At 39.0% G+C, this 72,089-nt stretch overlaps 1 protein-coding gene across 1 annotated transcript; it reads left to right on the forward strand.

The window, feature by feature from the left end:
• The first annotated feature begins 27,864 nt into the window (after nt 1–27,864).
• Nucleotides 27,865–56,111, forward strand: FAM199X (family with sequence similarity 199, X-linked). Its single transcript, XM_045880959.3, has 6 exons — nt 27,865–28,482; nt 36,357–36,576; nt 45,511–45,660; nt 45,910–46,071; nt 48,305–48,571; nt 49,863–56,111. Exons 1-6 carry the CDS (start codon nt 28,286–28,288, stop codon nt 50,031–50,033), a joined length of 1,167 nt encoding a protein of 388 aa, XP_045736915.1. The 5' UTR covers nt 27,865–28,285; the 3' UTR covers nt 50,034–56,111.
• Nucleotides 56,112–72,089: the final 15,978 nt, after the last annotated feature.

The raw sequence follows: 72,089 nt of genomic DNA on the forward strand, positions 1-72,089 counted from the left end.
GACATGTGGCTTGATGGGAGCTCGACAGGGCAGGGGGGTGCCTCGACAGGGTTGGCTCAGTGGGGTGGGGCTTGATCCCATGACCCATGAGACCATGACCCAAGCAGAAACTAAGTTGGACACCTAACCAACTGAGCCACCCAGGTGCCACTGGAATTAGCAGGACTTTTTAAGCAGTTATTATAACCTTGCCCAAGGACATAGTGAAAAATATGTTCATAATGAATAGTGACCAGTTGCACTTCATCCAGGTAAAGATAACCAGCTTGCAGATATGGGCAACTAGTTCTAGGTCTAGAAGAAACATGACAAGCCTGGCCAGGAGCTATAGTGCCCACTGACATCACCTTAGTTCAGATACTTATTGTTTCTCATGTTGACTATTAAAACAGTCTCATAGATCACCTCCTTGCTTCTGGTTGCTATTTAGTATGACCCCCACCCCAACACACACACAGACCCTAAACACATCTACACTGATTCCAGAAATAACTTTTAAAACACAGCTTTAATCAGGGCTTTAATTGCAAGGGACAGAAACACAACTTTAATTCAAGCAAAAGAGGAAATTTATCAGAATTTTCATATAATCATAGGAAGGACATGGATGTAGGTGGGCCTCAAGGACGATTAAGATCAGAGACTTGAACACCGATAGGAATCTACTGCTCATCCTGCATGTTGATGGCATTCTCTCAGATAAGCTTCCTCCCTGTGGCTGTTAAAGGGTCTATGAGCAGTTCCTGGCCACACATCTCCCAGCTATACCACAAATGTGGGACACAATATTTTCCCCCATTTAAGTCAGAAAAAAATTGAAGAGAAGAATTCTGATTGTTCTGATCTAGATCACATGCCCATGTATCAACCAATCAAATCAACTACTATGACTGGAAGCCCTCATTAGAACTGCATGGCTGGGGCACCTGGGTGGCTTGGTGGGTTAAGCACCTGCCTTTGGCTCAGGTCATGTTCAGGCTCCCTGCTTAGCAGGGAGTCTGCTTCTCCCTCTCCCTCTGCCCCTCCCCCTGATCATGCTCTCTCTCTCTCACTTGCTCTAAGTAAATAAATACAATATTAAAAAAAAAAAAAAAGAACTGCATGGCTGGGGTACCTGGGTAGCTCAGTTAAGCGTCTGCCTTTGGCTCAGATCATGATCCCAGGGTCCTGGGATTGAGTCCTGCATTGGGCTCCCTGCTCAGCAGGGAGCCTGCTTATCCTTCTGCCCCTCCCCTGCTCATGCTCGTCTCTCTCTCTCTCACTCTCTCTCTCAAATCAATAAAATCTTAAAAAAAAAAAAAAAAAGAACTGCATGGCTGGACAGGAAAGAAGCAGCACCCACCCCTGCCAAAACAAAGGGTTTTATTTCCGGGGGAAGGGAAAGACATTGGGAAAACAGTGAAGATCTACCAGATCTCCTGTGTTCTCTATCTCAACTGGTGTTAACACCACCTTCCATGCAATCATTCATGGCAGAGTCCTGGAATTTCTCTTATAGCAGAGACTGTTAGTTGTCCTCAGTATCTCTTCTCCCCTTTCCGCCACCAGGCATTCTGCTGCTTGGAACATGAAATGTGATGGCTGGAGCTCTATCTTGTATCATGAAGGAAAGTGTCACACTGTGGAGATGATAGGACATTAAGCCCTTCAGGGTTTAACATGAAAGAGAAATGAATTTCTATCCTGTTTAATCCAGTTATTTTGGATGTCTGATAACTCACAGCTGAAACTGATCCTGACAACCCCCTCACTCGCCAATGTGATCTGGCAAAATAATCTAGAAATTAAGAGTGAACCAGGTTAGAGTACATTAGAGCCAACCACCTAGGCTTGAATCTATGCTCTGTAGCTTCCCAGCTCTGTGATCCTCAGCAAATTGCTTTATTTCTCTGTACCTCAGCTTCCTCGTATATAAAATGAAGTTAATAACATTATATCATAGGTTGGTTGTGAGAATTATGGAAGATAATTCACATAAGCACTGAGAATAATGCCTGGCACATAGTAAGTGCTCAATGAGTGTTAACTACCATTTTTAATGCCTGCCAATTTTACCTACTAAAGATCTTAAAAGACAGTCCCTACCTTCACTGCCCAAGAGCCACTTTATTCTGCTCGAATGAGCCCTGTTTCCAGTCCCATTCCTCCACAGCATCCTCTACAATGTCTCAGCCTTGATTATCTAGAACACCCAGATCTGTTCAGGTCACTCTTGTTTTTTGTTTTGTTTGGGTTTTTTTTTTTTTTGAAATTTTATTTATTTATTTTAGAGAGAGAGAGAGCACAAGCAAAGGGAGGGGCAGAGGGGGAGGGAGAGGGAGAGAATCTCAAGCAGACTCCCCGCTGAGCATGGAGCCCCATGTGGGGCTCCACCTTAGGACCCTGAGGAACCTTAGGAACCTGAGCCAAAACCAAGAGTCGGATGCTTAAGGGACTGAGCCACCCAGATAGTGCCCTAGGCCATTCTTGTTTTAAACTCGGTGATGATTCCCCATTATCTACAGAATGAAGCCTTAACTCCTTAGCCTGGTGACTAAGGCCTGTGTGTGTGTGTGTGTGTGTGTGTTTTTGCCCTTTTGGACAAGGCCTTTCTGAGCTTATTTCCTGTCACTCCTCCACCACCAACCACACCCTGGCTGCACTGAACTATTCTCAACCACCATCTCTTTACCTGCCTCAAAAGTGTCAACCATCCCCACTCCCTCTCTCCTGAATCTTTCCTCTCTTGGCCTCTGTGGCAACACATTCTCCTGGTTTTCTTCCAATATTCCTGGCTATTTCTTTTCCATCTTTTTCACGCGCTTCTCATTCTACAGCCCCTTGGTGAGTGTCAGGGTTCCCTCCTTAGTCCACTTCCGATTTCACTGCCAGTCTTCTCCCTGAGTGATGGCATCCTCTGTCAGGCTCTCAAGATCCATCTATAGGCAATGACTCCCAGATCTTCACTCCTGACCTCTTGCCTGAGCTCTGAGCTTACACATCATATGGATATTATCTCCTGAAGATCAGACAGACAAACCCTTAGAATGTCCAAAACAGAACTCATCTCCCCCATCCCAAACTTGCTTCTCTTTTTTACTCTGAATCTATTGATAGTACCACCACCAGCACCCAAGCCAGAAACCTGGAACTCCTCATTCTCTCCATCTAATAAATTACCAAATGCTGCCAATTCTACATTCTCTGTAACTCTCCAATCTGTCTTCTCTTCTCTATACTCACTGCCCTTGCCCTAGTCTGGCTCTCATCCTCTCTAGCATGGACTCAGCAAGAGTCCCCTCTCTACCTCCAGTCTCTCATGCCTCCAATCCAACTGACAACCTGAGTTATCTACCTAGAATGAAAATCTTATCATGCTACTGCCCTGCTTGAAACTCTTCATTGGTTCCCACTGCCCAGACAAAATTACTACTTCCCACCCCCCAGTTGTTAAATACCTACTATGTACTAGGGACTATGCTAGGTATTAGTAATATAATGTTGACCATAAAATGGCCCTTGCCTTTTAAGGAATTTGCCATTCTTCTGTGGGAAGACAGATACATAACCACATATTAATAGCATAATGTGATAAGTCCTATGATACATTCACAGAGCATTACAGAAGCACAAGATGGAGTTCCCTGAGAGCAGACTTGTGCCTTTCTAATCTTTGTATCCCCAACATATGATACCAGATCTGATTCAGTAGAGAAGTGTTTTTGAACTGAACAGATGATCTTCTCTGATCCTCAGTTTCTCTCCATGTAAAATGGTTTATAGCTCACATATCAAATGAATGCAATCTATGGGTCTTGTTTGGACCCTACTTTGAATAAAGTAAATGCAATTTTTAACAGTGAGACAACCAGGTAAATTTAAACACTGGCTAGATATTTTATGATGTTAAGGTATTATTACTTGTTTTTTTTTAGTGTTATAATGGTATTGTCGTGTGTTAAAAAGTCTGTATCTTTTAGAGGTATGTAAGAAAGTACTTAAAAATGAAAGAATGCAATGAAATATGAAATTTGCCTGAAAATAATCCAGTGGTGTTGAGTGGGGGGTATAGCTGAAGTACAATTGGCCACAGCTATGTTAATAATTGCTGAAGCAATAATAATAATAATAATTGCTGAAGCAGAGGGATAAAGTAAATGACAAAACTAATCTCTCAGGGTTTTGTGGCAGTTTAATGAAGTGATTATATAAAATTGCTGATATAGTGCTTGCTGTCTTAAAAAATGTTAGTTTTGCTTCTCCCCTCAGCCATTTACCTCCATCTATGGGGACATAGCAGAAGCAACAGCAAGTCAGTGGGTATGGGAATTAGAAACCCAACATCCAAAGAACTGACATACTCAGTCTCATTTCTCTCCTCTGCTCAGTAAAGATAGAGTGGCTAAGAGCGCCAAAGGGCTCCCAAGCAGCCTTGGGCAGGAATGGCAGTGCTCCAAGACCAGCAGAACACTGGGAAAGAAATCATGGTTTGAAATTTTGTGGAGGACAGAAAAACTGTTTCAGATATAAAGGAACTCTTGGATGGAAAGGGCTGATCATTTCCTCTGCTGCTCGAATCCTTGGCAATACTGCTACCTGGTGGCTCTTTAGCATATTGCTTCACCTTTCCTGGATGCAGTCAGCTCTCCTGGTTCCACACTGAAAATTCTGGAAGGGAACAGTCCCTCTCAATGAAATGTTCCTTGAACTGCTCAAAGTTGAGCATATATCATATCATATCCCTCATATCAACAATGAACAAAACTAGTTGAGCATATAAACAGAATTAAACATGTAAACAGAGTTAAAATAGCTACCTTCCCACCCACTATAAAAATAATATTTAACATTTGTTGCACACTTAATATATGCCAAGAACTTATCTAAGTCCTTTATATATATATGCATTAATTCATTTAACTCTTTTTCTAAAGATTTTATTTATTCATTTGAGAGAGAGAGAGAGCACGAGCAGAGGGGAGAGGCAGAGGGAGAGGGAGAGGGGGAAGCAGAAGCCCTGCTGAGCAGGGAGGCCAATGGGTGACTTGATCCCAGGACCCCGGGACCATGACCGAAGCAGAAGGCTCAGCTTAACCAACTGAGCCACCCAGGCATCCCTAACTCATTTAACTCTTAACAACAAATCCATGAAGGTTGTATTAGGTAATGTTATTATCCTCATGTTACAAATGAAGCAACAGAGGCACAGACAAGTTAGGTAAGTTGGCCAAGGTCACAGAGCTAGGAAATACTAGATAGAACTCAAATTCAAGCCTGACCTGGGTCCAGAGCCCATGCTCTAGTTAAAAAAAATACTACTAAACCCACACCACTTCCCAATGTCTGTTTGATGATTGAATAAGTAAAAACCTTGGACCTCTGAAACCCAAGGAGAGAAAAGCTTAGGTAGTAGAATCTCCTAGTAGGAGGTTAAACTGATCAACACCTCATCCCTCTGAAGCTTACCTAGTCCCTGGAGTTGTCTCTGCTGGATCACTACCTCTTTCACACCCTTTGCCCCTTTAATGTGTTGTCTTAGATATAAACAAAAAACACTCCATGATTCTTCCTAACATGAACAAAACATGCTGGCATTTTCAAAAGATGCTACCAAATTCTAAAGGTAAACAGAACAGAAATAGGGGCACCTGGGTGGCTCAGTTCAGCTGAGCATCTGACTTTTGATTTCAGCTCAGGTCATGATCTCAGGGTCCTGAGATAAAGCCCAGCATCAGATTCCATGTGGACTGTGGAGCCTGCTTAAGATTCTCTCTCTCTCCCTCTCTCTCTCTTCCCCTCCTCCGGCTTACACTCTCGTTCATGCTCTCTCTGTCTCAAAAAAAGAAAAAAGAACAGAAATAAGGCAACGGTAGAGAGCATTCAAAAACAGTTTAGATTCTGACCACACCTATGTGGTTTCCAGGCTTTGTGCATTTCAGTATCTGGATTTGTGGCTGGACTCAGATAAAAATATAGCTGCCTTTTGGTGAGCACTCACTCTATGCAAGGCAGGGCAATGAAGAGAGAAAAAGAAATAACAAGCATCCATATTGGAAAAGAAGTAAAACTACCTCTATTTATAGGTGGCATGATCTTGTATATAGAAAATCTTAGGAAATCCACAAAAATACTATTATAACTAATAAATTCAGCAAGGTTGCAAGATACAAGGTCAACATACAAAAATCAACTGCATTTCTATACACTAACAGTAACACTCCAAACAGGAAATAAAGTTAATAAAACAAGTCCATTTACAATAGCATAAAAATACTTAGGAATTAGTTTAACAAAAGAAGTGCAAAAGTTGTATACTGAAGCAAAATAAAGTTGAAATAAATATACAGATATTCCATGCCCATGGATCAGAAGAATTAATATTATTAATATAATACTCCACAAATGGATCTACATATTCAATGCAATCTGTATCAAAATCCCAGTAGTCTTTTATTTCAGAACTTGATGAGATGATCCTACGCTTCACATAGAAACGCAAAGAAGCCAGAATGGTTAAAACAATCTTGAAAAAAAATAATAAAGTGGGAGGACTCACAGCTCATGATTTCCAAAATTACTCCAAAGCTATGGTAATTAAGATTGGTACTGGCATAGGATAAATATATTGATCAGTGGAATAGAACTAAGAATCCAGAAATAAACTCAGACCTTTATGGCCGTTGATTTTCAACAAGGGTGCCAAGACCATTCAATAGGAAAAAAAAAGGTTTTTCAACAAATGGTGCTGGGTCACCTAGATATCCACATGCAAAAGAATGAAGTTGGACTCCTACTTCACACCATATGCAAAAGTTAACTCAAAATGGATCAAAGACCTAAATGTAAGAGATAAAAACATAAAACTAGAAGAGAACACAGGTGTAAATCTTTGTAATCCTAGATTAGGCAATGGTGTCTTAGATATGACTCCAAAAGCACAAGCAACAACGTGTAACTGAGATTTGTTTTTAGTAAAGGATTAAAGCAACCAAAATAAATCTCCCGAAAACACTCTTAGATGTAATTCCTTAATTGCTCATGTTTTGCTTCTCTAACACCTATTTGTTAGGTATGTGGGGTACCACTCACATCTCCCTTCCAGCCTTCTTTTTTTTAAAGATTTTATTTATTTATTTGATGGAGAGAGACAGCGAGAGAGGGAACACAAGCAGGAGGAGTGGGAGAGGGAGAAGCAGGCTTCCTGCAGAGCAGGGAGCCCGATGCGGGGCTCGATCCCAGGACCCTGGGATCGTGACCTGAGCTGAAGGCAGACACTTAACGACTGAGCCACCCAGGCGCCCCTCCCATCCAGCATTCTGATGGTGCATACACACAAGGATCTGATTTAATAATTTTAATGATAATAATTACAGATATAATAATAACTAACATTTATTTTTTTTTAATATTTTATTTATTTGACAGAGAAAGTATGCACAAGCAAAGGGAGCAGCAGAGGGAGAGGGAGAAGCAGGCTTACCCCTGAGCAGGGAGCCCAACATGGGGCTCGATCTCAGGACCCTGGGATCATGACCTGAGCCAAAGGCAGATGCTTAACCAACTAAGCCACCCAGGCGCCCCAATACCTAACATTTAAACAGCACTTACTCTTTACCAGGCACCATCCTCAGTGCTTTACATATATTAACTCTGCAAATCCTAACAACCCTCTCCTCTATTTTACAGATGAGGAAACTGCAGCATAGATAGATTAAACAACTTGCTCTGGGTCATCAAAGCCTATAGAGCGTGGAGCTCAGATTCCAACACAGGAAGTCTTGCTCCAGAGTCTGTGCTCTTAATCTGGGCAAGCCCCCTTAACTCCTCAGATGGAGTGGTTCTTATAAACCATGTGGCTTAGGACTGGACTGGGGCCAAAGCGGGATTCTTACTCCCACTTCCTCTGCCACATGTTTTATTTTTTAAACAGTGTTTTATTATTTTTTTAAGTAATCTCTCTGCCCAACGTGGGGCTCAAATTCATGACCCTGAGATCAAGTAAGCAATACCCACATCCTTAAAGACTGTTGTTATCATCCGGGTACATGAATGCCTGCTTACATCCATCACTTATTATGTCAGTAAATATGTATCGAGCACCTATTATGTGCCAGGCACTGTTCTAGGCACTGGGGATGCAGCAGTGAACAAAACAGACACAAAGTTTTGTCCTCATGAAGCATACTACTTCCTCCTGCTTTTCTTCTTCCCCTTTTTGCTCCTTTTTCTCCTCCATCTAGTGGAGAACATCAAGCTGTGAATTCAGAGATCCGAGTTCTGGTACCTAGTTCTGCCACTAATGTGAAGATACGTGATCTTCACTAGCATCTCCGGGCTTAGGTGCATCACTCTACAGATCCTGAAGATGAAAACACCCATCATGGACCTACGGTGAACCCACAAATCAATCAAATACAGACTGTTTTCCAGGAGTTCACAGACCAGCAGGAAGGCCAGACATGCACCCAGATAACTATCATGCAAAACTGAAGATTGAAGGTGACAGAAAAGAGAAACAGGGCAAGAGGATGAAGATGAGAACAGGAGATTTAGGTTTCCAAAGAAGTGTTGCTGACTTTGGGTCTTGAGTGTTAGATAAGATTCAGGTATGTGTGAATGGACAGAAGTCCTTTTCAAGGTAGAATGCACCTAGAGGGCATAAGCAGATCCAGTAGCAGGAACCGGACAATCAAGGCTCCCATGGGGGAGCAGAGAGTAGTCCAGTGCGGCTGGAACACACTGAATGAGCCAAACACCAAATTCACATGCATTTTTACAATGAAACAAGAGGCTGCGACATTTTGTATTTGGCCCATAACCATGAGGTCAGTTGACAACCGTATTCAACATTCCAGTACTCACTGATTACATAATTCCAGTATGGTACTAGGACTTCTAACTTACCGATAGACTGACTTACCCAGCAAGGGCTATTTGTGTGTATAACATATAGACACATATGGAGGCTTTAAAAGTGAACCAGATTCTGCCAAATTAAAAGAATAAAACTCCTATACATGTCACTGGAAACAATATTGTTTGTGTTTTCATCTGACCTCATACAATGAGATAGAGAAGAGCAAATGTCCCTTACCCCTTGGTTACTAAGTACTGTTACCAAGAAAGATTAAAGAGCTAAGTCGTCACAGACAGTTTCAACATTAATGCCATCAAATTGTCTTACCTAAATACCTCAAATAAAGTATACTGAGGCAAACCTTCATATAACTACAGTAAAATTGAAATTATTATTATTATTAGATTTATTTATTTATTTGAGAGAGAGAGCATGAGCGAGTGAGCATGAGCGGGGTGAGCGGCAGGGGGAGGAGCAGGCTCTCTGCTGAGCAGGGATCCTGATGTGGGGCTCAATCCCGGGACTCCGGGATCATGACCTAAGCCAAAGGCAGATGCTTAACCGATTGAGCCACCCAGGCATCCCCGAAATGGTTTGTATAAATAACACATGACTGACTGAAAATGATTAGTGGGATTTTTTTCAAAGGATTGTTACCATAGGCAATTATAATATTAAATTTTGTTATTCATCAAGTAGTTTGCTAGTGTTAATATTACTCCTTTTTTCCTTAGGGAAAAAACCCACACACACTTCATTAATTTTACTCAAAAATTTCAGTTAAATAAATAGTTCAAGATCTTATCTTAAGGGATGCCTGGGTGGCTCAGTCAGTTAAGCATCTGCCTTGGGCTCAGGTCATGATCTTAGGGTTCTGGGATGGAGCCCAGCATTGCACTCCTTGCTCAGCGGGGAGCCTGCTTCTCCCTCTGCCTGCCGCTCCCCCAGCTTGTTGTGCTCTCCCTCTCTCCCTGACAAATAAATAAATAAATAAAATCTTAAAATATATATATTATTTTAAAAGGAGGTGCAAATTATCTGCAGAAGTTTCTTTTAGCCTACTGGGTAACCTCTTGTTCCACGCTTCCTTCTGTCCACTTCTGTCCACTCTGGGTCTCTGGGACCAAAGAGCCCAGCAGCAGTAGCGAAGCTAAATGCTTTGTCACTATCCTGTGTTTCCTCTACCAATTACCTTCTTTGCTCCTTTCACTCCATCCTTTTTGTTTTAACCAAAATTTCTACCTCTGATTGGATCACTACTGCTTTGCGATAAACCAATCTAAAACAGTGGCATTAAAAAACAATCGTTTTATTCTGCTCTCTGATTCTGTGGTTCAGGAACTCAGAGTACGCCAGGGATAGCTTGATTCTGCTCCATGCTGTCTGGGGCCTCAGCGGGAGACTCAATGGCTGGGAGCTTTAATCATCTAGGGGTATCTTTATTCACAGGTCTGGTGAATGTTGGCTATTAGGTGGAACCTCAGCTGGGACTGCTGACTGGAGGACTTATAGGTGGCCTCAACATGGGCCTGGACTTTCTCAAAGTATGGCAGCCTCAGGGTAGTCAGACTTCTTACAAGGCAGCTCAGGACTCTACAGGTCAACGTCCTTGTAAATAAGACAGAAGCTGCACTGCCTCTTATGGCTTCGCCTCAGAAGTCACAGGTCTCATTTCTCCCTATTCTATTGGTCAGTACAATCAAAGTCTGCCCAGATTCAAAGAGAGGGTACATCAACCCTAATTCTCAATGGAAGGGTGGCAAGATCACATTGTAGAAGAATGTGGAATGGGAGATACTGTTGTGGCCATCTTTGAAAAATTCTGCTACATTCTCCCATCTACTTCCCTTGCTTAAGTATACTCTGATCTGATGTTTTTGTTTGTTTAAGGAAAAACAACCTCAGGAGACTACTATTTTCACTGAGGCTTTTAAGTTCTACTAGAGGTTAACCAGAGTCTTTCATCCATATCGACATCCACTGCTCAATCTTTCCTCTTCAGCACATTTAACCATCTTCCTGCTATATATGGCTCCTGGCAGAAATGGAATTTGGTTCCCTACAGGCTGTTGGGCCCAGCACTGATCACTCTTAGGAGAAAAGCAGCCACTGACAAAAAGCGGCTGGCCTAGTCCTTACAGCTAGGCCTTGGTGTTCTTTTTTTTTTTTTTTTTTTTTTTTTTTTAATTCATGAGAGAAAGGCAGAGGGAGAAGCAGGCTCCCAAGGAGCAGGGAGCCCGATGCAGGACTCGATCCCAGGACCCTGAGATCATGACCTGAGCCGAAGGCAGACGCTTAACCATCTGAGCCACCCAGGCGCCCCTCTGAGCCACCCAGGCGCCCTGTAGGCCTTGGTGTTCTTGACATAAAACAATTTCAAGGGCCATTGACATCAGACAAGGCCACTATGTCATCACTGTGACAGAGACAAAAGCAAGACCACTGCATAATCAGGTCTGAAAAGAGGCAGAACATGAACTTTGACCAAACCACAAAATGACCAAACATCCTTCTATCCTGGCTAATGGCCACCACTGCTACTTTACCAACTAGCCTCCTTCTAGTTATCCTCCCTCTAGATAAGATCAACGAAGATACCCAATTATAGCATTACCCCTATATTCTGCAACTTCCTAACAGAATCCAATCCAGAGCAAAGCCTCACTTCTTTAAATCCTCCTCCAAATCACCTAACACAAGTCCAAAACCTATAATAAATCCTTTCTAACACCCTTTGAGACACCCTGCAAGTTCCCAATGATGGGCACTCTCCCTCGATGTAGTGAATAATCAACCCAACTTGTTCAACCACAGGTATATTCCTGGTGGTCTTTAGCTAGAGGGCACTGACAACTCCTCTGAGGACCTTGAAATTAGAGAACATATTTCTCACGAGGTCACTTCTGATCTGCGGAACTCCAGCTTTCAGTCAGACTTCGGATTTGGCTCTTTTACAATGCAGTTTTGGAAGACAATTATATGCATTACTCAGACTTCCAAAAGCTATTAAAATGACCATATAGTTAAAAATTATATTTATATGAGATTGAGTCCTCCAGGCTTCCTCATCGCCTTACCAAGTGCAGGAAAGTTATCATGATAATAGAGGCAATAGCTGCTCTGTCCCCATGATGGTCACAGGACCTAAGGACAACCTGGCTGCAGGCTACAGGTGCTTAAGCCTCTGCTTCTGCTGTGGGAAAAGCTAAGCAGGTATGCACCTGCCAACTGGCTTTTCAGTTTCAGATGCCAGACTCTAGAATATATTTCTGCCTCCTTCTCCTCCTTCTAGTGAGTTCTTTATTTTTCTCTAATTTATTTTACAGTTCTCACTCACTTTATGTAGGGACTCTCATCCTTAGAAAGGCAACTCCAAATAACCTCCATAGCCTTGTGGTTAAGTGCCTGATCAGAAACCCTACTCTAACTCAGGTTAGAGACACTTACTGATTTAAAGTTGTTTAGAGAATCAGCTGCAGCAACCAGGAAATTTGAATTGGAAACAGTCCTATCTGAATTTGAATTGTGGAGTAATCATTTGTGTATTACATGGCCCAAAAGTCCCTTCTATCTGTCCACTCTCAGAGATTGTGAAATATTGAGTGCTCAAGCAACAAAATTAAATCATTTCTACCTAGGAATCACTTAGGACACAGTGACGCACAGTTCAAACTAACACAGGTTTGTTTTCTTTCTTTTTTTTTTTTTCTTTTTTTTGAGAGAGAGAGCACGTGTGCGAGTGAGGGGGAGAGACAGAGGGAGAGGAAGAAAGAGAATCTTAAGCAGGCTCCATGCCCAATGCTGAGATCATGACCTGAGCCGAAATCAAGAGTCAGACGCTTAACTGACTGAGCCACCCAGGCGCCCCTTCATTTCATAGAAAATTATACTCTCTGTAAGTTTAGGTGATTAGGTAGAGATGAGAACTGGTGTGGAGAGGAGGAATCATTGCACAAATATAATAAGTGAGAGTCTCACTGACCACCTGCAAAATTTGATTAATATTCAAGAGTCATGTATATGAGTGTTGAGGGGGCTCAGGACATGCTATCCCAAAATATGGCACCTTGGCATATTGAATGATTTAAGCTGAAGGATTTGGAAAAAATGGCAGAAGCAGAAAGCTCATTTTGACCTCCTGTCCTCTGAAACAGGACATAAAACACTCATGTGAGAGGTGGCCTCCCAGTAGCATGAAGGAAAGCGTATCTTTATCTTCGAAGACAAGGGATGCTGAGAGAATCCTAACAGGCCTTTGCTAAGTTTCCTCCCGTTTACTATGCTTGCTTCATACTCATTATCATATTCCTCCATGACTGTCCACTCTTCATCAAACCTAGCATAAAATATTTAGGTCTGTTTCTTAGGGTCTTAATTTCCTTATAAAGGTTCCTGTGTCATATAAAACTTAAATACATTTGTATGCTTCTCTCCTGTTAGTCTATCTTTGTCAATTTAAAGACTCAATCAGGAACCCTAAGAGGGTTGAGGAAAATTTTTTCCTTCCATACAGTGTCCTGCTGACTCCCTTGGGTTGTGGATATGACAGATCCTTAGATTTCTGAAACATCCAGAGTACTGACAATCCTAGCATTTTGCTGGTCCCTACAAAGACTCATAATAGACTCAGGCCAGTGTGTTTGGACTTTTTTGGTGTTTTATGTGTGCATGTTTGGTTTTGCAGTTTTGTTTCATAACTGGCCTGGGGAGAGATTTGGGATCCAACATTGATAGGGGTCTAGAATGATTACTGTCACTCCTAAAAATGTGTCTTGGCCTTTTTTTAGGCTCATGGGAGGGGTTTGGAGATTAGGTAGAAATGTGGACTGTCTCCCTCCAAGAGCCTGTCCAGGCCATTCCCTAAAGGGAGGTTTCAAATTAAGCTTTGGCACAGTAAGATTCCTGGTTCTATCTGCACTCTACAGTGAATAAACTGATTGTTTGTTCTGAGAAGGTGGGGTTTCATTGAGGATAAAAAAAAACTATTCATCACACCTCAATTCTAGCTCCTTATACTAATCTCTGTTGATTAGATTGTCACTTTTTTTTTTTTACTTTTAAACTCAAACATAATTTATTACGAGAAATTAGGAACACTTGAGGGATTTTGGTGATGACATAAGCTGGGGTGTGAGTTCCACTGTAAATACCTAATACCTGAATATAACTGAGCAACGCATCTGAAAAGAAAATAGCTACGTTGTTTTTTAAACAATTTATGGTACAAAGAAATCTGATACTTATTTGGGAAGAAAAAAACTGGTGCCAGCCTTGCTTTGTTTAGTTCAGGAAGATTCACCTTTGCTCCTCCATTCAAAGCATACAAATGAACAACAAAAACAAATCCATTTCATATCTACTGAGAGTTAACTCAGACATGTCTAACCTTTAGGAGTGTGTCTGGTTTTCCCTAGAGATGTCCTTTACAGTTTAATGTTAGTTCTGTTTAGACCAGTTCTCCTACTGTGGTCTCAAGAACCAGTAGCATCAGCATCTCCAGGGAATTTGTTAGAAATGTAAATTGGGGGGCTCAACCCAAGACCCACTGAATCAGCAACTCTGTGGGCAGGACCCAGCAATCTGTGTTTTAACAAGCCCCTCCAGCTGATTCGGATGCACAAGAAAGTTTGAGAACCACTGACTTCGATTGTCCGCTACACTTTTGTTTCTCTGGTAAACAAAGCAGTAGGATGATTTGGAATGATTTGGAAGTCTTAAAACATTGCTTAGGATTCCAGGTGGATGCACAATTCTGTGAACTGAATTTGCTGGAAAACCAAAGAACAGGCACAGAGACTTTTCAAATGCTTAGGGCAGAGAGGCCTTGTGTCCTGCACTGTAGTTTTACCCAGAGCTTGCAGGCTACATGTGCAAAGGGAGGCCTTGTTCTCAGGTAAGACTGATTCTCCAACAGGGGCCCTGGAAGTGCCATTGTGATGGACAACTGCTCTCACCAGGAATGAACTAGCTTGGGCCTTAAGCGTTCCTCAGTTCTCCAGGTAGCTACTGCTCCTGAACTAAATAGGCTTGGAAAATTTTACAGTTTTGCCCTACTTATATTATCTTCAAAGTATATGTCAAATCATCACATCAAAGACTGTCTCGGATTGCACCCTCAGGTAAGTTTGGTGGCCCCCAGCAGGTTTTCAAAAACACTTGATGTATCTATCTCTGTCTTCTTATATTGCCATTGACTATCTCCAAATGCATATCGTTAACTAGCAGGCTTCAAATGTCGAAAATAATGGCTAACTCCTTTCCTCATCCAGAGCCTTTAGTACAGTACCCAGCACAGACTGGGTACTTGGTAATTTAAGGGAATCAACCCATCAAAAGTAAAATCTGAAACCAGGGATCCATTAAAATCATTCCATAAAATCATCCCGTATAGGTACGATTCATAGATGCTGGTGTCCAGCTTTTCCTTCCGTTCATCTGTTCGCCGCTTCCCCCATCTCCAAGTAACCAGGATATTCACGCGTCTCAACAACAGCACTACGCAACACATTACACTTCCCTCTCCGACACCTACGCAATCAAGTCTCGCCGCTGGTCCGTCAACCTGTCAGTTCCCCCTACTCCTCATCCCCTCTCACTTCCGTTCCCCTTTCCCTGCGCGGCTGGAGGCAGGATGTACCTATGCCTTCAGCCCAAAAGAAGTGCTTACAAACCTCCACCTCATCCGCTCTCCAGGCAGCTGCCGACGGCCACTGCCTTGCGGCCCCGGACACCAACTGCGGCGGCATTAACCAGATCCCAGCTTGCCGTGACCTTCACTACGAGTCGGTCATAATAGAGAGACACACAGGATATTTCCCAGGAGCCCACGGGGCGACGTAAAACGGGGTTCCCACAATCCTCTTAGCCTTCGTTTCCCCCATCCGTTCTCCCCCCCGCAAAAAAAAAGGGGGGGGGGGGTCAACCATTAACCCTTTCGTGTCTGAGCTCATTGTCCCATCGACGCCTTCTTGTACGCGGATTACTTTGCTGGGAGATACAGGTAACTTATCTGGTAAAAGAAATAAAAGACCAGGCCTGTCCTCTTAGTCATAGTCATCTATTGAACATTTTCTCAATTTGCTTGTAAATTGACCTGTAAGTTTACCGTTTTTAAATAGGAGCTTAATTTACTTGTTCACAACCTGAATAGTTCATAATGATGCCTTTAAGCTTCCGGACCAGCCGAAACTCCAACTTTATAGTTGATGATTGTTCACCTTGAACCTGTGCCCTTTCTATCCTACGTTCCCCATCTCCTTTGGTTTGACGTTTAACTGCTTACCTCAATGGTTAAGAGCAGGTACTTTCTAAACCTGGCTTTCTGGGTTTGAATCTCACTATACAACCGCGGAATCTTGGGCAAGTGATTTAAGCACGCTATTCCTTGGCTTCCGCATCTGTAGGATTGATATAAGAGTAGTACCTACCTCTAGAGTTGTAGTGAGAATTTTATAAGTTCGCATGTGAGCAGCACCTAGAACATTGCCTGGCACAGAGTTAAGCAGTATATTGAAATAGAAATGTTAATTATTGACCTTGAGGGTGATGTCATCTCAGCTAAGGCCTTCTAGCTAATAAATACTAAATGATAATAACGATTAACGTGTGGGCATCTATGGACCAAGTACTATATTAATTGCTTTAAACCCATTTTGTTGGGTTTTTGTTGTTGTTGTTGTTGTTTAATCCTCGTAATTATTGGTGGTAGTTACAAATATTATCCTTCCCTTTCCTCCTCTTTGTTTTTCTAAAGCAGCTAAGAAAATTCAGGTCAGTGAGATAGCAGATAACACTGTAACTTTCCCATGGTCACAGAGTCAGTAACAAATAGAGCCAAGACTTAAACTCAGATAAACTCAAATATATATGTCCCTTTCAAATATCACTGAGAAAATGGCAATAAAGTATTTTTGAGTGCTCTTTTTTCCCCTAAGAATTGCCTCAATATCTGTGCAGGTGAGGAAGACTAGGTTCTCTTCAGAGGTAGAAGGGCAGCAGGCAATAAAGCAAGGGTCTCTCTCTTGAAGACTGGCAGCAAAGGAGATGAGCAAAATAGCAGTAGTCATAACCAGCTCACTTATTGTGCCCCACTGTGCTAGACAGGCCCCATTACTGCCTAAGGCCACCAGAGATAAAGATGCAGGATCCCCACCTCACCTGACCATCCTGTAAAGCTTGGATATTATCAAAGATCATGCTTGTTTTAGGACAGCACCAAGAGACTGTAATATACTATTCTGACTCCAGAGCCAAAGTGGTAGTTATTTCCACATTTGCAGTTCATAGAATCAGATATTTCTACCTCAGTCCAAGAGCACAGGGATATCTCCTTTCCCCTCATTAAAACAAAAAAGGAATTCCCTCCTTTCTTTCAAGAGCCTACAGTACCCAGGGTCTTGTTATTCTTGCTTCACACCCACCTACTACCGCTTCCCAACTTATCCTCAGGCTGTTTATAATGGTTTTTCCAGCAGAAGGACTGGTGATGGTAGAGACTGGGGAAGGAGAAGGTAAATCCCCAATTTTCCTGATGGTAAACCAAGTACTGCCTTGTCCCCACCCTCTACCACTTCTGCTGATCCCTGACCTTCTTCAGTCCCTCTTGGCACTTCAGAACCCATTATTCTGCACACCCAGGAAACCTCTGGGCTTGAATTGTAGAAGAATCAACTTCTTGTCTTTTTTCCCCCCAATGCCCATAATAGCATACATGACCGGGCTTGGTCTTCTACTTAAAGAGGTTAAATTTAAAAAGAAAAAGGAAGGGAGATAGCAGGGGAAGGCATTTTACTTAATCTTCTTCATTATTTCTAGCTGTGAAACTATTAGAAAATGTCAGCGTAGGGGTAAACCTGCAAGAAGTTCAGTTCCAGAGGCTAGGAAAGATAGAAATCTTGGTGCAAGGCAGGAGCGTTGTCAGAAGACAGACAAACAGTCAAGGGTATCTCTAGGGCCAGTAGAAATAAAGAAAAGGGGGATGTTGGGGTGCAGATCTCAGACACAGACTAGAGACCTTGCCTTTATAGCTCCTTTCACCCTAAACTACATAGCACCATTCCAGAGACTTCATCTGCATTAAATCCTAATCAACCTGGTCCTTTCACTGCTGGGCATCCTGTCCTGATCACTGAAGCCACCACCAGCTGCGACGGCTTAGCGAATAGAATAGGTGAGGGGGGAGGGTATTCCTAAACCCAATGCTAGAAAGGGAGATGTGTTCCCAGCATCCCTAACTGTTCTCATATTTTTAGAAACACCATCATTAGTTTAAGTGTTCAAGTTTTGCAATGCTTTCTGTAGTATGTTTCAGTTACATGTTTCTTAATGGCCGATTTGGGGTCCTGACATGCAAATGACAGTGTTTCTGTATTGTAGTGTATGTACACTGCTGGTGACCAGTTCAGGCCCACTTTATAGGGCAGATGGACCCATCCCCTGCAGCTCTGGGTTTTAGCTGCTAACTCCAGCTGCTTCCTTCGCTGGAGAATTGCACTCTGCAAAATATGAGCTTCAGTACTCTGCAGCACCTCCTCTCCTTACACACCCCTGCAACCTGCAGTCAATGACTGAATGATGATGAGGGTACATAACGCCAGCCACTTTGCCTCAAGGTAAACCAATTCTGTGGGGCAAATCCTACTCCAGTGTTCCTTGTGGGGTCAGGCTAAAGCTAATCTCCAGTGGCTTAGTTGTTTTCCCCCTTGCCCTGTCCTGCTTCCTTCTGAAATTCCTTTTACCTGAGAGCACTTCCGCAGTAAATGATTTGCATAAGAACCACCTCCTCTCAGGCTGTGCTTCAAGCAACATTCTCTAAGATTCATTCTTATTTTAGGTTTATCAGAGGACTAAGTAAAGAAGGCCCTCTGTAGTCCTCCCTTCCCTCCCCCATTGTTGGCATCCATCTCTCAGGAAGCCAGTGGTGAGTTAAGATGCAAGGCCCCTCAAATCAAACTTGGACCTATGACCTAATTCAGATGAAAACCAGGCCCAGCCTATTCCTAATATCTTTTTCTAAGATTTTATTTATTTATTGGAGAGAGAAAATGAGAGTGGGGAGGGGCAGAGGGAGAGGGACAAGCAGACTCCCTGCTGAGCAGGGAGCACCATGCGTGGGGCTAGATCCAAGGACGTGGAGATCATGACCTGAGCCAAAATCGAGTTGGATGCTTAACTGACTGAGCCACCCAGGCGCCCCCGTAATATCTTTTGTCTTGCTGACACGAACAGACCACATTCTATCAATCAGAAATAAAGGTACATTCATTCATGCTTCATTGTAATTCTTTCTTACTACAAAATATGAAAAATTATTATAATTATTAGAGCTATGTAGCATTGCTTAAAAATTTGGTTAGATTATAATTCTCTTGTGATATTCTTGCTATAATAGTGTGAATCTTAAATTTATTTATCAGCTGTTGGCTGTTTTATTTCTGTTAACTGTAAACTGTTAAGATGACCAAAGAATGAGCCCAAGTTTGGATACCTGATAAAGATGTGCTGATTAATCTAGAAGTGTTAAAAAACAGACCAGATTACCAGTTTGCAAATAATAAAAATATATCCTAATTTAATAATTCTGCTATGATTCAGAAGACATATTGGGGTCATCATTATAAACCTCGATATTGTAGAAGTGTACAGGTATTAGTTAAGAATAATGTTCAGGTTGAAAAAATGTTCAGATTGAAAATGACCAGATTTTAAAAATTTACATTTTGCAAAGATGCAAATTCTATAACATCTGGCATCTTGTTCAGTTTTTTCCTCCAATATATATATCCTGTTATGTATCCCTTATATAGCCACCAATACCAATATCAGTTGACTAAATCCACTCTACTGTGTGGCTCAGTCGTTAAGTGTCTGCCTTCGGCTCAGGTCATGATCTCGGTGTCCTGCTTCTTCCTCTCCCACTCCCCCTGCTTGTGTTCCCTCTCTTGCTATGTCTCTCTCTGTCAAATAAATAAAATCTTTTATAAAATTTTATAAAATTTAAAAAAATAAATCCACTCTACTGGCTTACAACAGAAGTGTCAAGACAATAATTTTCACTGGGATTATCTTCTCAATTAATTTCCACCTAAATTAGGACCCAAATGTACCTGAAAACCTATATCTGTGTATATTTGAATACATTCCTTTTGGTGTGACTTCTCATAAGTCTCACTTTTTATTTATTGTTTTCATTTATTTACATATATCTATATATAATTTATTATTTTAATTCTTTTTCATTTGTTATTTAGCAAAATATATTGATCATCTCTTCCCTGTAAAAAATTTAAATTATGGAGGGTCTTTTAAATGGCTTCTTTTGATTTGGTAACTGAAATAAACATTCTTTATTTCATAAGAATAAAATATTAATTAAAAATTTCTACTGATCTGAGAAATGTTTGTTGTTTCTGAAAAGCACTTCCTGCATTAGTCAAATAAATCTCAATATTTATAGGTCTTGTACAGTATTTTAGTTGTGTGCAAGATTTGCAATATAACATAGAAAAGAGTGCTATACTTGCTTAGCACAGACATATACTGAAGAGGAGGTATGACTTTCAGAACTTCTCTGTAACAGTGTTTAAATGAAGGTTTGGTAAGAGCAATTGAAGAATGGACAATTATCCACTCATTAAAACTTTTAAAGTACTTGAACATTAGGATGGACAGAATTATACAGGAGAAGATTATATCTTACTTCCTTTTCAAAAGTAAGGAGAAAATTATATGAGGGCAACTATGTAAATTTTATTATAATAGTCCCCTTTGTTGGTATTTCTCAAAGTATTTCTGGCCATCAACCCTTAAGGGTTACCATGGTTGTATATGATTAATATTACATCATCCATTTCTTTTTTTTTAAAGATTTATTTATTTATTTGAGAGAGAGAGAGTGCTTGGGGGTAGAGGGTAGGAAGAGGGAGAGAATCTCAAGCAGACTCCTCGCTGAGCACAGAGCCCGATGTAGGGCTCAGTCTCACGACCCTGAGATCATGACCTGAGCCGAAACCAAGAGTTGGATGCTCAACCAACTGAGCCACCCAGGTGCCCCTCACATCATCCATTTTTTTAAAATTTTTTATTGTTATGTTAATCACCATACATTACATCATTAGTTTTAAATGTAGTGGTTTTTTAAGTCTATGATCTATCTTTCAAATTCACCAGTTTCACCACAGAAATGATACTGAATTTCATTGTCACACTTTTATCTAAAATGCCCACCTTAGGGTGCCTGGGTGGCTCAGTCAGTTAAGCATCCAACTCTTGATTTCAGCTCAAGTCATGATCTCAGGGTGGTGGGATTGAGCCCCATGTCGGGCTCTGCTCTCAGCACAGATTCTACCTGAGATTCTGTCTCTCTTCCTCTCCCTCTGCCCCTCCCTCTGCTCACAGACATTCTCTCTCTCTGAATAAATAAACAAATAAATAAAATCTTTTTTTTTTAAAGTAAATACCCATCTTTCGTAGCCTAGCAGACAGCTATTCATATTCTTTTTTTTATATGTTAAGTTAGCCACCATACAGTACATCATTAGTTTTTGACATAGTGTTCAATGATTCATTAGTTGCATATAACACCCAGTGCCCATCACAACACATGCCGTCCTTTTTTTCTTTTAAAGATTTTATTTATTTGACAGAGAGTGAGAGCACAAGCAGGGGGAGCAGCAGGCAGAGGGAGAGGGAGAAGCAGGCCCATCGAGAAGGGAGCCTGATACGGGGCTCGATCCCAGGACCCTGTGATCATGACCTGAGCCGAAGGCAGATGCTTAACAACTGAGCCACCCAGGCGCCCCAACACATGCCCTCTTTAATACCCATCACCCGGCTACCCCATTCCCCCATGCCCCTCCCCTCAGAAACCCTCAGTTTGTTTCCTGGAGTCCATAGTCTCTCATGGTTTGTTTCCCTCTCTGATTCCCCCCCCCTTCAGTTTTCCCTTCCTTCCCCTTTTGTCCTTCGTGCTATTCCTTATATTCACATATGAGTGAAACCATATGATAATTGTCTTTCTCTGCTTGACTTATTTAACTTAGCATAATCCTCCCCAGTTCCATCCAAACTACTCATATTCTAAAAGCCCAGGCCAAATGTTACTCCCTCTGTGAAGCCCTTCCCAATCTTTCTCCCAGACAGAATTCATCCTTTCCTTAAATGTGCACTCATAGGTCTTTATAGATACAGACCTTGCATCCCAAGGTATTATATGTTGCATCAGTTAGGAATTGTGTTTGGCTGTCATTAAGAAACCAATTATTTTTCTATCCCATAGAAGAAATCCAAAGGTAGGTAGTTCAATATTATTATGGTGGCTGCTTTCATCTTTTTGCTCTATTTTCCAAGCTCAGGCTTTGCCTTTGTAGCTTGAGGTTTCCTCAATGTAACAAAATAGTTGCTGTATCTCCAGCCATCACATCGATGTCCTAGAGAAGGATGAGTAAGAAAGTAATACAAAATGGCCTCCCACCTTAGCAGTCTCATAAGCACCGTCTCTCTTCTTCCCCTACCCCAGTACATGCATACAGACACACACATACACATGGACAAAATTATGAATCTTTCTAGAAAGGCCCAATCAACATCTTCAACCTCCATACCATTGACCCATATCATAGTCACATGGGCACCCCTGTCTGAAAGAAAGGCTGAGAAATTACATTTTTCCCCATTGAGTAAATAGCCAGCCTCAACAAAATCAGGTTTTGTCACTTAGAATGAAGAGATAGGTTATGTGATAGACAACTAGCAATCTCTGACACATTTTCCCACTTTTTCTTTCTTTCTTTTTTTTTTTTTTTTACCATATCTGTTTCTTTACCTAGATTGTAAAATCTTGGGAGGTTTAGAATATGTCACATTCATTTTGTATTTCTAGAGCCTAGCATAGTACAAGACTCTCAGTGGTTTACTGTTTATTTCCTTCACCTACAATATGAAGGGTCATTCTGTGTAGTCTGCGTAGATAGAAAAGATTCCATGTTTTACCAGAACAATTTTTTGTGCTTTATGTTGACTTTATTATGTCCTCAATTATTTAAGAAAACAAAGCTTCCTTATTTATGTAAGGACCAAGATTCTTAACAATCATGTTACCTTCTATATTTATCTTCAAACGTCTTATTGTTCCCTTCATATGAATAGCCAAATATTGTTTCTTAGCACCAACTATCCTATTTTAAGTGTTCAAATCTCTTGATTACTTTTGATTTTTTCCTTTCTAAAATTGAACCCTAAATGTAAAATGAAATAAAATAACTTTCAGGATATCTTTTGCACTGTAGTTATCTTTAACATTTTCAAGAGGGTCCCTGGACAATCAAAAACTTGTTCTTTCACCTTATAAAAAGAGAGGTGCTAGAAACTGTTATGTTTATTCAATGTTACTATTGATGAGTTGCATGGGAAGAGCTGTCCAATCAGAAGAGATGCTCAGACTTACCCAAATTAAATTTGTATGGAGAAAATGTTATTAATATAAAAATTTCAGAAATTATATGCTATATGGGAAGTACCTAGAGATTTCTCAATTCCCTCAGTCTCCATGATGTTTCTATTTATCAGAGTCCTAATAGTGCTTTTCCTGAGAATATTAGATAACAGCAATATAGTGTTACCAGTTATAATTTCAGTTATTATTATAAACTTTTACTTGGCCACATCTTACGAATTTGAATCTAACATCTGAAGGTGAGTATTTTTTTAAAGATTTTATTTATTTATTTGAGAGAGAGTGTGAGACAGAGCATGAGTAGAGGGGGAGGGGCACAGGAAGAGGGAGAAGCAGGCTTCCCGCTGAGCAGGGAACCCAACGATGTGGAGCCCCATCCCAGGATCCCGGAATCATGACCTGAGCTGAAGGCAGATGCTTCACCGACTGAGCCACCTAGGCGCCCCTCAAGGGCAGTGGTTTTTAACTGAGGATGCACGTCGGACTTAATTATGGAGTTCCATTAAAATACAGATTTTTGTACCTGCTCCAGACTTACTGAATCACTTTATTTTATTTTTTTTTAAAGATTTTATTTATTTATTTGAGAGAGAGAGAATGAGAGAGAGCACATGAGAGGGGGGAGGGTCAGAGGGAGAAGCAGCCCCATGCGTGACTCGATCCTGGGACTCCAGGACCATGACCTGAGCCGAAGGCAGTCGCTTAACCAACTGAGCCACCCAGGCGCCCTGAATCACTTTATTTGATATTGTTCATATTCTACCAATATGTATTCTCCTGTATGTTTGGTCTATTCATAGCATAGACTTTACATTATATCTCTGTATTATTATATGTTATATCTTAAGTTTTCTCTTTTTTTAAGATTTATTTATTTATTTTAATGAGAGAGAGCATGAGCGGGAGAGACAGAGGGAGAGGGAGAAAGAATCTTAAGCAGATTCCATGCTGAGTGTGAAGCCCAGTGCAGGGGCTCAATCCCACAACCCTGAGATTACAACGTGAGCTGAAACCAAGAGTCAGATGCTTAACCAACTGTGCCACCCAGGAGCCTCAAGTTTTTTCCTTTATAAAAGTTATTTTCATTAATTTTTTGTAAGGAGGTAATATTCGCTATCTTTGCTGAAAATAGGCTCAGTAATTATCCTTATAGATATTTTTTCTAAAACTTTGAGAATTGGCTTTATTATTGGGATTGTCTCTGATATCATACATTTGGGCCCATTGGTTTGTCCTCTAGCAAAAAGGATCAGCAGATAATTTAATTCAAGAAAGAAAAAGAAGTTAGGGGTCTCTGATTTGAGAACTGAAACCCTAACTACTTTAGAGGAATTCTGGATTTCTTTTTTCTCTCCTCAGCCCTCTTGGTTTCATGTTTTATAAGAGGTCCAGAAAGTAGAGCAAGTCCTACATGCTGTGGTTCAGAGCATAGCAAGCAGTTTAGACAATGCCACTGCAACAGGCTGAATGGTAGTCCCCTGATGATATTTCCACTTCCTCATCCCTGGAACATGTGACTATTACTTAATATGGCAAGAGAGCGAGTGTTACTATATATGGCAAACCAAAAAATGTGAATAAATTAAGGATTTTGAGAGAAGGACCTTATCCTGGATTATCTGGGTGGGCCCTAAGTCCAAAGACAAAGTCCTTATAAATCAGAGACTAGGTAATTTGGAGAACAACCTCATACCTGGTTTGACAGTCTTTGGATTGGGGCTGAGATCTATTCCCTTGCTTTAATATGGGTGCTTGGCTCCTGGCTGAAAAGTGAACCACAAACTGTAATAAGTAATACACTCAAGCTTTGTTTTATCAGTAGGTTGTGTTGGTGATCTTTGGGGAGCTAATTTTATATATATGTGTATATATACACACACACACACATATATACACATTATATATATACATTTTATATATAACATTTTGTATATCTAGATGTAGATATAGATAGATACAGATATAGACACATACACACACATACACATACATACACATCAATCACATTAAAAATTAAAAGGGGTTAGATCATTGGGTCAAGTCTAATATATTTCTATCCAATAGCATTGCAAATGATAAAGACTGGCTGACAATTCTCAATCTTGTTTAGTCTCCATGACCCTCTTGCAGCCCATCAGCTCTCTGGGAGGTAAATTATGCATCTGAAGGCAGGTCACCCCAGGGATTCTTTTTTTTTTTTTAAAGGTTTTATTTATTTATTTGAGAGAGAGAGAATGAGAGAGAGCACATGAGAGGGGGAAGGGTCAGAGGGAGAAGCAGACTCCCTGCCGAGCAGGGAGCCCGATGCGGGACTCAATCCCGGGACTCCAGGATCATGAGCCGAAGGCAGTCGCTTAACCAACTGAGCCACCCAGGCGCCCCACCCCAGGGATTCTTTCCAGGCCCAGACCCTCAGAGAAGGTAGGGAACTACTATATCCGTGTTTTCAGAGAAATAGGAATTAGGAAAGATCTTGTTGGAGAATGGAAGGGAAGGATGAATTGGGTAAATGCATTCAGACTAGGTACACCCAAGGGACAAACCAAACAAATTAAAGTGGGGCAAGGAAGAAGGATGCACAGCAGTCATCAGCTCCTAGTGGCGAAGGTACTTGGTGAAGATGTATTAGTACATTATTACCTTATATTTAAGTAAACGTTATACACACAGTGCACATACCCTGTTTACTGCTCTCATTATCTAATTAGTGTTTCTCAATTGAGAAATATATTGGAGGGACCTCTTCTAAAGGAAAAATGTTCTCTTAGACTCAAGCATTTATGTAAATTCTTTTTATAATATTTCTTAAATGTAAACAAACATAAAATGAAATAGAAACTACTGTTCATAACGCTCTTATACAAATTTAACATCAAAGTAAATTTACAAATTGTGCACAAATAAAAAAAATGTTAATTTAATGTGGTACATGATGTTTACTGAGACAAAACTGCTCTTAGAAGCCTGAACAAGCTACTGACTGCCCAGCGTGTGTTCTTGGCTTTCAACATGCTTGTATGTGAGTCTTGTGAGGACCCTGCTTTCCCATCACTTTCCTTTTCCAAACTACCAATCTTCATCTGTATAGTAAGCCGTGAAGTAGGAGGTACACCTAATTTATTTTCTTACTAGCTCATGACAGTTAAAGTAGTATTGTTGCCAACTTGTCAAATACATGTCCTAATTATGTCCTAATTAGTTACCATTGTCATCCAGATACTCCAGGATATGCTTAAAATTAAATGTAAAAGTAAAACATACTTGTAAAAAACTCGCAGACTCTGAGTACCTACCTACCTTATTATGCAGCACTTGACTCTTGTTAGTGGGGACTAAGCCATTGCCCATTCAGCCTCACTAGGAATGGTGCATTGGGGACCACAAGTCAAACCATCATCACCCTCACATTCATGATATTTAAAATAAACGAAAGAAGAGAGGCACACTCAACAGTCAGGTAACCAAATAACTGAAGCAAGACCATATATACATTTTAAAGAAGTGGTTGAGTTGTTTTCATCATAAGTTGCATTGGTAGGACATGGCACAGAGATTAAGACTGTTTAGGGCTCGTGTGTGACCACTCCCCATTTCTCCCAGCCTTCTTTCTCCTTCCCTTCCTCCTGGGTTCTTTCACCTTTCCTCTTTTTTGCACCTAAGTTTTATGTTTCCCTCAAAGTTCAATGTAATGAGTTATTCCATAAAGCTAAATATATTTAATGTTTTTATTAAGAGATTATGCCCTCATTATTTTATATGAAAATGGGCTTCCTTTTATAAAGTAGTAGTTTAAAAAATTGTCTTCATTTGGCGAAATAAGAAATTGGAAATCTTGTGTTTTCCTCCAAATATTAAAAAAATTTTTTTACACGTCCAATATCTGCAACCACTTGTCTGGAAAGCAGAGAAAAGAGAACGAGACAGGAGGACAGAATGGTATGTGACACCTAGTAAGTTGACTTAAGTTGCACAAGTTAAGCGCCATAATGCACTTTCTACGGGAGCACTGACAGGAATATGCAAGACTCATTGGGAGTCAGGGAAGGCTTCACAGAGGAGGTAACTTTTGAGCTGGGGCTTTAAGGATTAGCAGGGGAGAACCCGCAGGGCATTCCAAGCAGAATGCATAATGCGACCAAGAGCACAGAGCACAAAAGAGCACTACGTGTCTAGCAGCTCTGAGTAGCCTGGTGGCTGTTATGTAGAGTTCTCAGGGTTAGAAGATCAAGGGTGAGGCAGGGACTATTTTTTTTCTTACTTGGCTCATTTCCCCTACAGCTCATTGCACAGTGCTGGGCACACACACTGCAGGAGCTCAATATAAATAAATACTCATTGAATTGGGACAGGGTGGTCGAGTACGCTGGGAACCAGGGCATCTGGATTCTTTCTCACGCACTCGCAGTGTGACCTTGGCCAAGTCCCTTTTCTCAGGGCTGCCGCTTGCTGCTTATTAATCAGCCGTGGGTGAAAAAACAGAGGTGGTTGGCCTGAAGCTCAGGGCCTTTCCAGCGCCAGGAAGCCCAGGTTCGATGCGTGGAGGGCGGGCGGGCGGAGGTTCAATTCCTCCTCCGCTCCAGCAGGGGGCACAGGGAGTGGCTTCCCAACGCCTTTCTCCTCCCGGCCGGCGCCGGCGGATTGCAGCAGTAGCGAGTGGTGAGCGCGGTGGGCGGGCCGGGCGGTGGCGGCGCTGGCGGCGGCGCTGCGCTGCGCTGCACTGACTGGGCTGGGCCGGGCAGCGGCCGCGACTCAGACGGCTGCCGAGGCCACTGAGGCGCTGACCGGGTGGCCAGTCCGCTGCTGTGCCCTCTAGCAGCCCCTTAGCGCGGCCGGCATTGCCCCGGCAGCATCCGGCCACGGCGCTCAGCCTGCTAGTGAGCTGCGGTGGGCACACCCCGGCTCGGCGGCGGCGGCGGACAGGTTAGAGTGGGGGAAGGGGCAGGCGCGGGAGCAGCCCAGGGCCAGAGAGGGAGTCCAAAGCCAGGCGGTCTCCAGCCATGTCCGACGAGACGTCGGCCACCACTTCGTACGAGAAGTTTCTAACCCCCGAGGAGCCCTTCCCGCTTCTGGGACCCCCTCGCGGGGTGGGCACCTGCCCGAGCGAGGAGCCAGGCTGCCTGGACATCAGCGATTTCGGCTGCCAGCTGTCCTCTTGTCATCGCACGGATCCACTCCACCGCTTCCACACCAACAGGTATGAACCGTCCCTGAGGGCAGGGGCGAACTGCCCACACCCCTGCCTCAAACGGGAGAACGCTGGGTTGCTCCCAAACCTGGCGCTCCGCCTCGGGTCTGCGCTTCTATTCGTCCCCTCCCCCACCTTCCTCCGACCAGTGCTCCTTCCCTGGCTCCTTCCCTGTCCCCCTCCCTATTTTCACCCCTGCCCTCCGATTTTCCTTTCGGCCGGCATTTTACTTGCTCCCTTTTCCCCATTCATCTTCTGGACCAGAGTGATGCCTGCCTTTCCCCTCCTACCTCATCTGTGCCCGGAGAATCTCAAATCTGCACCCTCAATTTTAAGATGCATCCCTGTTTCCATCCACCTGAAAAAGTTTAACCCCTTCCATTTTCCATACGTTCTAGAGTAGATTTCGGATGACTCAAAAACCAATCTGTGGTTCTTTTGAAAGATGGCACTTTTAAAGCTAGAATCTTCCTTTTCCCGATTTTTAATCTGCCTCACAGCCCCATTTCCACTCCCACTCCAATTTTTTTTTCGTGAAGCTCTAGGAAACCAGACGGTCCTCCTCCCGCCCCCCCCCCCCATGAACTCTTTGCTTTACCGCTTTAGGCCCTGCCAAAATGTATAAGCTTAGATCTGGAAGGTTCCTTCATGTAGCTTATCCCTTGGTTTGCTCCCCCAGTGGAGGGATGGAGCTAAGCTTAGGATGGGCTTGCTTATACAAATTTACTCAGAGGGTGCATTTCCTAACCGATTTTATTGGAAGCTAGAGTGTTCTGGAGAATTCTCTCATGCAAGCATTTGAGTGTTATGGGGGATGTGAAGATGTACACATAGCCCCAACCTATAATATAGGTGGATATTTGAGAGATACATACCAAGGCCTGGGAGGGTGTGTGGAGAACAAGCGAGGAGATGGGTTTAACTATGGAAAATATTGGCATTGAATTAAGGAGTTTGGTTCTGATTTCTGGTCCACAATATGAGCATGAACAAATCCTTCCACATTTTAATGTCTTTTGCATGCCCTCCCCCACCTCTTAAATCAGTCTACAGTTATACTGAGCTTCTGCCAGGTACAAGGAGTGTATAAAACATCATTCTTCCCTAAAAGAAAGTTAGAGTCTGGAAACGAGGTGTTATAGTTAAATAGAAGATCAGCATAACACATTTGAAAAGGAAGTGGTAGTAAATTTGTTACGACTTTTCCAAATCTTCATTGCAAAAATGAGGAAACTGAGGCCCAGAGAGGAAAGACTAAGTTCAAGGTCATAAAACTGAGTTAGGCAAAGCCAAGATTACTTCTTTGGAGCCAGTGATGAAACTTGGAACAGAACTAATGGCTCAGATGTTGTAAATGGTTGTTATAGTTTCTTAGACTGACTCGCAGAAGCTTACTTAACCCATGATGTGATTTTAACATGAGTGTAATGTATTTATGAAATCAAGTGTGCTTAGGATTGTTTGCATTGGAAAACAATATGAAAGACTACTTTTGCACATATTTGGTATTTAAGTTTTACAGCATTGGAGCAAGTCCTATAAACAGGAAAGTGAAATGATTTCAGAATTAACCTGCTCTGATGATGAGGGCAAGGGAGTGGGAAAAGAGGCTAAGGGTAAGCACTGCCAAAATTGGTAGGGTGATGAAGAGTGAAGCAAGGAGAATACATTTCTTACAGCTTGTTCTGTTCCTTTTTCTTGTTTCCATTTTTCTCTTGTGTTTTTCTATTCCTTTTCTTAGAGACCGAGATAAGGCCAAGGTTGTTTTCCAGAATGGGGCAGTTAAGATAGAGGAGGTTCCTGTTCAGCCCGTTTTCCCAAGTGAAACATTTTGCCTGCTTTTTAAAAACCTCCATCTCCTACCCTACTTTTCTGAAGGCTTGGAATGGCACTAGGATGTCTAATGTATTTTGATTTGTACCCTTTTCAACAGAGATTAGGGCAAACAGAAGTAGCAATATTTACATCAAATGATGTTTCTGCCCTAGGCTACCTTGCTTTTTAAATTTTTTTTTTTAGATTTTATTTATTTATTTGAGAGAGAGAGACAGATAGTGAGAGAGAGCACAAGTGGGGAGGAGAGGAAGAAGCAGGCTCCCCGCAGAGCAAGGAGCCTGATGCGGGACTCGATCCCAGGACCCTGGGATCATGACCTGAGCCGAAGGTAGACATCCAACCAACTGAGCCACCCAGGTGCCCCTACCTTGCTTTTTAAATCTTTTCTCATTCTGGAATGTTCTTCCTTCCTGCCCCTCCTCAAGGTGGCATTTGAGAGGACCATATACTTCCAGTCAGTCCTTTTCAGGGAGAAGCAAACAGCTAAGTCATGTATGCAGGCAAAGTTTAGTTTACAGAATTCTTTTATTTTGGATTTGCACGTGTCACATCTTTTCTTCACATCACCAGTTCAAGCAGCAATTCAAAAATCAGATCTCCATACTTGAGTATTGATGTTCTGCTTTGGGTTTAGTCATTATAAAACACGTTTTATTGGAAATAAAAAGCTTGTCAGTTGGTAAATACTTGGTTTACCTTTATTTTGCGTCTTCCTTGTTACCTGATAAGAAAACTATGGAGATTATTTAATGCCATTGATAAGAGCCTTATGATGATGGCAGTTTTGTGCCTGCTCATTTACTGGACTCTGGGCTCTATTTGTAATCTTCCTTAACCAGGGGGCTCAGGGCACTATTAATTTATGATCCCTAAGTTTATTGTTTATAGTGTTCATATTAGAGTCACCTGTGACTGAGGTTGGCATGTCACTACTCTAGGTTCAGTGGAAAATTACATGAACACAACCACTTTCCTAAGAATTCACACGTTCCTAGGAGTATCTTTTAGGATTTTATGACCAAGTTGGGTTTGTCTGGAAGTTTGGTAGAATAAAATAAATTTCAATAAACTAAGAAACTTAATTATATTTTTAAAGATGTATTTATTTGAGAAAGAGTGCACATGTGCGAGAGGGGGCAGGGGCAGAATGAGAGAGAAGAGAGAGAATCTCAAGTGGACTCTGTGCTGAACCGGATGCGGGGCTTCATCTCAACCTGAGATCATGACCTGAGCCAAAACCAAGAGTTGGACACTTAACCGACTGAGCCACCCAGGCGCCCCAATTATTTTTTAACTTAAATGTATATATGGAATATATGTGGTGTTTAAGACATTTTTCTTTGGTTTTGGCACAGGATGTTTCTGATGTAATTGTGGGTTTTCTTTTAGCATTTGTCCATGGCAGCCTCCACCATTATCAAAAAGGGAAGTCATTTACCAAATTGAAAAAATTATAATGATATTGGTAAGTTCTATAATTAAATTGTGAGATGAAGGAGGTTAATACGAACTACTCGATGTGTTATTATCTTCATCTTTTAGTAGTACATCAGTACTTTGACACTGAACAATTGTGAAAAGTATGTGAGAGGACAGTGTCTCACTTTTGTTCACCCTATTGGCAGGATAGGAAATGAACTATTGTATAAAGCAGTTACTCGGTTATGTGATTTTAGAACCCTATTTCAATCATTGTTAACTAGAAGAACCCCAAGACTACTATGTACCCTTTGTACTACCCACAGTTTTCCTATCTCAATATAGAATTAACACTTGCAGCAGAGCTGTGAGTTACAGGTGGGAGAACCATTGTCCGTGAAGTAACATTATAGAGGCAGGAAGAATTTGGTTTGGGGACTTGTTGAGACAAATTGAGAATGGGGATCAGGCTTGGGAGAGCTATCCAGCCTAATGTGGATTTGGGAGCATTCAGAATGGGAAGAACAGTAGAATAGTAACGTGTTAGGGGTAGAACTGTGGGTTACAAGGGTTGAGAGAAGAAACTTTTCAATAAATTTAGCAGGGAAAGGAAGGAGAAGAGATGTGGTAATAATTTGAAAAAAAACAAAAACAAAAGGTGAAGGTTTCGTTGTTGTTGTTGTTTGTTTGCCTTGTTTAGTTTTTCTTTTCCAAGAATAGATATTTTTAGCTCCTTAGAAGTAGCCCACAGGAAAGGGAGAAACTGAAAATATGAGAGAGTGTGGGATGACAGGAGATGGCTGGGATGAACTCAGAACACGAATGGAATATTTATTCTTAGAAATGACATGGAATGTTTTTTACTTCCAAGACTATAGAGAGGGTAAGAGGGATGGATAATGATACCAAGACAATTGAGATCACTAGGAGGAGAGTTGGGAATGTGAGTAGAGTGGGGGGATTATGTCATCTTCTCTAACTTGGGACCTCGATGGCCTGCTGTGCTCCAAAATTGTAGCAGAGGTGGAGGGGTGGCTATATGCGGGTTTTGGCAGATAGGCTTTGCAGATAAATGTTCTTGGCTTTACTTTTTTTAAATTAAAATTTGGGCAGCAAGCCTAGTTATTGCATTAAACTCCATTTCATTAGGATTCTTTTCAACAGTTTTCTTTTAAGGTAGAAAGTCTCCTTTGTCAATAATTTTACGGTTATAGCTAGGATCTTAGCGTTAGGTAGCTATCTCCTACTGGAATAAGATGTAAGGACTTTGTAGATTTGAATAGTTCAGTGCTGAGCACATTTACACAGAGGTCATTCATTACACATTTGAAACTAACGGAGCAGTCTAAAAGAATCACACTTAAATTTTTATTACAAAAGCTCACTTTAGAAATTGGCATATACAAAACTGTAAAGATCACTCATGATCCCTTTCAGTAAAGATGACAACAGTCAGCATTTTGATGTTGTTACTTTTAATGTTCTTTTTATGTTCATATGTAATTTTTAAAAATCAGGATATATAATTTGACCAGGTTTTTACACTTACATTGTGAGTGTTTTTCTTTTCAAAAAATAGTCTGAAAATATAATTTTTAGTTTTTTTATTTTTTAAGATTTTATTTATTTGAGAGAGAGAGAGCAAGTGAGAGAGCACGAGCTGGGGCAGGGCGGGGGGCGGGGGGAGAAGTAGGTTCTTTTCCCTTTGTTGGCTATTACAAATGATATTGTTTGGACATACATTTTTTCCCAATTTCTATTTGGGGAAGTGATAGATTCCTGAAAAGGCAATTACTGAGTCCAAAGGAATGAACTTTTTTGAAGCTCTTGATATATATACAGTAGCAAATTGCTTTTCAGGAAGATTATGCTAATTTAACACTCTCACCAGCAATGAATAAAAGTACTACCTATTTTGTTTTTGTTCAGATTGCCTTAAAGTAATAATAATATTTGGAAATTAGAAGATAGTAGAATTTTTTTAAATCTCTAGTAGTAAAAATATTATTTTTCTGTTTTGTAAATGATTGGTTCCAAGTATGAACCCAGTATTTTTTACCACTGTTAATTGAAAAAAAAAAAGAAAAAAGAGCAAAAGCTTCTAAGAATACCCAGAATCCTGTTAAATCTGTTAGAAAGTCATGGACCTAGAAAACTGAGAAACATACTGATTTTGCCCTACATTAAGAGCACAAAACCAAGCAAATTCCTGGCTTGTCCGTGATCTAACCATTAGGTTATTAAATCTAGCATAGTTTTTTGAAAAGGAAAGTCATTATTATTCACGGAGGGAAATACATTTCTACTGAATTTTTGCAAGCTCAGAAAAAAGTTCTCATTAAAAAAAATTACCTAACAGCTTTTCCTACCACATAACACAGTACTTGGCCCATAGAAGATACTGTTTGTTGAGTGGGTGAATGAATAAAGATTGAAAAAGCTCACATGCAATTTAAAGACAAAAGAAAAAACAGTTTGCCCAGAATATGGCATAGATAATGGTTTACTAAGTCTAGGAGAGTGATTGCGATTTTTTAGCTTTTATATTGTCTTATTGTACATCCAGAACAATTTGGTTAATTCTACTAGGTTTGTTGATTTTTTAAAAAATGAGGATACTGCCTGCCTAGTAAGCATGTGATGAAACTAGGTAATATTACAAGGTATTCTAAGATGTTAGATGAATTTTAGATTTTTGCCTATTTATAAAAGCTTGTTGACATCTGTATTGATGGTTACTGAACCATAATAGTTTAGAGAGTGTGTGTCTGTGTGTGTTTTGATCCTTTAAAATATTCTACGTTTAGCTAAAGGAAAAAGTGCCATAAAATTGTCAGATTGCCCAAATTTTGTATATCAAGAACTTTGAAATTAAGATTAATAATACAAAATAAGGGGGGAGTTAAAAAATGAAAAACATGGTTCAAGAAAAAAATGGGTTTAATGAATGATGAGAAACAACCTAATAATAGGTAAATAACAGGCTTTTCTTCAGGAAGTCATTATTTCAGTATCTTATTAGTATCGGATATACTAAATCATTATCTTAAGGATTAATTCCCTAGGCTACTGCCTAAGCAATGAAGATTATCTTGTTAACAGTATGAAGCTAGTGGAAATTTACAAAAGAAAATAGATTTGTAGATTTCAAGAAAAAAGTAACCCTGCAACAAATACCACAGGCAAAATGTTAATATTCTTAATGCATCAAGAACTCATAGAATCAGTAAGGAAAACATTAACACATAGAAAAACACTAGAGCAAAATAGCTAATTAATATTTTAAAATTTGATCTTGGCAGTATTTGAAGAAATAAAAATTGATATAAAAAATTTTTTTTTTCGGGACGCCTGGGTGGCTCAATTAAGCATCTGCCTTCAGCTCAGGTCATGATCCAAGGTCCTGGGATCAAGTTCCGCGTCGGGCTCCTTGCTCAGTGGGGAGCCTGCTTCTTCCTCTTCCTGCCACTCCCCCTGCTTGTGCTCTTTCTCTCTCTCTCTCTCTGACAAATAAATAAAATCTTTAAAAAAAATGGTTTTTAGAATAAAAAAAATTAAAAGAAAAAAAATTAAAAAAATGTTTTTTTTCCCCATCAGATAGGTCAAACTTTAAAAATGAAAATTCCAGGGGCGCCTGGGTGGCTCAGTCGTTACGCGTCTGCCTTCGGCTCAGGTCATGGTCCCGGGATCCTGGGATCGAGCCCCTCATCAGGCTCCCTGCTCAGCCGGAAGCCTGCTTCTCCCTCTCCCACTCCCCCTGCTTGTGTTCCCTCTCTCACTGTCTCTCTCTCTCTGTCAAATAAATAAAATCTTAAAAAAAAAAAAAGAAAGAAAATTCTAGTGCTGTTAAGGTTGTGGTGAAATGAGCATGTTTTATATACTGCTTTGGGGAGTGTAAATTGGTGCAGCCTTTCAGAAAGTCATTTGACTAAGTATGATATGACCTTGAGAAGTGTTCATATTCTTTGACTTAGTACTTTCCTTTCAAGTAATCTATCTTGAAAGATTATGTGTTTTGTTTTGTTTTTTTAGTCTTTTATTAAATTAATTATAAATTAAAAAGTCTCATGATCTATTTGACCTTCTTCCTTCGATAATACTTAGGCTGTTTCCATTTTCTTTGGTATTACAAATAATACTGAGACGAACCTTTCTAATTATAATTATTTATCAAAATACATGAACCCTGCGATCATGACCTGAACCGAAGGCAGATGCTTAACTGACTGAGCCACCCAGGCAGCCCTAGATACAATTTTCTTTTAAAATATTTTATTATAAAAAATTTCAGACAAATACAAGAGTAAAGGGAATAGTGTAATGAGCATCATATATCCATCACCCAGCTTCAACAATTATTCACATATGGCAATGTGTTTTATAGCATTACTTGTTCCTCAAACCCTTATTATTTTGTGAAAAATCCCAAATATATTTCATTTATAAATGTTTTAGTATACATCTTTAAAAGATAAGGGCTCTTTTGAAAATAATCACAATATCATTGTCATACCTAAAAATATATTTACATTCTTCATAAGTGTCTTGAATGTATCTCCTATGAATATCTTAAAATTGTGTGGCTTCTGGAGTTCCTGTTGTGATTTCTTTTGTGTTGTGTTTTTAAGGTGGAACTTAACTTCTTGTGGAACAAGTGTTGCCAGCTCAGAATGCAGTGAGGAGCTATTTTCATCAGTTTCTGTTGGCGATCAAGATGATTGCTATTCACTGTTAGATGACCAAGACTTCACTTCTTTTGATTTATTCCCTGAGGGGAGTGTCTGCAGTGATGTCTCTTCTTCTATTAGCACATACTGGGATTGGTCAGATAGTGAGTTTGAATGGCAGGTAGGTTTGTTGTTTTTTTTTTCCCCCTTATATTACCATCATTACTCCATAAATAGAATAATGAATTTCTGTTTTGATATTTTCATCTCTGACAACATTAAGAATTAGATGGAATATGTATCCTTTATTTTTGCTGATGTACCATTTAGGCTTCTGATGCTACAGATACCTTTTTGTGGATTTTCATGTAATTTAATACTTGTATAATGTTCTCATTATTATATATTATCAGTACTTTTCTATGCATGAATCCAAGCAAATGTATTCTTCCTACATTATAGTAAATAGCCTTTGTGTCCTTACAGGCAGAATATCCTTGCATTGGTTATGTTCTATAAATCTAAGATCACAAACCATTGTTATCATAAAAACATAATTTTTGGTTCTGTTGTCAGAAATATAACAATTTCTCATTTTGTAATCTCTTCATATGTAGAGATGTTTTTTTGCCCTACAGTGTTTGTGTGTGTGTGTGTGTGTGTGTGTGTAGCATATATACCATGTAAAATAGCTTTGTGGCAAATTGTTGGGGAATTCTGCCATATAATGAGTGCAGTCTATCAGAAAATGTAAATCATGTTATTGCAACCCATTTTCTGATTGTAAAAGACAGTAACATTTGAGGAAGCTTTCCTTGCATAAAGCAAATGTTATATTCAACAGATACTTGAGTGCCTGCTATGTTTGAAAGCCATCCATATCTTTGAATTTATATTCCAAAAGAGGAATCAAATATTATTTTATTTCAAACATTTTCTTATTAAAATATGAAAACAGACTGGCATGAAGTTAAAGATAATTCTCCAAATCCCACTCTGCTGTGGTTACCATTGTAAGAGCTTGTGTAGATACAAGTATGTTTGCACAGTGTTAAAAACACACAAATGGGATCATACTTCAGCCACTGTTTGGCCCTTTGCTTTTTTTCAACTAATATCTCATTCTTTTCTATAGCTGTGTCATAATTTATTTAATCTGTTCCCTAATAATGGATATTTAGATTGGTTTCAGTTTTTTTTTGTTATAAAAATGCGACACTTAGGAGTTTTTAAAGAGGAAAAAATAATCTAAAACCCCTCTTTTTATATTATTTCAGATGTTTCTATTTTATGTACAGTTGTAAATACCATTTGCATAAAAATTATAAAATATTTTCAGCTTTTAAAAAATTGAGATAAAATTTGCCATTTTAATAATTTTAAAGTGTATAATTCAGTGATTTTTTATTCACAGTGTTGTACAGCCATCACGACTGTCTAACTCAGGAACATTTCCATCACTTTAAAAAGAAATCCATACCTGTTAGCAGATAATCCCAATTCCCCCCTGCCCCCATTACCTGGCATCCACTAATCTACTTTCTCTATGGATGTGCCTTCCTGGACATTTCATAAAAATGTACTCATATCATATGTGGCCTTTGTGTCTGGTTGCTTTTACTTGGCATGTTTTCAAGATTCATCCATGTTGTAGTGTGTGACAGTACTTCATTTCTGTCTTAGCTCAAACTGCTATAACAAATATCATAGACTGGGTGGCTTAAACAACAAACGTTTATTTCTCACAATTCTGGAGGCTGAAAGTCTAAGGTCAGAATGCCATCGTGGTCGGGTTCTGGTGAGGATCCTCTTCCTGGTTTGCATATGGCTGCCTTTTGCTTTATCTTCACATGGAGAAGGGAGAGAGAGCTGTGGTCTCTTCATCCCCTTATAATTATGGTTATCAATCCCATTATGGGGGCTCTACCCTCATGTAAATGTAATTATCACCCAAAGCCCTACCCTCAGATCCTCCTAATTGGGGATTAGGGCTTCAAGATAGGGATTTGGTGGTGGTGGTGAAGGGAGGGTGCACACATTCAGCCCACACCAATTCCTTTTCATTCCTGAATAGATATGGACACATCACATTTTGTTTATCCATTCATCTGCTGATGGGTGGTTTCCAGTTTGGGGCTGTTATGAATATACTGCTGTGAACATTCAGATATAAGTTTTTATATGGATGTATCTTTTATTATTGAAGTATAGTTGACATATTATGGATGTATATTTGTAATTCCCTTGGGCACACACTTCGGAGTGGAATTGCTGGGTCATGTGATAACTTTATGTTTAACTTTTTGAGGAACTGCCAAAATGTTTTCCTAAGTGGCTGTACCATTTTACATTTCCACCAGCAATATATGAAACTTCTAATTTCTCCATATCCTTGCCAAACCTTGGTATTGTCTGTCTTTTTGATTATAACCATCCTACTGTGTATAAAGGGGTATTTCATTTTGGTTTTAATTTGCATTTCCCTAATGACTAATGATGTTGAGCATCTTTTCATATGCTTACTTTTCATTGATTGGTATTCTTTTTTGGAAGAAGGTCTGTTCAAATCCTTTGCCCATTTTTAAATTGTATTGTCTTTTATTGTTGCATTGTAAGAGTTTATTATATGTTATGGCTACTAGATCCTTATACATGACTTACAAAAGATCTTTCCCTTCCTGTGGGTTGTCTTTTTACTTGATACTGTCCTTTGACACACAAAAGGTTTTAATTTTAGTAAAGTTCAATTTATTTTTTTCTTTGAATACTGTGCTTATTATGTCATATTTTAAAATACCATTGCTTAATCCAAGGTCGTGCAGATTTTCACCTGTTTCCTTCTTAAGAGTTTTACAGTTTAAGTTTTTACATCTAGTCTTTGATCCATTTTGAGTTCCTTTTTGTATATGGGATACAAATACAAATGTATAAGGGGTACAAATTCATTCTTTTGCATGTAGATACTCAGTTGTCCCAACACCGTTTGTTGAAAAAACTATATTCTTTGCTTATTGAATGGTCTTGGTACCCTTGTGGAAATGAATTGGTCATAGATGTGTAGGTTTAGTTCTGGGCTGTCAATTCTATCCCATTAACATATATGTCTATCCTTATGCCAGTACCACACTGTTTTAATTGCTCTAGCTTTGTAGTAAAGTTTGAAGTCAGGAAGCATGAGGTTCTTTGTTCTTCTTTATTAAGATTGTTTTGGCTATTGGGGATCCCTTCTGCAATTCCACATGAATTTTAGGATCAGGTTGTCCATTTCTGCAAAAAGGGCGGTTGGAATTTTGGTAGGGATTGCATTGAATCTGTTATTTTTGTGTCCAAGCCTTGTACTTCCTTGGTTCAATTTATTCCTACATATTTTATTCCTTTGATGCTGGTGAAAATGTAATTGTTTTCTTAATTTCATTTTTGCATTGTTCATTGTTAGGGTATAGAAATAAAACTGATTTTTGTATATTGATTTTGTATTCTACCACTTTGCTGAACTCATTTGTTGGCTTAAGTGATTATTTTTTTCTGTGTGGATTCTTTAGAGTTTCTATGTTTAAAATCTTGTCATCTGTGAATAGAGATAGGTTTTCTTCTTCCTTTCCAGTCTGGGTAGCTCTTTTTTTCCTTGCTTAATTGCCCTAGCTAGATCGCCAGTGCAGTGTTGAATAGAAGTTGCAAAAATGGGCATCCTTGTCTTTTCTGATCTTAAGAGAGAAGCTTTCAGTCTTTCACCATTGAGCATAATGGTAGCTGTAGGTTTTTCATAAATGCCCTTTATCATATTAAGGAATTTCCCTTCTCTTCCTAGTTTGTTCAGTGTTTTTATCTGAAAGAACTATTTAGATTTTGTCAAAATGCTTTTTCTGCCTTTATTGAGATGATCATGCAATTTTTTCCCTTCATTCTATTAGTATGATGTACTACATTGATTTTTGTATGTTGTGATCCACCCTTGCATTCCTGGAATAAATCTAAATTGGTCATGGTACATACTCGTTTTAATATGCTGCTGGATTTCATTTTGCTGAGAATTTTTGCATCTGCATTCATAAGGGATACTGGTCTGTAGTTTTCTTGTGATATCTTTGTATTGCTTTGGCCTCATAGAATGGGTTAGGAAGTATTCCCTTCTCTTCTGGATAACATACTGTAATACAGTTTCCCATTTAACACATAAACTTTTTCATGATCTTCATAATGACTCTTTTAATGACTATATAATATTCCTGGTACTATTCCTGGTACTATAATATTCCTGGTGCCAGAACTTGTGAGACCATTCCTTTTACATCTGTTTCAAAATTTTTTCTACTATTGGTAACACAGCAGTAAACATCTTTGTGTGGGTACCTTTTTATTCTGTGCTTCATTTTTTAAGTGCACACTTTGTATTTAAAATCAGACTACTATAAGGATTCTTAATAAAGTATAATCGGATGGAGTTCTGATAATTCTGAGAATTATTTTTTCTGATTACTTGATTTAGAGTTTTTATCCATAATGTTGCAAAGTGGCAGGCGTTTTTGAATTTTAATTGCTGACTTCACTCATTTCATGAGTAGAGTGGAAAACTATCCCCAACTACTCACTAAAAATGTACATGGCTGACTAGAACATTGGAACAAAAAGGAGGCCTGCCTTAGCAATGTGTTTCCCCACTTCTGAAAGTGGAGTGTGGGTAATCTGTTACCATGGATGTTTGCTATTTAAATATTCTGAAAGGTTTAAAATGCTCTCTTGTCTTTGTGGGACCTTGTAATGATGAGCAGTAAATTATCCAAGAAGATAATTATAAATTATGTGTTGGGATTAATATAGATTAAAATCGTTAACTATAACTTAAAAATTCCTGTTACCTCTGTTGTGATTAAAAACTACATTTGTTTAAATCTTTTTAACAGATGTTTCAGTTACTACTAAAGTAAATATAAAGGATTCATAGATTCTCTGGGAAGAGAAATACTAACTACTTGATAAGGCAGGGTTTTAACCTTACAGTGAAGTAGCATCAAAGCATTTTGCTTTTCTGATAGTCTTCTTTGCTTGCAGTCCTTTTATTATTAAAGCTATATTTGACTAGTGTTAGAGCTTGAGAAATTATTTTACTGTTGAGCAGGGAGCCATAGAAAATTTAAAGAGTGAGTAATTCAGCTGTCACACTTGAAACCTAAAGGTGCAATTTGAAATTACACATCAGTTGTTACAGAAATGAGCTTACTCATAAAATTTTGCTGCATACTGCAGAAAATATGGCAGAGGTTTGATTTAATTCTCCCTACTTGTCACAGTTACTGATTATAATATAAATATACTAAATATTGTCCATGAAAAATACGGAATAAGAATTATTAAGCATTTTTAGCTTGAGATATAAAATGGAAAATTGCTCATCTAATAAATATAGAGGAGCTCATACAGTTAATTCTGATGTACATCTGCAGCTCTAATCCCATATCTCCAATTGACTACTTGACATTTCCACTTGGATGACCTTATTATTTAATGTACCTATTATCTGATGCCAAGTCCTTGATCAGTAATGTAACTTCCAATTACAGTGTTTCCATGGGAAAAAAAATAGACTCCGCTTTATGACATGTCTTACAGTGTAGTGAAAAATGACTATTGTCATTTTGAAGGACATTTGCACTTGCTTCTTTCATTATCACTACAAACTTTCCATATTCCAAATTGCCTTCTTCTCTCATTCCAAACTACCTGCAAGGCAAGACAGCCCAGCATAGTTGAAAGCACCAGACTTGTGTCCCACTTTGGATACTGGCACTAGCCATATGACCCTCCCTAGACATTATTTTTCCTTATTTGTAAAATGAGGGTGTTGGACTAGAAGATCTATAATATTGCCTCAGGTCTCTTGCTATAAAAAATTGAGGTCTTTTAAGTGCATTACCCTGGATGGGTTGTATGACTGTGAAATGTGGCCAGTTTTCTTCTGGTTTCAACAAATGGTCATCTATCATCCATTCAGTTGTCAAACATCTGGCTGTCTCAGTCAGAAAAACATGTGACTCTTGATCCCAGAGTTGTGAGTTTGAGCACCATGTTGTGTGTAGAGATGACTTAAAAATAAAATCTTAAAAACAGCTTTGTGAATTGTTTTTCATTTGAAATTCTCCCTGTTTATTCCCATTTTTCTTTGCATTTTTATCTTAGTCCAAGTCTAGATCAAATAAGAACTTCCTGTCTGATTGTAGTCTTTCCTCACTCTGTTTTGTCCCTGTACTGCTTTTTAACTCATCTTCCCTCAAGACTAGTTTCATCAAGTTACTTCTACTTAAAAAATGTTACTGGCCTACTTCTGCATATCATATAACAGCTTGTTCATCCATTGAGCTTTCAATTCCATAGCACTGATTTTCTGTTGTTTTTTTTTTTAAGATTTTATTTATTTGAGAGAGAGAGAGTGAGAGAGAGCATGAGAGTGGGGTGAGGGGCAGAGGGAAAAGCAGACTCCCCACTGAGCAGGGAGCCCAGACGCAGGGCTGATCCCAGGACCCTGGGATCATGACCTGAGCTGAAGGCAGACGCTTAACCAGCTGAGCCACCCAGATGCCCCTCATTTCCTTTTTAATTATATTAGTCTCCTTATCCTCATCCTATTTTTTTTTTAATCTGTGGTTTTACCAAGTTGTTCTTCTTACTTGAATGCCTTCTCCTTTTCCCCATTCTGTGATTCTGAGAGTACCTTGTGAAACTTCACCCACTTTAGCAACATGTGGCATTCTCTGATGGCTTATACTACCTTTTATAAGGGTACAAAACCATGGAAAGAGATGGAAAAAGGAAGACACATTTGTTTATTGAGGGTTGCCTTGTGCCAGGCCTATCACCTCATGTAAATTTCTCAACAATCCTTTGAGATGGGTGGCATTAACCATAACTCTGGGGCTCAAAGAAGCAAACTAACCTCCACAAGATCACATGGCTAGCGAGCAGCAGAACTGGGATTTGAACTCTGGCATCTTTTTACTTCTCCCTGAAAAAAAAAAAATAGCTGAAGAACCACTAGTTGCCTTCTTTATCCCACCCTCCACCCCCCCACCCCCAGCAAACACATAAATAGAACCAAAGGCACAAATTTAAGTGCTTAACATATAGTCTGTTACCTAGCAGATGTTCACTAAAGATTTAGATGGAAATTGTTCTTAAATTTTGAGAGTATACATATTTTGATAGTTCCTTTACCTAATACATCAAAGGAGCTTGAAGTAGGGGAGGCCTTTCATCCGATAAGGACTGTTTCATTTTGTTTTAGGAACCCCAGGGAGATCTTTAATGTAGTAGTGTTGTGATTTGAAGTCTTTCAAAGGGAAAATAGCAAAACATTTTCTTTTTTGACATTAAAGACTGAAAAAATGGCCTTCATCTATGCATTCAGCAATCATTCTTTCATGACACTGACTAGGTAACATCAAAGCTAAGGGTGAATGAACAATTCAAGCAGTGTTAGTTAATGAGATTTTAATGGAAGTCATACAAATTGTTGGTAGTCATTTATGTACTTGGACTCATCAGTGACTGTTAAAATGAAAATGTGGTTTTTAACAGTAGTAGCTAACTTAGACAATTTCATTCTAAGCATCATGGTCACCTTGCATGGTGATCAACCCCATTTTTGTATCTTCGTTTATCTCTTCTGTGCAGCTGACTCCCCATTGCCTGTCCCCTTGTAGCTCTCCTAAGCTTTAATCCTGCAGCTTTAACTCACTGCTAGATATTTCTATTGATGACCTGTCATTTCAAACCTAGCATTTGTCATTTGCTATTTTGTATAATTGTATGTTTGTGTTATAATATTATCTTCCCCAGTAGAGTATAAAGTTTTTGTATAAGGACCATGACTTAAAATCCTTTGAATCCCCTGTACCTATTAGAGTGCTCCAGGTATAGTAGGAGGCCAGATGTGTGTGATTGCAATAATCTTCGTGGCAAAAGTAGCTTTTCTCTTTTGGTAACCTCAAAAGCCTACTAATCTTCCAGAGTTCAGATGCAATTGCAAAGGACAACAACAACAAAAAGGTGATATTTTGTACCTTGTAAAAATGAAAGCATTATCTTTGAAAATTACCTACTCCTTGTAGAAGAAATCATCTTTCTGGTGAATGACTTAAATGTATTTATTTGTTTATTTTTAAAAGTTTTATTTATTTAAGTATCTCTCTACACCCAATGTGGGACTCAAACTCATGACCCCAAGATCAAATGTTGCATGTTCTTCCAACTGAGCCAGCCAGGTGTCCATAAACACATTTAAAATTAAAACCATTCTGACTTTTGGAGGTGATCTATTACCCTGATTGTGGTGATGGTTTCATGGGCATATGCTTATGTCCAAAGTCCTCAAATTATATGTATTAGATATGTACTATTCTTTGTATCACTTATGACTCAAGATAGCTGTTAAAAAATGAAATCCATTCTATTTTTATTAGGCAGTATAAAATTATAGCACTTTTTTTTTGGTGTGCATCTCACTTTAAAATGATTTTCTGTGTATTAGGCTTGCTTGCTTTTCTCCTTTGTCTACACATTGTCTCAGCATTTTTCTAATTTTTCTTTTATAATGCTTCTGTTTTTAAAGTGTTTTGCTCTATATTAACAGCATATTTTAAATTATTTTAATTGCCTTGTGGTTAATACTGACTTGAGCACAAGGACCATGGCTTATTTGTCTCATATTGACGGTATGTCCAGCATAGTGTTAGGCAAACAGCCAGGTAATGGCAGATCAGTCCTGTCTCCTGAGATGGAGACCAGTGTTCCTTATTCATCATGCTGTGTGAGCCCTAGCCTACATTCACACTGTGAATTAAAAACCCTAATGATGATTGACTCTTAAGTTAGCATTTTATTAACAAGTCTTGATTATGATTTTCAGCTTTTGGAAAGTATCTCATTGAGTAAGTGACTGTATACAAAGAATATGTTGATGTTGCTGCTTTGTCTAAAATAGGAGTGATTCAGAATTAATGTCTTCTCATTCTGTATTTGTCATTAAAAAGTAATTTTTAATCAGTATGAAATATGTTGTGGTATTTAAAATGTATTTTTGAAAAAATTTTGCTTTTCCTACCCCCTTCTTATTTTTATAAAGTTACCAGGCAGTGACATTGCCAGTGGGAGTGATGTACTTTCTGATGTCATACCCAGTATTCCCAGTTCACCTTGCCTGCTTCCTAAAAAGAAAAATAAGCACCGGAATTTAGATGAACTTCCTTGGAGTGCAATGACAAACGATGAGCAGGTAGGGATCTTGACGTTCTTAATTGAAAGCATATACGTAGAGACTATGTGAAACTCAGTGTATTGCCTGTTTAAAGCTACTGGGTAAATGTGGATTGCTTAGTAAAATCTGAGTGGGAGCTTTAACTGTTTTGCAGGGAACACCTATCATGTTAAGTGCTTTTAATATTTGAAACACATTATAAATGACACACTAAAATATCAGAGGTTTTGGCATTGATCTTGTTTATTATAATTTTTCATCGCATAGGTGGAATATATTGAGTATCTGAGTCGTAAAGTCAGTACGGAGATGGGTCTTCGGGAGCAACTTGATATTATAAAAATAATTGATCCTTCTGCTCAAATTTCCCCTACAGACAGTGAGTTTATTATTGAACTTAACTGTCTCACAGATGAAAAACTGAAGCAGGTATGTAAAGAAAATACAGATTGTACAGCTATGAAGAAAACCATTATTTTATAGTATGTAGACTTGAATAATCATATTTTAAAATACACAAATAATTAAGGTCCAAATCACTGCTCTGAAATGTAGTATTAGAAAAAATGATGGCAGTATTTGAGAGCAAATGGTTGTAAGGTTTTAGGTACATCTCACCTGGCAGTGCCTTTCTGGGATCATGTGGATCTAGAACCTCCTGTTTAGTTGTGTAGGCTTTGCAACTTAATTTTACCACTTAAGGGGTGGTTATGCTGTTTGTTTATTCTAACTCACCTTAAAAAAGAGTAATTGACAGAATCAAAATACTGATTATTGAGGGCTATCTATACTTGAGTGAACATCTGAATTGGGGGATTTGAGTAGTCTTATGGAGTAATTGAGCCTGGCTAGGATAAAATGTAATTTTCCTTCTGCTATTCTGAAATACACATTTCTGGTATCTTCTAAATAGTCTGTACTGCTCTATTTTTTTTTTTTTTTCGGTACATAGTTGAATGAATACTTATGTTCTCTTTTCATTTTTTAAGGTTTTTTTTTTTTGCCTTTATCATCACTTAAAATTTTTTTTATTTCACTATTTCTCTCAACAGACATACTATAATTTTCTACATTCCAGCTCATTTTTCATTAGTATTGAAATTGTGCCTTGCATTTGAAGACAGGTACCATGGGCCCCTACCTAAGATTTAGGAAACACCCTAATCTTAGATATAATCAGCAACTCACTTAAATCATATTAAGACCTTTAAAAAATGCCTAATCTGATTTATTTTATTGTTAATTTCTCTGAGTGTTATTTTCTTTTTTTTTTTAAGACTATTTATTTGAGAGAGAGAGAGAGAGAGAGAGAGAGAAGAGTAAGCCGTGGGAGGGGCAGAGGGAGAAGGAGAAAGAGAAACCAGCAGACCACCTGCTCAGTGCAGAGCCCAACTCGGGGCTCGATATCATGACCCTGAGATCACGACCTGAGCTGAAACCAAGAGTTGGACACTTAACGGACTATGCCACCCAGGCTCCCATAAGTGTTATTTTCTTATAATCCTAAATTCTGGAGGCTTGTAGCCTTCCATTTGCTGATTATATTTTATATGTTTTTTTTTTAATTTTTTTTAAGATTCTATTTATTTATTTGACAGAGAGAGAGAGACAGTGAGAGAGGGAACACAAGCAGGGGGAGTGGGAAGGGGAGAAGCAGGCCTCCTGCGGAGCAGGGAGCCTGATGTGGGACTCGATCCCAGGACCCTGGGATCATGACCTGGGCTGAAGGCAGATGCTTAATGACTGAGCCACCCAGGCATCCCTGTTCATCTGTTTTCTGTCTTAAATTCCACATAAGAGTGAAATCATACAGTATTTGTCTTTCACTGACTATTTTGCTTAGCATAATACACTCTAGCTCCATCCACATGGTGGCGAATGGCAAGATTTCATTCTTTTTGATGGCTGAGTAATATTCTCTTATATATATATACATACCCCATCTTCTTTATCCATTCATCAGTTGATGGACATTTGGGCTCTTTCCGTAATTTGGCTGTTGTTGATAATGCTGGTATAAACATGGGGGGGGGCATGTATCTCTTCGAATTAGTATTTTTGTATTCTCACAATACCTAGTGGTGCAATTGCTGGATCATGGGGTAGCTCTATTTTTAGCCTTTTGCAGAGCCTCCATACTGTTCTCCAGAGTGGCTGCATCAGTTTGCATTCCCACCAACAGTGCAGGAGGGTTCCCCTTTCTCCGTATCCTCACCAACACTTGGTGTTTCTTGTGTTGTTGATTTTAGCCATTCTGACAGGTGTGAGGTGGTATCTCATTGTAGTTTTTTTTTTTTTTTAAGATTTTTATTTGAGGGAGAGAGTGAGCGGAGGAGAGAGAGAGAACATGAGCGGTGGGGGGGGGGGGGGCGGGAGGAGCAGAGTAAGACGCAGACTCCCTGTTGAGCAGGGAGCCTGATGGATTGGATGCGGGGCTCCATCCCAAGCCTCCAGGATCATGACCTGAGCCGAAGGCAGATGCTTAATGATTGAGCCACCCAGGGGCCCCTCATTGTAGTTTTGATTTGCATTCCCCTGATGATGAGTACATCTGTAGCACTTCTGATAATGTCTTTCATTATGTACAATGTTCTTTTTGCCAGTATTTTGAGGGAGCACGTCAAAGAACGACACTGACCAGTTTTTGTGTGTGTGTTCCAAGGTCAGAAACTATATCAAGGAGCATAGCCCTCGCCAACGGCCTGCAAGAGAGGCCTGGAAGAGAAGCAACTTTAGTTGCGCAAGCACCAGTGGAGTGAGCGGGGCCAGTGCCAGCGCCAGCAGCAGCAGTGCCAGCATGGTCAGTTCTGCAAGCAGCAGTGGGTCCAGTGTTGGAAACTCTGCTTCAAACTCCAGTGCCAACATGAGTCGAGCACACAGTGACAGCAACTTGTCTGCAAGTGCAGCAGAGCGGATTCGGGATTCAAAAGTAAAATGTCTAATCAATACAAAACTTTACCTTTCAATATTAACATTAGTACTCCTTCATATAAATATCTTGAAGAGTTCAAATCATCTTGCTCTCTAGATGCCTGTGGATTTTGGCTTTAAGTGAACAAGCAGGATACTCTGCTGTTGAGTAAAGCCCTTTAGGCTGAGTGCTTTGAAATACTGTTTTGACCCACAGCCGTATCACATTCAATTTCATCTGATTTTTGTGTCTGTTTTAAGTAAGATAAATTGATGGAAATAGTGAGTCTCAGGATTGCAGTATTGACTGCAACTCACTACTGAGCGGATCTCACTATGTTGCTGATGTTGCTGTCTATTAGCTCCTAAGAATGTTCTGCATGTCTTGTGTGTGTGTATTAAATGTTTTCTGAATGTTTTAATCTTGTATGTTCTTAGATCTTTTAAAAATATAATAACACCTTCTCTAATTTCTGCCTATTCACAGCTGAAGAATTCTTTGTAATACTTTTGGGCACATAAAAAAAATAGGGAGGTGTAAGTGTATTTAGAATGGTTTTGTGATGCTTAGGTAAGTTCGGTTCCTTGCAGTGGTGACAGTTTGGAGCCAACTTAAGGAAGAGAAGGGTATCTCTATAACTCTTTGGGAACCCAGTGGGTGACTAGAAGATAGACAGTGATTCCTTCCCTGGCTCTTACCAAAGTAGCAGAAACATAGCCAGCTTTGTTGGTTGCCTGGGGATTCCTCTGGATATGTGGTCATTCCTTTTTTGCATCAGTTCACCAGTGACAAGGAATGGGAGTACCCACTGGGTTTCTAATGGGCTTTTAAGATGGTATTTGCCTAATATGGAAAAGACATGATTCTTTCCCAGCCATTGTAAAATCGCTTCTGCTTTTGGATAAAAGACACCTTAAAAGCATAAGCATTAGAGATTTTGGCAATGTTCTCTACATTGGTATTCAGTATTGTTTATTATGTGTTCACTCCACAGTGACGCCAATGTACCTTAATCTGGTAAGAAAAAAAAAAAAAAGAGGCTTGGAAATGACTGATTATCCATAACTAGGCAAAATGATCGGGTTTCAATTCTTCCTAAGATTCACTGGTCAAATACCATAAAAATAGGATCTTGAAGAATCATTTTCAAGTCTAAGCCAGTGGCTCACTTACTGGAACCAGGATCGTACTGCAGAGGAATTTGAACATCTCCAGAGATTCTGAAAATATAGAATTTGATCCATAAAGTATTCTGGGGTGGATATGCCAGAACTGAACCTTACTGATTTAGAAATTTGTATTTTGACAGAAGCGATCCAAGCAGCGGAAGTTACAGCAGAAGGCTTTACGCAAGAGGCAGCTGAAAGAACAGAGGCAGGCTCGGAAGGAGAGGCTCAGTGGGCTCTTCCTTAATGAAGAAGTGCTGTCCTTGAAAGTGACTGAGGAAGACCACGAAGCAGATGTAGATGTTTTGATGTAATAAGGGTGAATTTATCAGCATTCTTTCTAAGCATTTAAGTATTCTGTCCTTTTATTTGTTTACATGCATCTTGACCAAATTTTTAGTTAGGGCTGTGCTGATGTACCATTAATTTAGGCCAGTGGTTCTCAGCAGGTGGTCCCTGGACCAGCAGCTTCAGCATCACCTGAGAAGTTGTTAGAAATGCATACTACCAGGCCCCATTCCAGATCCAGTGAATCAGAAACCCTGGAGGAGGGGCCCAGCATTGTGTTTTAACAAGCACCAGGTTATTCTGTTGCACGCAGCTCTTGTTTTAAGAACCACTAATTTAGTAAATGTTTTGACTATTTAGACTTTAGGGTGGTTTAAGTGGACTTTTTCAAGAATTAGTACTTTTACAGTTTAGAGGATTTCAAGGTACTGCTGACAAGTAGTTTATTATGTCAGTATAGGTACGTACGTAGCGATCATAATTCAGTTTCCTTTTTAATGTTACAGTTCCTTAGTTTGCTTTTTCTAAAGGGCCATAGTATAATTCTCAATTCCTAGTGAAAATCCTTTTTTGAGGTTGTGGGGGTGGGGTGTGGATTGCTGTTTACAATAGTGCCTTCATTAGGTTTGGTTCTGTTTTCATTTGTTATTAACTTAAAGGTGTAATAACAGGCCCTAAGGTCTTTCCTGTTAGGTTTGTTTTTCACTTTATGTAAATTCAGAATCCTTTTGTAAGTGAGGACTACTGAGGAAATAATGTTATTAGTAGCTGAACTTTAGACTTGATGCTATATTGATTAATATTCAAATGGAGAAAGCAATTAAGCAAAACAACCGATTCTGCTTTTCCACTGCTTTTTGAAATTTTAGGCTGTGAAGCTGTCTCAAAGGCAAAAACTATGTCTTAAGTTCTTTTTGTAGGTCATTTTTTTTTTCCAGCACAGCTCTAATTTTTAAATATTTGGTATAACAGCTTCTGGCATGTGAACAGGTTAATGTTCAAAGTTAACTGAAGAAAACCCTTACAGTTCTCCTAAACTTCTCTATAAATCACTAGAAATACACAGAACAGTGAGATGTAGGAAAAAACCATAGCTTGTTGGCTGTTAATAGAAGTCTAATTTTAGATGTGAAATCATGGAGTTTCTTTAAATGTTTTCATGGAGAGTTTGTTATCATGAACATTAGGAGTAGTGTAATTCCTTTTCTTCTACCACATGTCTTTAAGCATTCACGTGGGTTAAAGAAGATGGAAACTGATACTACTGACAATCAAACTGCTGACTTTCATAATTTTCTTTTTATTGTGGATAACTTGGGAGGTAATCATGATTCTGTAGAAGGAGTTGTAATCAATGTTTTTTTAAACTCTAGAGTCAGAGGTTGATAGGATTTTTACTTTTTTTAACTTTATCATATCAAGTGACTCGTTAAGAAAGAGATAGACTTAAATTCTTAATTCTCAGTTGATATAAAGGCTTAACCTTGGCTTACAATCATGTGTTTTGAAAACTTGATATTATTTTAATTCCTTGAAGGTTAAAGAATTGAAACTGAGGATAAAAATTGATGTATTGCAGCTTTGCTGAGGTCTGTGGTATGGTAGATTACGAAGACTACTAAATTCATACTTAAAAATTTTACCTAAAATGAAAGTATGTGTATATGGTTATCAGTTGGATTACTCCCTCTGACTTTCCTCTTACCCTTTCTTTGATGCTCCTAGCCACCTTTAGAGGGCCCAAAGAGAGCTTGGGGTTAGACCCCAGAATACTTTGAGGAAGGTAACCCTCATTGTGTTTTCCCTTCCAAGTATAGGAGGAGTAAAAGGAGAGAAGAGCAAATCTGAATTTTCTACCTGCTCCTAGCAAAAGCAGAATCCCAGAGAATGACTTGTCTGTTCTCTTAACCTACTCTTCCAGGAAAACAGGCCACTTTTGGAGACCATAGAGCAGCATTTATCTGTTAAATACTTGGAAACAATTGACAATGACCAGTAAAAGAAAGTCCTAACAGGGTCATGATAAAGTAAGACCAATTTTTCCACTCTCCCAACAATCACAGTCTTATTACCTTAGATTTAACTTAAGTCACTATTAAACAAATTTACCAAAGCACCACAAAGCCAGTTTTAAAAGTTTATAAAGATTTGAGTGTTTATAGTAAAGTATGCCATGAAATTTTGTGTAAATCTGGATGCACTGTCTTTACAGTACTATAAATTAGAGATTGCCCATAAAGTTGGTTTAGAGGAGATTGAAAGTAATTCCTCTGATTAAAAGAAAAAAAATTAAAACAACCTGGGTTTGCTTGTGATGTGGAAGAGGGAGATTACAAAGTCTTTCTCCATCTCTCCCACCATAAAAAAAAAAAAACAAAAAAACAAACAGTAAAAGACAAAAGTTCTCTTGTTTTCGTTAATGTGCTATACTGTGTTTTTTCTGTTTTAATATCTCATGTAGATAATTCAAGTTGGAATTCTTTCTTTCTTGGAATAAGTAATAATTTATTCAGTCTGGTATATCTCTGAGTTTAAGACAAATCCAACTCATTATTTTTTCTTTTTAAATATAAATCTAAACTAACCAATTAATAAAAACGTGAGACTTATTTGCTCCAGTGTCCGTTGTCATCTGTAGAGAATGGACACTGGAGCAAATAAGTTTCTTCCCCCTTTAAACATAACCTTTGTTTAACTTAGGGCATGATCAAGTTCCCTCAGATTTTTTCAAAAAACATTTTATTAGAGATCTTTATGTAAGTTTAATTATATCTCAATAAAACTGGAAAAAAAGGAGCTCTTGTAGAAGTCTGTCAGTGCCCACCACATGTATGAACTTTGAGTTAAACAAAATGGCATGTCTTTTTCTACGGTTTTACAGCTGAATTAAAGTATGGCAAAGTAGTATAATGTTTAGTGGACTATAAAGAGCGAATTCATTCTGCCCTAACAAGAACATAGAATAAAATAATGCTTTTTTTCATGAGAGAGACTTGTCTCATTTTTTCTTAGGCTGGGGCAGTTTTGTCCATTTAACTATAGATAGGTATTGCTGAATTAATCCCAGAAACTGACTTGTAATTTAATGACTTTATGAATTGGGTGGAGACCTCATTTTATTTAGCTCCTAAAAGTGCTAATTCCCTCTTAAAGGAAAAATTCCTAGAAACTACTGTATAAAGGTATCCAGATTCCGATGAGCTTTAAAAATTGTGAAATTTATCATATATCTTCATATTTAAGCCAAAAATGTTAGTACTTGACAAATATAGAAGTCTTGTTTCCAGATTCTGTAGCAGAGACTTTTGTTCATGGCTTACTTTATAGCCTCATGTGCCTTAAAGGTGAACTCTGTACTTTTTCTCAATATCAGGCTTTTTCAAACTCAAAAATAATCTAAATATTGTAATTTGTTTTATAAAATCCCCATGCTGTTGGATATCAGTAAGCAAAAACATTACATTGAACCAATCAGTGGTAATAGTGTATAACAAAACAGTAACCTTTCAGATTTTAAATTTCATTACCTAACTTCATTTTTGGCCCAGCTAGGTCATTGAAGAACACTGAAAGTTACCTTAAGTAGAGCTTAATGTATTCTCTCATTTTTTTCCCCTGAAAAAGGTCATAAGCCAGAATGCTTTTTTAATGCCAGGTAATTCTTAGTATCTGGAAAGATAATTTTCAAGACAAAAGTACGTCAAGAACAGAGATTATATAGCAGCTTGATTCTCTTAGAACTTTAGGGATTCTTTGCATTCATTTGTGTAATAGCTGGAACACTGCCCTCCCCTTTAACAGATTACCTGTTAGCTCTTCTATCTTCAAGAAATGTTTGCTTAGAATTGGGAGGGGGTTACTTAAAGTCAGTTTATAGTTTGAGACAGTTGATAGGAAAATTCCCAGTTGTATTTCAAATATGGTATTGGTGTTGAGCACACTGACATTCAACATGTCTAAACTTAGAGGTAAATCTAATCCTGAAAAGGACTGTTAGTTAGAAAATAAGTATTTGTATACACATGTATTGTGGTAACTTTGGATTCATTTTAAGTCTGACAAAGTAAGATAAATTCTATCTTTATAATGAAATTATGTTAAGTGGGTGAGAAACATCTGAGATATTTAGACCTAGGCATGTCTGTCAGCATAGTATCTGGAACATAGCTCCTTAGAATTCTAGCTTAATTCTCATTTCTTTGGAAAATTATTTATTTATTCCAAAGGCTTAGAAGGAACCCTGAAAATTCCTCTAATTTACTGGCTATTAATAGAGTACAGAAGTTGCATGCTATAGCTGCAGATCTAAGTTGACTCGCTAAAATTGTATTTTCATATTTTTTCTAATATTAAAATTATTTTAAGCCCCCCTCACAATTTTATTTTAAATTAGTTATTAATGTTCTAACCTAGATCACATGATGGTAAGTTAATTTTTAATTTGACATTCATACTGAACTCTGAAAAACTGGTTTAGTCTTCTCTGATTTCAATATATAGTATTTTTTCTTTATTGTCAGGTTTGTTACATCTTTGTGGTCAGTGGAACCTGTGGAAATCTGTGTTCTTTTTTTGTGGTGAGGGCTAGGGGTAGAAAAGAGGAGAATTGCTCTAATTATACATATGCATTTTGACTATATAAAGGTAGTTGTAGAATTAATATGTATAAATGACAAGTTAACACTTACCTACTCTGACTTGTTCTAAGGAACAGTGGCCTGAAGCCATGGCTTGTTTTCTGGAGCTGCTTGCTCTTCAATAGTAGCTGACCAATTGGATTTAAGTTTGGACTTTGGGGTTAGGTTATCTAGCTGAGGCTTTTAGGAATGGATCAGACTATGTCTGTTCCTGTAGTGGATCAATTTAATTTCCTCTTTGAGTACTCTAATTTAGGTATAGTTATTATCCATTCTAAATCTTTGTGTTGGGAGTTTAATAGGACTATTGTCAAAGGCTATTAAAGATAAACACAAGTATATATAAAACATTTCATTTCACGGATGGTTAAAAATTTCACTTTTTTTCAGTTTCAGAGGTTAGTTATGTAGCATCAATTTCATAACCAAAGCAAGTAGAAAGTTGACTGGTTTGGAGAATCTTCAAGTAGTCTTAAATACTGTAATGTATCAGATTGTTAACCAGGATTTTTTTCCTGTATTTCTGTTAAATGTATTACTATATTAATGCACTTTTGTATATATAACTGTCTTCTGTACATTCTGTACTTACTACAGTGTATATAAAAGCTGTTTTTCCTGAAAGCTGTAAGGGAAAGACAATAGCTGTAACACAGGTCGTTTCTATTTTGAGTTCCTTCTTGTACTTGAAAGTAGTAGTTCTGTAGTTAAATCTCAGTGTGTATGTATGGTTGTAATTAAAACTGGCAATGTGGCAGAACTGTCTTTTAAAGCTGAATATCAGACTGAACAGTGTGTTGTTTTAGGTATTAAAATCTCTTGTAATATTTTAATTGTTTCTTTTGATGTACAGTGAATTTTTACAAACCCCACTGCTGCTTACTACTTTATACTTCATAATTCACTGCTTTCCATGTTCCATCCCAGCACATTTATCAACAGAGAAGAATTAGGTCTCCTCTCTTTTGCTCACAGTTTGGTTAAGGCTCCATAAACTTCAGTTTCGTTGAAAGCCAGGATTTCCATTGGCAAATCATTTTTTCTGGAGAGATCAGATTTCTAGAGAGATAGCATTCATAGCAAGTGAAAATTCAGTCTAACTTTTGTTTACAAAAAATCATATCTGTTTTCCTTATATATTAATCTAGAGTCTTTAGGTTATAATTATATAAAAGAAATGTCTGTGAGCAGTTTTATATAGTTTCAGAAGCAACTTAACTTTCAACAGCAACTTTATCTCTTGCCACTAGAGGGAGGTCTGTGGTTGCTCTCCTGAAAATGTCTTAGCTGCTTTTCTTTCGTTTTTAATTTCAGAGTTTGAAATCAGCCTCATTTTCAAAATTCCTTTTGTGATATTAAATACTTTCATTGATTAGTGGAAGGTAAGTTAATTGAGCTTGTTTAATAAAGCAAATCTTATGCTTTTCTGTAATCTTCAATTTTTAATAAATGTGAGTTAGCTATTAAGTGAAACGTGTGTGTGTTTTTCTTCTCTTAGGTACTTTAGAACTGTACTGTCCACTGTGGTAGCCATTAGCCATATGTGGCTATTTAAATGAATTAAAATTTAAAATTTAGTTCCTTGGTCCCATTAGCAATACTCCCAAGTGCCCAGTAGCCACATATGGCAAGAGGCTACCGTATTGGAAACCCCAGGATACAGAACACCTCCACCATCACAGGAAGTGTCTACTGGACAGAGGAAGTTCTACTAGAGATTTGATGGTTTATATAGTGCCCACTGTCATCATCTTACCAGTGAACAGTAATCAGTGATTCAAAATTGCTGCCCACAGTTAACTGTTGTAGGTGATTTGTGAGAGGTAGGGGAGCAAGCTGGGCTTCATTTTTCTACTTAATTAAAGCCACTACCAAAGTTGGGACTTGGTGGTTTAATAGAGAAATTTCTCAAATACTGAGTATTTCACTTGACTGTGAATAAGATTTCTTAAAGACTCCATTTTTCCAAAACTGCTTAGAGTGTTTCTTTATTCTTGTGATGTGAGAGCCTTAACAGGGTCACTGTGCTGGGACTGATAGTCCTCTGCCCTCTCCCAGTCAGTTTGAATCTCATGGTTAAGTGGTATTTTTATATTACATTATCTGTGTTTCTTAGTAATAGGTTGATAGATACTAGATTTAGGTACAATGTTATTTCCCTTTGTAAAGGGTAAATAACATTTTTAACATTTTAGTTTATTCATTTGGTTGCCAGGATCTCATTATATGCCTTTTCTTTTTAAAAGCAGCAGATAACTGAATTTATATATTTTCAGGTTTGTCTTATAAAGATTGTCAAGTAACACAGTAAAATAAATCCCCACATAGCCATATCTACTTCCACTCTTCTCTCGTGGCCAATCTTGTTTCTTTTAACCTCTACCCCCAGACACCTTACCTGAACTCCCAATGATGCTCAGGCTAACCCCAGATGATATTTCATTTTTATATGTTTCAGTATCAGATTTTTAAAAGATAAGGACACTCCTATTTTATATATAAATATGGCCATATACCTCCACAAATAAAAATAATTCCTTAATATCAAATATCTGGTTTACTTGCTTGAAATCAAAACCGTAACTTTAATTTCAAAATCATTCTGCATTTTGTTAGCACTAAGGTATAAGAATAATTTTTGTTATTGCTTGGCTAAGTCCTGACAGTATATCTTCACATTTTTATTGAAAGTGAGATATCTATTGCTTTTAGATAAAAACCCAGCTGTTTTCCTTACTATTTTGGTAAGCCATGAAATAATTTGGGTAGCAGGAAGGGAGGGAAATAACTGTTAAAGATGAGTTGAACAGTTATTTTCTGTCTCACCTACCTTTGAGTTCAAGAATGCTCTTTGTAAGCCAAAATTGGCACACATGGTAAAGATCTGAATACCTACTATTTATTTTTCTTTTTTTAATTTTTAAACATTTTTTTCAAATTAAGAAATTTTATTTTTTTATTTAAATTCAATTAGCCAACATATAGTACGTTATTAGTTTCAGATGTAGAGAACAGTAATTCATCAATTGCATATAACACCCAGTGCTCATCACATCATGTGCCCTCCTTAATGCCCATCACCCAATTACTCCATCCCCCCACCCACCTCCCCTCCAGCAACCCTCAGTTTGTTTCCCATAGTTAAGAGTCTCTTGTGGTTTGTCTCCCTCTCTGATTTCTTCCCATTCAGTTTTCTTTCCCTTCCCCTATGATCCTCTGTGCTGTTTCTTATATTCCACATATGAGTGAAAGCATATAATTATCTTTTTCTGATTGACTTATTTCGCTCAGTATAATACCCTCCACTAACATCCATGTCGATGTAAATGGTAAGTATTCATTCTTTCAGATGGCTGTGTAATACTCCGTTGTATATATATATATACCACATCTTTTTTTTAAATTTTATTTTTTTGAGAGAGAGCACGAGCAGGGCGTGGGGGCAGAGGGAGAAGCAGACTCACCACTGAGCAGGGAGCCTGATGCGGGGCTCCATCCCAGGATCCTGGGATCATGACCTGAGCTGAAGGCAGACACTTAACTGACTGAGCCACCCAGGCACCCATGGCCACATCTTTATCCATTCACCTGTCGACAGACATCTTGGCTCTTTTATAGTTTGGCTATTGTGGACATTGCTGCTATAAACATTGGGGTGCATGTGCCCGTTCGTATCACTATATTTGTATCTGGAGTAAATACCTAATAGTGCAATTGCTGGGTTGTAGAGTAGCTCAATTTTTACCTTCTTGAGGAACCTCCATACTGTTTTCCAGAGTGGCTGCACTAGCTTGCCTTCTCACCAGTAGTGTAAGAGGGCTCCCCTTTTTCCACATCCTCGCCAATATTTGTTATTTCCTGACTTGTTAATTTTAGCCATTCTGACTGGTGTGAGGTGGTATCTTACTGTGGTTTTGATTTGTATTTTCTGGATGACAAATGGTGCTGAGCATTTTTCATGCATCTGTTGGCCATTTGTATGTCTTCTTTGGAGAAATGTCTGCTTGTGTCTTCTGCCCATTTCTTGACTGGACTATTTGTTTTTTGGGTGTTGAGTTTGATAAGTTCTTTATAGATTTTGGATACTAGCCCTTTATCTGATATGTCATTTGCAAATATCTTCTCCCATTCCATAGGTTGCCTTTTAGTTTTGTTGACTGTTTCCTTTGCTGTGCAGAAGACTTTTATCCTGATGAAATCCCAATAGTTCATTTTTTATTTTGTTTCCCTTGCCTTTGTAGATGTGTCTAGCAAGAAATTACTGCAGCCAGGGTTAAAGAGGTTACTGCCTCTGTTCTTCTCTAGGATTTTTTTTTTTTAAGATTTTTATTTATTTATTTGACAGAGAGAGAGATAGAGCAGGAACACAAGCAGGGGGAGTGGGAGAGGGAGAAGCAGGCTTCCTGCCGAGCAGGGAGCCCAATGTGGGACTCGATCCCAGGACCCTGGGATCATGACCTGAGCCGAAGGCAGACGCTTAACAACTGAGCCACCCAGGCGCCCTAGGATTTTGATGAATTCTTGTCTCACATTGAGATCTTTCATCCATTTTGAGTTTATCTTTGTGTATGGTGTAAGAAAATGGTCCAGTTTCATTCTTCTACATGTGTCTGTCCAATTTTCCCAATGCCATTTGTTGAAGAGACTGTCTTCTTTCCATTGGGTCTTCTTTCCTACTTTGTTGAAGAGCAGTTGACCATAGAGTTGAGGATCCATTTCTGCGTTCTCTGTTCTGTCCCATTGATCTATGTGTCTGTTTGTTTTTGTGCCAGTACCATACTGTCTTGATGATTACAGCTTTGTAATATAGCTTGAAGTTTGGCATTGTGATGCCCCCAGCTTTGGTTTTCTTTTCAACATTTCTCTGGCATTTTCTGGTTCCATACAAAGTTTAGGATTATTTGTTCTAGGTCTGTGAAAAATGTCGATGGTATTTTGATAGGGATTGCATTGAATGTGTAGATTGCTCTGGGTAGCATAGACATTTTAACAATATTTATTCTTCCAATCCATGAGCATGGAATGTTTTTCCATTTCTTTGTGTCTTCCTTAATTTCTTTTGTGTTTGGTAGTTTTTAGAGTACAGATCCTTTACCTCTTTGGTTAGGTTTATTCCTAGGTATCTTAAGGTTTTTTGTGCAATTGTAAATGGGATCAATTCCTTAATCTCTCTTCTGTCTCAGTGTACAGAAATGCAACTGATTTCTGTGCACTGATTTTTATAACCTGCCATGTAGCTGAATTCTTGTATGAGTTCTAGCAATTTGAAGACTTTTGGGTTTTCCACATAGAGTATCATGTCATCTGTGAAGAGTGGGAGTTTGACTTCTTTGCCAATTTGAATGACTTTTATTTCTTTTTGTTATCTGATTGCTAAGGCTAGGACTTCTAATACTATGTCGAACAACAGTGGTGAGAGTGGGCATCCCTGTCCTGTTCTTGACCTTAGGGTAAAGCTCTCAGTTTTTCCCCATTGAGAATGATATTCGCTGTGGGCTTTTTGTATGTGGTTTTTATGACATTGAGGTATGTTCCCTCTATTCCTACACTGTGGAGAGTTATAATCAAGAAAGGATGCTGTAGTTGGTCAAATGCTTTCTCTGCATCAATTGAGAGGATCATATGGTTATTGTCCTTTCTTTTGTTAATGTGATGTATCACATTGATTGATTTGTGGATGTTGAACCACCCTTGCAGACCAGGAATAAATCCCACCTGGTCGTGGTGAATAACCTTTCAATGTACTGTTGGGTCCTGTTGGCTAGTATCTTGGTGAGAATTTTGGCATCCATGTTCATCAGAGATATTGGTCTGCAATTCTTGTTTTTGGTGGGGTCTTTGTCTGGTTTTGGGATCAAGGTAATGCTGGCCTCATAGAATGAGTTTGGAAGTTTTCCTTCCCTTTCTATTTTTTGAAACAGCTTCAGAAGAATAGGTATTAGTTCTTCTTTAAACGTTTGGTAGAATTCTCCTGGGAAGCCATCCGGCCCTGGACTCTTGTTTGTTGGGAGATAGATTTTTGACTACTGCTTCAATTTCCTTGCTGATTACTGGTCTGTTCAGGTGTTCTATTTGTCCCTGTTTCAGTTCTGGTAGTTTATAAGTTTCTAGGAATGAATCCATTTCTTCCAGTTTGCTTAATTCATTGACATATAGTTGCTCATATGTTCTTAAAATTGTATTTTCTTGGTGTCAGTCATAATCTCTTCTCTTTCATTCATGATTTTATTAATTTGGGTCCTTTCTCTTTTCTTTTGGATAAGCCTGGCCAGGGGTTTATTGATCTTACTAATTCTTTCAAAGAACCAGCTTCTAGTTTCATTGATCTGTTCTACTGTTCTTTTGGTTTCCATTTTATTGATTTCTGCTCTAATCTTTATAATTTCTCATCTCCTGTTTGGTTTAGGCTCTATTTGCTGTTCTTTCTCCAGCTGCTTTAGGTGTAAGGTTAGCTTGTATATTTGAGACTTTTCTAGTTTTTTGAGAAAAGCTTGTATTGCTATGTTCTTCCCTCTTAGGACCACCTTTGCTGCATCCCAAATATTTTGAACAGTTGTGTTTTCATTTTCATTTGTTTCCATGAATTTTTTTAAATTCTTTAATTTCATGGTTGACCCATTCATTCTTTAGTAGGATGCTCTTTAGCCTCCAAGTATTTGAATTCCTTCCAAATTTCCTCTTGTGATTGAGTCCAGTTTTAAAGCATTATGGTTAGAAAATATGGAGGGAATAATCCCAGTCTTTTGGTACTGGTTGAGACCTGATTTGTAACCCAGTAAGTGATCTATTCTGGAATATATTCCATGTGTACTCAAGAAGTATGTGTATTCTGTTGCTTTATGATGGCATGCTCCGTATATATCTGTGAAGTCCATCTGGTCCAGTGTGTCATTCAAAGCCCTTGTTTCCTTGTTGATCCTCTGCTTAGATGATCTGTCCATTGCTGTGAGTAGGGTGTTGAAGTCCCCTACTATTATTGTATTATTATCAATATGTCTCTTTAATTTTGTTATAAATTGGTTTATATAATTGGCTGCTCCCAAGTTAGGGGCATAAATATTTACAATTGTTAGATCTTGTTGGATAGACCCTTTAAGTATGATATAGTGTCTCTCTTCATCTCTTACTACAGTCCTTGGTTTAAAATCTAATGTGTCTGATATAAGGATTGCTACCCCAGCTTTCTTTTGATGTCCATTAGCATGATACATGGTTTTCCACCCCTCACTTTCAACCTGGAGGTGTCTTTGGGTCTAAAATGAGTCTCTTATAGACAATATGTGGGTCAGTCTTGCTTTTTTATCCAGTCTGATACCCTGTGTCTTTTGACTGGATCATTTAGCCCATTTACATTCAGAGTATTGGAAGACAGGAATTTAGTGCCATTGTATTACCTGTAATGTCCCTGTTTCTGTATATTGTCTCTGTTCCTTTCTGGTCTATGTTACTTTTGGGCTCTCTCTTACAGGATCCCCTTTAATATTTCTTGCAGGGCTGGTTTAGTGATCACAAATTCCTTAAGTTTCTGTTTGTCCTTAAATCTCTTTATCTTTCCTTCCATTCTGAATGACAGCCTTGCTGGATAAAGTATTCTTGGCTGCATGTTTTCTCATTTAGCACCCTTAATATATCATGCCAGCCCTTTCTGGCCAGCCATGTGTCTGTGGATAGGTCTGCTGCCAGTCTAATGTTTCTATCCTTTTAGATTAAGGAATTCTTGTCTTGAGCTGCTTTCAGGATTTTCTCTTTATCCCTGAATTTGCAAGCTTCACTATTATATGTTGGGGTGTTGATCTATTTTGTTAATTTTTTGTTCCCTGAAGGCTTTCTGTACCACATTAGAGGATGAAAATAAAAATGGTGGCGCCCCAGTCTCCAGCTCCAGAGCTGAAAGATCGCGGCCCCCTCTCTTCAGTAAACCCTCAGGGAAAAGCAGTCTTCACTTGTGTGTGAGCCAAACTCTGCAGACTCCTGAGGTGTGCACCCAAGGGGCCCCTCCCGGGGGAGGGAGGAGGGTCGCTGGGGGCCTGTTGCTTGCAGGGCCCCCGCACAAAAAGTGGTCGCCCAATTGTGGGCTTGCCTAATTGTGGGTGCACCCGTGCTGGCCCTCCCAATGGAAGGTGGAGGGTTGTCGTGTTTCTGCCTTTTGGAGGGCCCCCACATGGAGAGGAGCCACCCATCATGCCAGGATTCGTGGTTTATGGCAAACTGAGCTGAGAACCCACTCCCGGCTCTCTGACTGTAGTTGGCTCCCCATCTCCAATGCTTGGGAACTCTGCCGGTGCCTGAGCCGGCAGAGCCGGTCCATCACCCTGGGGATCCTGAGACCACACTGACCCACCTAGGATTCTGCCCCATTTTGCCACCTGAGCACCTTTTAGGCAGGGACATCTCTCACTGGAGCAGATTTCTAAAAGTTCCAATTTTGCCCTCTAGGGCTATATCACTTTCTGATAGCCGGCTTAGGCAGGCTCCCCCCACCCCCCACCCCCCACCCCACCCCACCCTGCTGTTTACCTTCCAATATATCCCCTTAGATTCAGTTCTTCGCACTTCCTACTTTGCAAAAAGTGGTCACTTTTCTATTTGTAGAATTCCAGCAATCCTTTTTTTACATCTCTGGTTGAAGTCACAGCTGTTCAGAATGATTTGATAGATACCTAGCTAAATTTAAGGCACTAGATGAAACAAGGTCCTCTACCCTTCTACCATATCCCCCCCCCCCCATTTATTTATAAAGAGTTTTGCAAGGATGCTCTGGGGGACATAAGGAAAAATAGAGATTCTTATTTTACCCCTTAGCAATTAATTTCAGGAAATCTTTTTTAATAGCTGTGACTGAAATTGTAGAATTTCGGAGCTTGAAGGGACTTTGGAGATCATTTAGCTTGGTGGTTCTTAAACTTGAGTGTGCATCCGAATCCCCTGGAGAGCTTGTTAAAACACAGATTGCCAGGCTCCACTCCCAGAGTTTCTGATTCAGTAAGTCTCAAGTGGGGCCTGAGAATTTGCATTTTTAATGAGTTCCTAGGTGATGCTGATGCTGTTGGTCCAGTGAACACATGGAGAACCATTGATGTAGCTCAATCCCTTTTTCTCTTACCTCTGTTTTTGCAAATGAGGACATTTACACTCAGTGGAAAGTGACTGCTTTGCTCAAAACTGGTTAGTGACATGGCCAAATCAGAATCCAAATCTTGAGGTGCCTTATTCACATTGGAAAAGTCCAATGCTTTTCCTATTGTGCATTTGTTTCTTTCATAGTATTTGCCTCCAAATTCTTCCTTTCAAGTCTTTTCTGAACATTTGGGTTTTCTTGATACTGGTAAATCTTTATTTCCCTAGATCTGGAGTTTCTCAGATCTGGAGTGTCAGAATTAAAATTGTTGGCAATTCTTTTTTACATGCCAATGTATTTTTCTGAGGAGGGCTCCATATATTTTATCAAGTTCTCAAATGAGTTTTCTTCCCCTTAATGGCTAAGATTCTGTCCTTTAAAGCCATTTTGGTTTTTAGAAATAACCAAGGATCATTTGGGAGGCTGTCTGGTGGTTTATGTGTGTAAGAAACCTGGAAATTGCTACATTTGGTCAACGAGGTATGATTTTAAAAGTAAGGACTGGCTCTTCTCATGTGGCCTAAAAACTAGGGCTTTGATGTATATTAACAAAAAGAGTTCTAGAAATACTTTGGGCAATGACAGCATCATTGGATTAGGTGTATGTATGGTGATGACATGGAATGGGGTTGTTATTGATTTGGATGTATTAGCTTTGGCTTATTGATTAAAATAGTCATTTCCTCATAATCATAACTTGCATTCTAGAGAAAACTCTTCCACTAATGTTTTAGAAATATCAGGTTAGATTTCACAGACTTGTTCATCAAACCTGAGATAACAGAACTAGATGGTAATCTGAAAACTTGAAAGAGGTATAGACTTTTTGACATAATGGTCATTAAACCAGTCCCTTTATTTTGCAAGTGAGAAGCTTGAGGCCAAGAGAAGTGAAGTGATTCATTCAGGTCCCTATAGCTGAATGATGACACATGAAGGATGAGAATCCAAGTCTCTTGAGCTGTAGACTAGTGCTTTTTCCACTATATCACACTGCTTTATGTCATGCTACTACTTTCCAGTGGTTCGTGAAAAACACCTTCAAATTTTGGCATAGAGCACTGGGTTAAAGTGTGGATCCCACACCAGCAAAATTAGCATCACCTGAGAACTTGTAAGAGGTGCAAATTCTCAGGCCCCACCCCAGACCCATGGTATCAGAAACTCCCGGTGTGAAGCTTGGCAATCTGTGTTTTAACAAGCTCCCCCAGAGGATTCTGATGCACACTCAAGTTTGAGAACCACTAGTATAGACTTATGATTCTCTACTCTGGCTGAACATCAGAATTATCTGGGGGAACTTTTAGAAAATAATGGCTCTTGGGGCGCCTGGGTGGCTCAGTCGTTATGCGTCTGCCTTCGGCTCAGGTCATGGTCCCAGGGTCCTGGGATCGAGCCCCGCATCGGGCTCCCTGCTCCGCGGGAAGCCTGCTTCTCCCTCTCCCGCTCCCCCTGCTTGTGTTCCCTCTCTCGCTGTGTCTCTCTGTCATATAAATAAATAAAATCTTAAAAAATAATAATAATAATGGCTCTTAACCATTACTACCGTCCTTACTCACCCAGACAAATCAATCTCAGAGGTGAGGCCTAGGCATCTATTGTTTTGTAATAAGCATTGGATTCTGGAATAATTTTAGGTTTATAGAAAAATTGTAAAGACAGTATAGAGAGTTCCTGTATACCTGTTACTTAGTCCTCTAATGTTATGTCTTTCATAACTATGGTACATTTGTCAAAACTAAGAAATTAACATTGGCATTACTGTTAACTGTAGATTTATTCAGATTTCCTTATTTATTCTTTATTCAGATTTCATTAATTCCACCCTTTTTCTAACCAGAATCCAGTCCAAGATTCCTCATTGTATTTCATCATCATGTCTCCTTAGCCTCCTCGGGTCTGTGACAGTTTCTCAGTCTCTCCTTGTTTTTCATGATCTTGACAAATATAAGGAGAATTGGTCATTTTGTGGAATGTTATCCACAATTTGGGTTTGCCTGATGTTTTTCTCACAATTAGACTAGCATTTTGAGATTTAGGGAGGATTACCGGAAAGGTGAGATGCCATTCTTATCACATTATCTTGAGGGTACATAATGTAGATATGACTTAACCGTAGTTAACGTTAACTTTGGCTTGTGGTTGCCAGGCTCTTCATTGCAAAGCTACTATTTTTCCCTTTCTAAACTCTGTTCTTTGGGAGCAAGTCGTGCAGTCCAGCTCACACTCAAGGAAGAGAGAGAAAATAGGCTTTGCTTCCTGGAGCGAGAAGTATCTACATATATTATTGGGATTTCTCTACGGAAGATTTGCCTCTTCTCCATGTATTTATCTACCTGGCCATTGATATCAGTATGGATTCATGAATATTTATTTTATACTTTGGCCTAAAACCTAATACTAAGATATTGCTCAAAATTTTCCACATTTGGACATTTGGAACTCTTGAAGGTTGCTTCTAGTGTCCCTTTGACCTACCCATATCCATTTGTATTTTGAGCGCTTTATTTTCTGGCATTACACAATGCTCCAGCCCTAGAATCAGCATTTCTTCAAGAAGCTGGACACTTCTTTTTAAAAGTTCCTCAGGTGATTCTAATGCAGAATAAGTGTGGGGACCCCTGATGTTGAGGATGAACCATATTCTTCTGTAAATCTCCTAATGCCTTTATCAGACCAGATTCTATCTTGCATCCTCATAAAATGTAGTCATCTTTGATTCATTTCTCTTCCTTTTCTTTTCATGTTCAATCTTTTCACCAAAGCTGTTGTCTCCTTAGCAACCAGAGCAGCACTCTTTAAACTTTAATGTACATAGGATCTTGTTAAAATGCAGATCCTAATTCAAGAGGCTCGTTTTGTATTTCTAGCAGGTATCCAGGTGATAGGAGCGCTGCTGAGCCATGAACTACATTTTGAGCAGCGAGTGTCAGAACAAAATGCAGACAACTTAGAACATTTCAAGAGCCTCCATGGTCTGCCTGACCCCAGTCTGCTTTTCAGCTTAATCTCCCATGCATTTCTCCATTTACCTTATGCTCAAACCAATCAGTCTACTCAACATTTGTAGTAGTCACCTTCTGATGTGGCCCCCAAAGGTTGTGGTGATTCACTTCTTTGTTGAATTCCTTTCCCTTGGGTGTGGGAAGGACCTAGAGACTTGTTTCTGATAGAATACAGCAAAGGTGATGGGATGTCACTTCTGTGATTACATTACAAAAGACTGTGATTTCTGTCTCACTTGTACTCTTTATTTTATTTTTTATGTTATGTTAATCACCATACATCATTAGTTTTTGATGTAGTGTTCCATGATTCATTGTTTGCGTATAACACCCAGTGCTCCATTCAATACGTGCCCTCTTTAATACCCATCACCAGGCTAACCCATCCCCCCACCCCCTCCCCTCTAGAACCCTCAGTTTGTTTCTCAGAGTCCATAGTTTCTCATGGTTCGTCTCCCCCTCCGATTTCCCCCCCTTCATTCTTCCCTTCCTACTATCTTCTTCTTTTTTTTAACATATAATGTATTATTTGTTTCAGAGGTACAGGTCTGTGATTCAACAGTCTTACACAATTCACAGCGCTCACCGTAGCACATACCCTCCCCAATGTCTATCACCCAGCCACCCCATCCCTCCCACCCTCCACCACTCCAGCCACCCTCAGTTTGTTTCCTGAGATTAAGAATTCCTCATATCATCTCACTTGTACTCTTGTCCTCTCGGTTGCTCATTCTGATGAAGCAAACTGCCAGGCTGTGACATGCTCTGTGAAGAGGCCCACATGGCAAGGAACAGAGGGACTGAGGCCTTTGTAGAACAGCCCATAGGGAACTGAATTCTGCCAACAACCTTGAGTGAGCTGGGAAGTGCTTCCTTCCCAGTGGAGCCTTGAGATGACTGTAGCCTTGTGACAGATCCAAGGCTGAGCTCAAGCATCCAGCTAAGTCATGTCCAGATTCCTGCCCACAGAAATTGGGAGGTAATAAATGTATTGTTTTCAGCTGATAAATTTTGGGGTAATTTGTTAAGCAGCAATAGATAGCTCATACATTACTTACTTAATGTGCAATGAAATGACTTCCTGTTGCCTCCTTCTCATCCTCAGATGCTCCTGACTCATTCATTTATTCAACAATATTTGCTGGATGCCTACTATATGCTAGGCACTGTATCAAGCACTAGGGGATACGTGGTAAATAAGCAGGCTCAGTGTTTGTCTGCCGTTACATCACTTGCATTCTTTTGCATTGATTTTCAAAGTCTTACAAAAGAGGAGACCAAGGGGCATCTGGGTGGCTCAGTCAAATGTCTGCCTTCAGCTCAGGTCATGATCTCAGGGTCCTGGGGTCGAGCCCCATGTGGGTTTCCTGCTCAACAGGGAGCCTGCTTCTCTCTCTCCCTCTGCCTCTCCCCCTACTCATGCTTTTTCTCTCTCTCCCCTCTCTCTCAAATAAATAAATAAAAAATATATTTTTTTAAAGAGACCAAGATACATTTCATTAAAGGAAAACTATTTTTTTTAAATGTAGGCTCCAGGCCCAGCATGGAGCCTAACACAGGGCTTGAACTCACGACCCTGAGATCAAGACATGAGCTGAGATCAAGAGCCGGCTGTTGACTGAGCCACCCAGTTACCCCAAAGGAAACCTATTTTTAATGCCAAGAAAGCAGGAAGGAAATAATCTAAAGAAGCTTTATGAAAACCTTTTCTACATTGTCATTTTTGTCATTTTGCTATAGACCAGTTAAAACTTCATTATGGACTAGTAGAGGTCACATTCAGACATTTCTGAAGTCCTAGTTCTAGTGCATTTTAAGTCAACCCTAATTCCTCCCAAGTAGAGTGTATTACTTTTTCTAAGCACTACTAAAATGTTTATTGTACCTTTATTTTGCTTGTATGCTATTCTGCCTTATAATTAGAGAGGTTTATTTGTTTTCCCCACTGGTTCTCATTTTCATTTTTACAACTCCATGGTTTCTTGCACATGTGCGAAGAACTTTGTTAATTTAATATTAGTAATAGCTGTGTCAATCTGAAATTAATGGCGATTTCATTCAAGCAGAGTTATTTTAAAAATCTAAGCACCATTATTCTTCATTTTCTCTTGTTTTAAGAGAGTATTTACTGAAAGCACAAATACTGTTTGTTTCTTTGTAAATCCCTGCTCCTTTAAAAATGATTTAGATTGTGATAATGCTCCCTATTAAGGTTACAAGTTCTAGTCATTGTAAAATAAAGCAAAGCCATTTACAGGCTGATGAAATGAAGATGATTCATGACTAGTTCTCTTGGTATTATATTAGCCAAAATTTACCTGTAGTTGATTTCATTTTATATATTTGTACAATATCCTGAGTGGTAAAAAATATGCCAAAATATAAGGTAGTCATCATTTTATGTAATTTCACACAAATTTTCTGAATACTCAGATGCTGTGTCTCCTTCTAGCCAGAATAAAAACATTAGCTTATAAATTTAGAGCTTCTAACTGCCTTGCAAGAGAAGAATAGTCACTCAGAGAGCCTAGTAACATTGATTTGTCATTAATCATTTTACTTGATGACTCATCTATGATCACAGTACAACAAAAATGTTATGTTTGCTTAGTGGTATTAACTCCATTTATCTCAGGTACATTTCAGAAAATCACCTTGTCATCAGTGTACTATATCTAAATAAGACAGTTATTAAAAAGATTTATTTCCACAGGGAGTATGACCAGTTAAAATCCTACCAAAATAATTCAGATTGAGTAAATACATTATTATAAAATTTTAAAAATCATCATTTGTAGCAAACATTTAGTGCTAATTCAAGTATCATAGGAAAAGACAAAAGTCCCTTAAGTGAGTTATATATTTGAGAAAGAAATGCATCAAGATAAGGGTGGCTAATATATATAAATCTCCGAAGAAATAAGTCAAGGTAACCATTCTACACAGTAGAGAATGCATTTGTCCCCTTTCCATTCTCATTACCATTACTTAGTTGAGACTGTAATTGTCAATTATCTGGATCTCTCCCTGTAAGTTCTATTCTGCAGCAGAAGATAAGGATGATCAGTCTTCCTAAAGCATTAATGGGGTCACCACCCTGTTTAAAAACCTTCAAACAGGCTCTAGTATTTCCTTTGACCCCACATCTCCTCCAACTAACCCCCATTTCTCTGCTCCCTTTCACAGTACAGTGCCTCAAAACAGTTGTTTCTACACTGGCTATCTTTATTTCCTTACTTCGCTTTCTCTCTTATACCCATTTCATTCTAGCTTCTGCTCCTGAACATTTAAAAAAAAAAAAAAACCTACTTATTTTTTAGGTCACCAGTGATCTCCATGTTGCCAACTTCAATGGTCCATTTTCCTACCTCATCTTGGTCTCAGCAGCATTCCACATGGCCGTCCATTGTCTGTAGAAACACTATACTAGACTCCTCTTCTGACTTATCTTCCTCTCTCCAACATCTAAATGTTGGTATCTCAAGTCTTGGTTGTAAGAAACAGCTATCTATATTCTTTCCCTATATGATTCCATCTAGTCCTAGCTTGAAATACTACCTAAATACCATTTCCCAAATTCACATCATCAACCAGACCATTTCTGAAATTTAGCTTCATTTATCTAACATTTTATTTGATATTTCCACTTAAATACCTCAAATTCAACATGTCAAAAGCAAAACTTAAAAAAAAAGACATTTGATAATTTTTTAAAAGATTTTATTTATTTGACAGAGAGAGAGTACAAGCAGGGGGAGCAGCAAAAGGAGAGGGAGAAGCAGGCTCCCCGCTGAGCAGGGAGACCAACAGAGGGCTCTATTCCAGGACCCCAGGATCATGACCTGAGCCAAAGGAAGATGCTTAACCAAGCCCCACTCTGGGTGTCGAGATTACTTAAAAATAAAATCCTTTAAAAAATAACAAGACAGAGGTTCATAGGGGAAGGGAGGGAAAAATGAAACAAGACAAAACCAGAGATGGAGACAAACCATAAGAGACTCTTAATCTCAGGAAACAAACTGAGGGTTGCTGGAGTGGAGGGGGGTGGGAGGGATGGGGTGTCTGGGTGATGGACTTTGGGGAGGGTATGTGCTATGGTGAGTGCTGTGAATTGTGTAAGACTGACGAATCACAGACCTGTACCCCTGAAACAAATAATACATTATATGTTAATAAAAAAATTAAAAAAAAAAAGAAATTAAAAATAACTATCCTTAATATGTTAAAAGTGATGTGGCAAAATTCAGAATTTAGAAAAAAGACTAGAAATTGAGCAAGAGACTTGAACAGGTGCTTCACAAGATCTCCACATGGCCAATCAGCATATGAAAAGGTGCTCTACCTCATTTGTAATTAAGAAAATGTAAATTAAAATTATGAGATACTACTATGTACACTTCCAAATAGGTAAAATTAAAAAACTGACAAAACCAAGTGTTGACAAAGGATGTGGAGCAATAGGAACTCCCACACACTGCTTGTGAAAGGGTATTTTGGTGCAACCATTTTAGAGAAGAGCTTAGCATTATCTACTTAGGTGAACATATACATGCCCTGTGATTCAGCAACTTTACCTGTAGGTATATACCAACAGATATGTTTGCATTTGTGTACCAGGAATATTCAGAGCCACATTATTTGCAATATCCCCAGTTGAACAGTCTAAATCTCCATTAACAACAGAATGGAAAAATTACAAATGTGTTATCTTTAGATAATAGTATACTATACCATGATGTATGCTCATAACTACATGGATCAGTCTCACATTTACAATGTGGAACAAAAGAATTAGACACAAAAAGAGCACTTATTGTATGGTTCTGTTTCCATGAAGTTCAAAAACAGGCAAAAGTAATCTGCTGTTAAAAGTGAAGGTGATGGAGGGCACCTGGGTGATTCAGTCAGTTAAGCGTCTGCCTTCAGCATCTGCCTTTGGTCAGGCTCCCAGGGTCCTGGGATTGAGTCCCGTGTCCTGCTCTCTGCTCAGCAGGAACCCTGCTTCTCCCTCTGCCTGCCACTCCCCTTGCTTGTGCGTGCTCTCTGTCAAATAAATAAATAAAATATTTTTAAAAAGTGATGGTGATGGTAGCCTTTGGAGAAGGAGAAAGTAGTAATAGGGAGAGGGCAGGGAGGAGCATCTGGGTGCTGGTGAGGTGCTATTTCTTGACCTGTGTGGTACTTATACATTTATAGTGACTTTGTGAAAATACATTGAGCTGTACATTTACTTCCTGTGCACTTTTCTGTATATGTTATACTTTATAATAAAAAATTAAATCTCTATACATCATTTTCCATTTCTAACCTACTTTCATTCAT

This window comes from Mirounga angustirostris, unplaced genomic scaffold (genome assembly GCF_029215605.1).
Source record: "Mirounga angustirostris isolate CCGP_5_RB_7025 unplaced genomic scaffold, mMirAng1.0.hap1 SCAF_11, whole genome shotgun sequence".
Classification (NCBI taxonomy): domain Eukaryota; kingdom Metazoa; phylum Chordata; class Mammalia; order Carnivora; family Phocidae; genus Mirounga; species Mirounga angustirostris.

Excerpts from the sequence above, each read along its gene's own strand:
- FAM199X (XM_045880959.3), top strand. The coding sequence starts at position 28,286 with ATGTCCGACGAGACGTCGGCCACCACTTCGTACGAGAAGTTTCTAACC. Across the intron at positions 45,661-45,909 it reads CAATGACAAACGATGAGCAG|GTGGAATATATTGAGTATCT; the intron begins GTAGGGATCTTG and ends TTCATCGCATAG. Across the intron at positions 48,572-49,862 it reads AGCGGATTCGGGATTCAAAA|AAGCGATCCAAGCAGCGGAA; the intron begins GTAAAATGTCTA and ends GTATTTTGACAG.